The 72089-nt window shown below is 35.4% G+C and overlaps 2 protein-coding genes and 2 pseudogenes across 2 annotated transcripts; 2 read left to right on the top strand and 2 right to left on the bottom strand.

Annotated features, from left to right (window-relative positions):
- The first annotated feature begins 15950 nt into the window (after window positions 1–15950).
- Window positions 15951–16896, top strand: LOC106822554 (olfactory receptor 5B3-like). Its single transcript, XM_070487241.1, is given in 2 exon segments — window positions 15951–16708; window positions 16710–16896. Coding segments are annotated over 2 exon segments (942 nt in total). The 5' UTR covers window positions 15951–15953.
- Window positions 16897–32552: 15656 nt separating this feature from the next.
- Window positions 32553–37046, top strand: LOC123278156 (olfactory receptor 5B2-like; annotated as a pseudogene).
- A 19818-nt stretch (window positions 37047–56864) lies between these two features.
- Window positions 56865–57809, bottom strand: LOC106822550 (olfactory receptor 5B12). The gene has a single exon (XM_014827795.2). It carries the CDS (start codon window positions 57807–57809, stop codon window positions 56865–56867), a length of 945 nt encoding a protein of 314 aa, XP_014683281.2.
- Window positions 57810–68178: 10369 nt separating this feature from the next.
- The window catches only part of LOC106822549 (olfactory receptor 5B12-like), a 6744-nt pseudogene continuing 2833 nt past the window's right edge, over window positions 68179–72089 (bottom strand).

The following is a 72089-nucleotide window of genomic DNA, read 5'->3' as shown; positions in this document are numbered from 1 at the left end:
TGGATGGACCTTGAGGGTATTATGCTGAGTGAAATAAATCAGAGGGAGAAAGTCAAATACTGTATGATCTCACTCATAAGTAGAAGATAAAAACAATGACAAACAAACACATAGCAATGGAGAATAGATTGGTGGTTACCATAGGGGAAGTGGGGGGAGGGCAAAAGGGGTGATTGGGCTCACATGTGAGGGGATGGACTATAATTAGTTTTTCGGTGGTGAACATGATGTAATCTACACAGAATTCAAAATATATTACAATGTACATCTGAAAGCTATATATTGTTATGATCCAATGTTACTGCAATTAAAAATAAATAAATAGAACATAATGCCAATTTTTTCTTCTTTACATTTACCACCATCTTATTTACTGCATATATTCAGTTATTTATCTTGTTTATTGTCAACCTCTTTCCTCAGTAATATAACCTTAAGGGAAATAATGATTTTCAACTATTGTCTATCCAAGAATCCTAAAACAGAGCCTGGCCCATAGTAGACAACAAACACATTTGTTTAATGAACCAAATGTGTGGAATTCAGATTTATCTGCTGAGGAAAAGATGCTTAATGATGTCTCCGATATCTCCACTTTGCTATTTCAGAAGCAACTCAAATACACCAAATCCAACGGAACTCTATTTTTTGCCTCTAAATGTGTTTCTCCTTTACTCATTGTTGTATCAGTAACTGGCAGCAACACTAACCCAATGATGTTGTCATTCTTGAGCTCTGCCTTTTACTTACTTATTGCATCCTATTTACCAGTATGCCATTTAAATTTTACTTGCATGAAGACATCTATTAGAGTGTCATTTTCCTTCATTTCCATTGCTGTGTATCTAGTCATGCATCACCTGTTTCACTACCATAACATCCAAACTGGTCTTTAACCCTTTGTCTTTGTGTTCCAGTCCCACTGGCCTTCCTCAGTTCTTAGAACACAGAAATTTCTGTCTTACACAAGATTTCTGCTCTTGCTGTTCTCACAGCTTGGAATGTTCTGCTTGCATCTCTCAATGTTACTAGCTCTGTCTCATTTTTCAGATGCAACCTTAAATCCCACTGTGTTGGATTTTACTATTGTCAACTTGGCTAATCTGAGAATTATGTTTCCCAGAATCCTTTTCCCTTAATGATTCTGGGCTTGAGCTGGCAAAAGGAGGGATACAATGAAGGTTTTGGAAATGGAAATAAAGTGGCAGCCATTTTTATCTGAAAGTCCTTGTGTTTAAAAATGATGATGACAGATGCGTAAGCACGTGGCAGGTTCTAGTTTGTCCTCCCTTTCTTCGGCTCCAAATCTAGGTCTTTCCAACTGTCAGCTCTGCTGAGCATCAGTGGCTCCAGGCCCACCACTAGACACTAATGGGAGAGCAGGAGACTATAAACATGGTAGCTAACACAAAAGAAGACCTTTCCTTAGATCTCTTCACTAGTAAACCTTTAGCTGTCTCTCTTTAGTGGCTGGATATGCTTAACTTCTGAACTTCCCTTGAAAACTCCAACTTGATCACCTCATCAGTTTTTCAGCAAGATTAGTGAATAAATTTTCTCTAAGGCCTAAACTGTCCCTTTCAGGCCTTTGCTTCCCCAGTCCTTCCCAGAATTTTTAAAGATCTACCTCCCAAATAATCTCATATCCCCTACAAGTAATTTTGCCTTTTTATAGAAACCTGACTCATCCATCATTTGAAAAATTCATATTGGAGGCTGGTCCAGGGGTGCAGCAGTTAAGTTCACATGCTCCACTTCAGTGGCCCAGGGTTCGCCGGTTGAGATCCTGGGTGCAGACCTATGCACCGCTTATCAAGCAATGCTGTGGCAGGGATCCCACATATAAAGTAGAGGAAGATGAGCAGGGATGTTATCTCAGGGCCAATCTTCCTCAGCAAAAAAAAGGAGGAGGATTGGAGGCAGATGTTAGCTCAGGGGCATAGTCTTCCTCAAAAAAAATTCATATTGAAAACATTCTCTTCTGTTAGCATCTATTGCAAATCCCTGATCATTTTATAACACTAATAACATTTAAAAATTATTTCTATATTTAGTCATTTCCTTGTCTCTCTCCCCTATGAAGCTGTAAACTCTATGAGGATAAGATCTTGTCAATATTGTTTTTCCATTGCATTTCCAGGGCTTAATGTGTAATAATGACTTGATAAGTGTATAAATTGATTGAATGCATAATTTGAAAGTTAGATTTAAATAAATTAATGTATGAAAGCAGACTATTCAGTCCTTATTATGTCCAATATTCATTCATTGAGAGAAAATTTTTAAATGTCATTACTTTTTTCAGAATCTATGCCTTTGAAAAGTGAATGTTTAATGACTATGGTAGCTTGCTTGCACGGTGTCTTTTGAGACTATTTTCCTGAAGAACATGTGATCATTTTTCATCTTTTTAGCCTCATTTCAACCAATTTTTCCTTCATGAAGGCTTTCTTGATTGCTAGTCTAAGAAGAATTGACCACTCACTCTTTAGTGCTCCTTTCTGTGCCCCATGTAGACATCTGTCATTAGAGTTCTTGACTCTTTGTTTCACTGTTTTGGTTTCAGTTCTCCTGGAAGCATATCCTGAGACAAAGATTTCAGTACAAGTAGTTTCTTTGGTAAATAATCCCAGGAAACACAATCTAGGGAGTGGGAAATGATATAAGAAAGAGAAGGAAGCCAGTGAAGAGTGTACCATCCAGCCACTTACTACACTAAACAGTTGGAGCTTTAGGTGCCTTCAATGATTAGTTAGAAACTCTGGGTTATACCATTGAACATGCCTTAGAATTATCCCGGGAGAAGGGTAGGAAAATTTGGATACTTATTCATCAATTCCCTATCCACCATTGCTTGAATTATTTTATTTATGTCAATTGGGTCAAGTTTGTTAATCTTGTTCATATATACTGTATCCTGATAGATTTTTTGGTTTACCTGTTCTAACAACCATTGGGAGAGGTATGATAAAGTGTCACACTATAGTTGACTATTTGCTTATTCTTTTTTTTAAATTAATGTTTGCATTATATGTTAGAGCTATAATAGCTATTTATGATTGTTATATCATTCTCTTTGATTGATACCTTTATTATTAAGAAACATCTTTCTTTATCCTAAGAATAATTTTATAGCTAGTGTTCATCAGACTATGCTAAACACCCATAATTTTATTTTTTTGAATACATTACCTTATCTAATTGTAACAATACTACTGCAAAGTAAATCTCATTATTTTCTTAATTTTGAAGATGGAAGTATGAGGTTCAGGTGAGTTAGGTAAGGATTAGTGACTCCTAGGTAGTGAATGGTAGGGTTGATATGCACCAAATGCCAGAGGCCAAGCTCTATACGAAATGTTTTGCCTCCTCCTCAGAATTGCCTCTGCTGTTTGTACATGTCTCTAGTGCTACCATTATCCTACCACATCTACTATACACATATTTCTCAGTTACTTTACTACAAAACCCCAAATACTGAGTTTGGACCCAATGGAGACAGTGAGTAATTGTAAACTGAACTTCTTAAAGTGATATTCTTACCTATTTAAAAGTTTATTGTCCTGAAAAAAGGAAACATAACCAGAAATACAATACTAAAACAAAAATGGCTAAGATGCCTTGGTGCCTACGTGTCAGAAACCTTATTAAGGATATTAATTTATTCACTTATTCTACATGCAGTTTTTCTACCACATCTATACAAATACATGTAAAATGGGTGCACAAATGAGACTGTGAACAAAGTGCATGCGTGTGCCCCAAGAGGATACATACTCATTAAAGTGGGATATTTGCCAGAATTAAATGGAAAGTTGCTTATTTTTAATAATAATTTAAATATTTAATTCATGTTTTAGAAGATAAATTTATGTCTAATATTTTTCATTTATTTAGTTGAATGTTGTTCTAAGAGTCCTAATTTGAGAGTAAAAGTGGTATACTATTAAATAAAATTTTGTGTTTTTAAGAGGCACATTTTATGGAGAGATACATATTATAGCATCTTAGATGAATTAATATTTGTCTTGACTGAGGCATTTGATAGAACCAACATGCTCATATTACAATTTTCAATAGGATAATATAGCCAGAGTATAAGAAAAATGGAGGAAGAATAAAAGTATTATCCAATTTCTTCAGATATTACTGCCAACTTTCACACTATTAAAAAATTCACTGAAAACCAATAGTATTGTACCTTTTGCTTCTGGAAATGCTTTGAAATTGTTAACGCTGGTATTTCATGCTTACTTTTGTTGATTTAAATTATCTTTTGTTACTCCCTCGTTCTTTTACCCTACTTTGTTCACACTAATTTTCTTCCCCATTTCTTCACAATCTGAAAAACTTCAAACATGTTCCTGCCTTGGGGCATTTGTACTTGCACTTCCCAGTATGGAATATTCCTTTACTCCATTAATGTCTTTGCTTAAATGTTACTTTATGATAGATTTCTTTCCTGACCACCTTTATAAAATAGTCGCTCTTTACTCACCACGTACACTGTCCTTTCAGTCTGTGTTACTCTTCACAATCCTTATGAACCATCACCTATTGTACATTTGTTTGTTCACTTGTTTGTTATCTGTCTTCCTCAGCTAGAATTTAAACTCCATGAAAGAAGTGGGTGTATCTGTCTTGTTTGCGACAAGATCCTCAGTAGATAAATGAGTGTCTATATCATAGTAGATTCTCAATAAATATTTGTTCAATGAATGAGTAAAATAATTAAGCTTTGAATCCAACCGTATCAATATGTTGAATCTTTAAACCACTGCTGATCACAGTGTATCATCCATAATATAAACGTTTTAGATAGATGTATAGTGCATTTCAAGAAGGATAGCTAATTTTCTGCTTTGCTGAAATATTTTTATATACATTCTCACTCAATGTTTACACTCCAATGTTTGGACACAATGATTTCCTGGATCCCATAATCAAGAGAATCATCTGAAACAATCTCATAATTTTTACTTACAAGTGATGTCTCATTAAGTGACAAGTAACATCAAACAAAGACTATTTAGTAAATCACAAAAAATACATTAAATATGAGATTTTTTAAAGGTTTAGTATCCTATTATAATTGAAAATTACTTCATACATATGAAACATGATTAACTAAAATGATTCTAAATATTGATATAGAATATAAATGTGACAATATCTGTCAATAATAAAGATAATGTACATTCAATATGCTACTATAATGCACAATCTTTTGCTTTTAATTTTGATCCTCAGCGAGCTCTATACTCTACAAAAACTACCCACATAGATGTATACCCTTGTGCAGTTTCTTATCTTTTATAATAAGAGGCTTCAATATTTGTAAGATTGTGCTTAAATATTCTACTATTCTCATCCTGGTCCTTCTGAGGCAGTGTAATATAGCACAAATATTCACTTCTACCTACAGGGTGATGTTCCTCCTTCTTGGAACCATTTCTAATTATTATTTTAAATAATTATTTGACTTTAGAATTATTTTAGAGTTATAGAAGACTTTCAAAATCTGTACAGAATGCTGACAGTAACCTCATGGCAGTCTGAATAATGGCCTGCAAAAGATCATCCTAGGGGCCGACCTGGTGGTACAGCAGTTAAGTTTACACATTCTGCTTTGGCAGCCCAGAGTTCACAGGTTCAGATCCAGGGTGTGGACCTACGTACTGCTAGTCAAGCCATGCTATAACAGGCTTCCCACATATAAAGTAGAGGAAGATGGGCACGGATGTTAGCTCAGAGCCAGTCTTCCTCAGCAAAAAAAAAAAAAAGAAAGAAAGAAAGAAAAAAGAAAAAAGAGGAGGATTAACAGCAGATGTTAGCTCAGGGCTAATCTTCCTCAAAAAAAAAAAAAGATCATCCTAATTCCTGGAACATTCCAATGTTAACTTATATGACCTAAAAGGACTATATAGATCTGATTAAGTTAAGGATTTTATTTGAGATTATCTGGACCATAAAGTCACTCCCATGCATACATATAATGTGGAGCCAGAAAGATTTGACCACAGACAAAAGGAGAGTGGGCAATGTGATCTTGGAAGCAGAGATGAAGTGACGTAACCACAAACCATGGAATGCCAGCAGCCCGCAGAAGATGGAAGAAGCAAGAAATGGATTTGCCTTTAGAGCCTATGGAGGGAGCATGGCTCTTCCAACACATTGATTTTTGTCCAGGGAAACTGATTTTGGACTTCTGGATTCCAGACTGTAAAAGAATAAATATGTGTTTTTAGGCATCCAAGTTTGTGGTAATTTGTTATAGCAGCTCTAAGAAACTAACAAAACCCTCGCCTAATTTCCCCTGGAATGCAATCTTATATTACCATGGAATATTTCTAAAGTTAAGAAACCAGGACTGGCACAATATTATTTATTAAAATTCCAATTTTATTTAGATTTTATTAGTTTTTCCACTAATATCCTTTTCCTCTTCTGCATATAGTTGTCATGTCTCCTTAATTTTCTTTTGGTGTGTGAGAAGCTCTCTCTCTTTCCTTTTTTATGATGACCTTGACAGTTTTGAGGAATACAGGCCAGGTATTTCATAGAATGTCCTTCAACTGTAATTTTCTGGTGTTCTCTTGTGATTTGAATGAGGTTATAGTTTTTAGAGAGTAATACCACTAAGACAAAGTGTTCTTATCGCATCATATCAATGGTACATGCTGTCAACATAAATTATCATTGATAATGTTATCTTTTATCTCAAGTCCTAGATAAAGTATGTGAGATTTCTCCCTTTTGTAGAGTTACTTTCCCTCATTTTTCTATACTTTATTCTTAGAAATAAGTCACTAAGTCCAGCTCACACTTTAGGTGGTGAACTACGTTCCATCTGCTGGAGAAGGCAATATTTAAATAACCTACTTGAAATTTTTCTGTTAGCAATATTTGTCTCTTTTCCCTCAATTATTTACTCAATCATTTATTTATATTAGTACGTTCTCATTTATTTATTTTATATTATGGGTAATAACCAATATCAGGTTATTTATTTTTTGCTCAAATTGTTCCACTTTCACTATTTACAGCTCTTTCAGTTTGCTCCTGTGTCCCTTTGACATAGCTTCATCCTTTTGTTTTTTGAGTACTTCCTTACCTTCTAATACTATAGTGCTCTCAGTTCATCTTGTATTTCTCCTACCCAGTCACAGAATCAACTATTTCTACAAAGAGCCCTCCTTTCTTTTAGAGATTCGTATATAAAAGCCAAGATTTGGATGCTGAGGGTGCTTGCTGATACTGGAGTTTTACTTCTAGGCCCCCTTGGGTAGGTAAGATAAGAGGTATATATCTATGTAATCTATGTATCTATATAATCATAATTATACTTATTTCTCTACCTATCCATCATATCTATATTAAGTTCAATACTAGTACATACTGATGTCTCTGACTTTAACCTATTTCATCCCAACTTTCCCCTTTCCTATCTGGAACTTTCATCTCTGACAGTGAGAAACTTGGCTCTCAACAATCCCATTTGTTAATTTATTTCTGTGACTCCAATTTACAAGTAAAGCAGTTCCATAATTGTTAATCTATACCCTCATGAGAAACAACTTTACTAACTAAAGTACAGTATATTTTTTAGTTTCTTTCATTTTAGCCTTCTAGTTTCCAACCAACACACTGTTCACCAACATGACTTAGGTCAGTTCATTTTTTTCCTATCTCCTTTCAGGGAAGTTAAATCATACATTTTTAGTACAATTAGATTTTTTTAATAGTCTTTGTTCACTTCTTGGGTTCTTCCGTGCTCCTGGATGATTCTTTTTAATTTGTATATATTAAATTTCACTCTTTGCTATATATAGTTCTATGGGTTTTAACAAATGCAGAGCATGTGTTCACCAGCCCAGTATCGTGGAGAATACTTTATCATCCTAAAATGCCCCTTTCCATTACTTTTATAGACAACCACTCCTTATTCCCCTAGTGCTCAGAAATCATTGAGATTTTTCCATCCTTATATTATATGAATAGAATCACACAATATGAAGCCTTTAGGTCTCAATTCTTTCATTTTAAAATCCACTTTAGATCCATTATTATTGATGCATTAATCAATAATATTCCATTTTATCATTGAGTAGTTTTCCAGTTTAATGATGTAACAGTTTCTTTAACCATTCACTTTTAGAAGTGCATTTGGTTGCTTTCAGTTTGGCAATTCTTAATCTAGAAGAATTTTCACTAAGATCAGGAAGAAAGCATAGGTGTCCCCTTTCACCACTCCTTTTTGACATTGTACTGGAAGTCCTAGCTAATGCATAAGACAAGAAAGTTATATAAAACGAACAGAGATTAAGAAGGAAAAAATAAAAACAGTCTTTGTTCACAGATGACATGATCGTCTATTTAAAAAGTTTGAAAAAATAGACCAAATAAACTTACCAGGACTAATAAGTGATTATAGCAAGGTTGTAGGAATGCAAGGTTAATACACAAAATTCTATCACTTTCTTTTTTTTTTAATGATTGGGACCTGAGCTAACTGTTGCCAGTCTTCTTTTTTTTTCTACTTTTCTCCCCAAATCCTCCCAGTACACAGTTGTATATTTTAGTTGTGGGTCATTCTAGTTGTGACATGTGGGACGCCACCTGAGCATGGCATGACAAGTGGTGCCATGTCAATGTCCTGGATCCAAACCAGCGAAACCCTGGGCCACTGAATCAGAGCCTGTGAACCTGACCACTCACCCATGGGGCCGGCCCCCATCACTTTCTTTTATATTCTCAATGAGTAAGTGGAATTTGAAATTAAAAACAAAAGGTCTTTTATATTAGTACCCCCAAAATTAAATACTTAGTTATAAATCTAACAAGATATGTACAAGATCTAATGAGGAAAATTACAAAACTCCGATGAACAAAACCAAAAAAGAACTAAATAAGTGGAGAGATATTCCATTCTTATTGATAGGAACACTCCATATTGTCAAGATGTCAGTTCCTCTCAAATTTATCTATAGATTCATTGCAATCTCAAACAAAATCCCAGCAAGTTATTTTGTGGATATTGACAAATTGATTCTAAAGCTTATATAGGAAAGGTAAAAGACCCAGAATAGCAACACAATATTGAAGGAGAAAAATAAAGTTGGAAGATTGACACCACTCAACTTCAAGATTTACAATAAAGTTACAGTAATCAAGATAGTGTGGAATCATTGTCAAAATAATAGACCAATAGATCATTGTAACTGAAAATAGAGCTCAGAAATTCATCTACATAAATATACTCAACTGATCTTTGACAAAGGAACAAAGGCAATACAATGGGGCAAAGAAAATCTTTTCAACAAATGATGCAGGAATAACTGGACAGTCACATGCAAAAAAATAAATCTAGACACAGTCCTGACCTCCTACACAAAAAATTAACTTAAAATAGATCCTAGACCTAAATGTAAAATACAAAATTACAAAATTTGTATGAGATAAAATAGAAGAAAACCTAGATGATCTTAGGTATGAGAATAACTTTTTAGATACAATACAAAAGGCACAATCCATGAAGGAAATAATTGAAAAGCTGGACTTCGTTAATATTAAAAACTTCTGCTTTATGAAAGACACTGTCAAGAGAATGAGAATACAAGCCATAGACTGGGAGAAAATATTTGCAAAAGACATCTGACAAAGGACTTTTATCTAAATATACAAAGAACTCTTCAAACTCAGCAATAAGAAACAAACAGCCTGATTAAAAAAGAGAGACAAGGTCTTTACAGATACCTCACTAAAAAAGATATACCCAAGGCAAATAAACATACGGAAAAATGTTCCTCATATTTCAGGGAAATGTAAGTTAAAACATCAATGAGATACTACTACACATCTATTTATGCCCAAAATATGGAACTGTGACAATATCAAATGCTAGTGAGGATGTGGAGCAACAGGAACTTTCATTCATTGCTGGTTGGTATGTAAACTGGTACAGCTACTTTGGAAGTCAGTTGGTGGTCTTACAAAACTAAAGATACTTTTACCATACTATCTTGTGATTGCTCATTGGTAAATACTCAAAGGTGTTGAAAATTTATGTCCATTCAAAAATCTTCACATGGATGCTTATTACTACTTTATTCATAATTACTAAGTCTTAGAAGCAACTAAAATGTCCTTCAGCAGGTGAATAGATTAAGAAACTGGTACATCCAGACAGTGAAATATTCCTCAACAGTAAAAAGAAATGAGCTATCCAGTCACTAAAAGACGTGAAAGAAACAAACGTGTATTACTACATGAAAGAAGCCAATCTTAAATGTTGCATAGTGTATAATTCCAACCATATGTTATTCTGCAAAATGTAAAACTATGTAGATAATAAAAAGCTTAGTGCTTGCCAGGGTTGAGGGAGGAGAGGGGTAAACTGGAAGAGCACAGAGGATTTTTAGGGCAATGAAAACACTCTGTATGATACTATAATAACAGATACAATTAATTACACATTTGTGCAAATCCATAGAATGTACGCCAGCAAGAGAGAAGCCTAAGGTAAACTATGGACTTTGGCTTATTATGATGTGTCAATGTAGGTGCATCAATTGTAAATGTACCACTCTGCTGGGGGATGTTGATAATGGCATAGGTAGTACACGTTAGAGGCAAGGGGTCTATAGGAAATCTCTGTACCTTCCTCTAAATTTTGCTGTGAACTTAAAACTTCTCTTTAAAAAGATGTATAGATATAATATTTACAATATAAAATAAAATACAAATAAAACCTAAAATAAAATAGTATGTATTATATAAAGTATTTATCAATGAATATAAGGTAGAACTTAAAAATATTCAAAATACGGCTTACAGAACAAAGATGGGAAAACACACAAGACGATTTAAGAAACAGGTTGAATAGATCGAGAAACTCCAACATACATTTGTTCTTCACAGATGCAGTTGTATGACCTCCATAGTGAAAGAATACAGCGATCAGGACAAAATAAATTTTCAAATAGAGAATGTTTCAAAATTTGCAACTTGAATAAATTAAAGCACCCATTTTAAGAATCACCCTAATTTCTGTGAAACATTTAAATTTTTGTGTTGGATCATATTGTTGTGCAAGTGGGAAAACAAGGATGAGGACACTTTTACCATGCCAGAGAAAGATACAAAGTAATAATAATCAGCCTTGTGTCAGACTTATCATCATAAGAAAAGGATAAAAGCCAGCAGGCAGTAGACACATATCTTCAAAAGGCTGAGGCAAAATAAGTATCATTCCATATTTCTATACCCAGATAAACTACCATTTGAGTGAGATGATAAACTACCATTTGAGTGAGATGATAAACTACCATTTGAGTGAGATGATGAATCAAGACACTATCAGATATACAAAAAGCAATAGTTTGTTTAGTCTCCAAAGGTGCAGAAGTAGAGCAAAAATGTCTCAATAAGAAAAAAGAGATACAGTATATCAGACTGAGGAATTTGGAAGACAGAATAGAGCATATTTTGTTCTTTTAGTTTTCTCTTTCTCTTTTGGTCTTGCTTATCTGCAACAAGGGTGTCTTCTGTCATTCTGTCCTTCTCCCTTTGTGTGATAAAGATAATGTGGCAGAATCCTCCCTGGGTGTGTAAAGGAGACATCTATAATCTTGGGATACATATCAGGTGAGATTCCCCAGAAGCAGACCTCTGGAGTCAGTGATTTGAGTTCAAGTAGTTCGTGTGAGAGTTAACAAGAGAATGTACTGACAGGATAGTGGGAAATGGAGACAAGGAAAGGAAAGAAGCCAATATGTGATTTCATTCGCAAGTAGGTTACATCTGTGGACGACTGAAGTTCAACTGTACTGGAAACAATGTATAAAACATGACTCAAAGTTGTACCACCTGAAAGATTGGGAAACTGGGGTATTTTTCATTCTACTTTTTCTGACATTTAATCATGGTTGCCACTGGAAAAGTTAAATGACCCACACAGGGCTAAACATACTCTTGCAGTAAAATAAGTCCTCAGTCTAAAAGTTTCAGACTCCTTTGTCTTTTTCATAGTAAGCATTGGTCTATACAAGGACACTGAGTGCCAAGGAGATGCGGGTAGAGTACCACCAGCATTGGCAATAAGAGGGTAATTTGTAGGAGAAAAGAAGTCCACTGGCCTGCAGATCTGAACCAAACTTTCAGTTTGACTTATCAGAACTAAGGAAGAATTTAATCTCCATCTCATTGGGCACAGGTGTCATATTTTTCTGTTCTTTGTAAACTCAGGAGGAGAAAATATGGATGGTATTTATCAATTTCTTAAAATTTCTAATACTTAACATTCAGTTATAACACCTAAACAAATGGAAAGGAGAAAACCATAATAAAAATTGTGGCAGACAGAAAACAAACTTAATTTTTAGAAATATATTTCAAATATCAAAAATCATAATAAATGTGAATTAATTAAATAAAACTGCTCGATGTATATAAAAAGCACCTTAATTTTAAAGATGGGGGAAAAAAGAAAATGCAGCAAGACTGAAAATATATGCATATGGTGCTCAATATATCAAATTATGTCCCTGCCCACAGTTTGTTTGTTCTCTGTATAAGTAGGACAAAGAGAAGTAATTGCTCTCTCAGGGGCTCTGTCCCCCCGAGAATTCCATGCCTGTGAAATTTCTCTTTCTTCGCATTATTAGGCTTCAAAATCCCATCATGATGCTGCATGATATTATTTTAAAAGGACCAAACTCAGCACAGCCAATTTTGTCATCATCTATTGAAATGATATATACTTTTAGTATACCCCAGCTTCTCTCTAAACTGAGTATTTGCAATGAGACTGCAACCACAGGCAGAGAAAACACCCTATGATAAAAATTAAATTGATTTATGTTGAAAACTTAAACCCTTACTAAGGTCTTTTAATATATCTACCATCATTTGCTATTCACAGATACAATTCTGTAAAGTACATGGAGAGATAATTTTATTATCTCTTTATCACAGATAAGGAAACTGAGATCAGCAAAAGGTAAATAATTTTTTGAATGCACAGAAAGTCCTTGATACAGAGAATACTTAAACCCTGGTTTCCTAGATCCATGTTGATTTTTTCTCCATTTCTTTGTGCTTGAGGGAACTTGGAACCTTTTGACCAGTACATAAGAGATAATTTCACCTATATTATTTATACATCCTTCTCAGGAGGAATTTCTGATTTCAGACTCGCAATTCAGGGTTGTCTTTCCCGTCTTTTCCAGAGCAAGGTAAGCTTCTATATTCAACATACACCTTTAGTGAAAAATGTAATTGATACAGAAGCAGTGGGAAGCTACATGTTCTATGAGGTTTTGAGCTCAAATCCAGTTTCTTGGACACCTTTTCTGAAACATTGGCATAAGTATAGGATTCAAATTGAAAACATTTTAATCAGAAGAAAGAAGAGTTCATATGTATGAAATTTCCTGCTGCTTTCCTCAAGAGGATAGCAAAAACCTATGATAAATGATACTCAGATTGAGTAGGTAATAAATTCCTCCTCTTTACTATGTGTTGACTTATTGTTGAAGGCACAGCTAACCAGAATGAAATGACTTAGACAACAGAAGGAGGATCATGATGCTACCAAGACACTTACTCTATTTTCATTATCATTTCCCCACAATCTAAGCCTTTCTTTACATGTTTATCTAGAAAATCTGACAGTGCAGTGACTAAAGACACAGGCATTGGGATCAGTTAGACATGGGTTTATATCTTAAATATCTCCTACTAGGTGTGGAATTTTAAGCAGGCACATAACCTCTCAAATCCTCCATTTTCTTAATTGTAAATTATACTACTTGTATATTTGTGTGTGAGAGTGTGTATATATATACAACATATATCCCTTCGTCCTCTTCAATATCTATCTACCCATCTGTCATCATCAATATCATCTATTGCCTATATATCTATCTCTCCATCTATGAGACAAACTACATATAAGCAGTCTGTAGAAGCTGTTACTAACCTCAGGAGATATATTGGTCATCATAGAACACAGCAATTGATGTGTGTGTGTGTGTGTGTGTGTGTGTGTGTGTGTACATCTATATATGTCTGTTGGTTGTCATATTGCAGCAGCTGCATGTTGTTGTGATGCTGAAAGCTATGCCCCCGGTATTTCAAATACCAGCAGAGACACCCATGGTGGACATCTTTCAGCAAAGCTTCTAGACTAAGACAAACTAAGAAGAAAGAACTGGCCACACATTTATGAAAAAATTGGCTATGAAAACCCAATGAATAACAGCAGAGCATTGTCTAACATAGTGTCAGAAGATGAGAGGATGGCACAAAAAGACCAGGCAGGATTCCACTCTGCTGTACACAGGGTCACTAGGAGTTGGAATCCACTCAGAGGCACTAACAACAAGTATATATATATATATATATAAAATATAATATATAAAATATAACATTAATATATATAAATATATTATATAAAATATAACTTATTTTTATATATAAATATATATATATTTTAAATATATATAAATTATATTATTATGTGGTGAGATGTTGACAAACGCAAATAATTTAAGATGCAGACATGTATAATAATGTGCTTAGGGGCCAGGAGTAAGATGGTAGAGAATAGTGGTTACCAGACAATGGATATATTTTACGAGTCCTTAGATTCATCCAGCTAAGTCTTGATAGGAATGACAGTAAAAATGAGTTCTTAGACTCATTCTATCTTAATAGGAGTAGTCAACACAACCTAAAATGTGGATATCAAGAAAAAATATTAAGAAAAAGGGGATTTGAAGATCCGAGTTCTCATGCAAAATTATTGACACAGCCATGAAAATAGAGTGAGAAATATAGGGAAAAACAAAATATCTAAGTGGACAGTAGGAAAAGAGATTTGAAAGATTAAGTCTACCACTTCTAAAATCACCCATCTGCATCTGTCACCTAACTTTCCTAAATCAATATAGAGACCACATCTTATGCTAATAATAATATTATAACTAGTACTCATCAGGATTGTGCTTAGCTCATTGTGCTGTTTTTATGTATCATTACTTTTAACTCTTACAATAATTCCTTGAGTTAGGTCCCAACACCACCTTCATTTTGCTGATGGATAAAATGAGACGCATGGAAGTTAAGTTAGAACAATGTCTCCCAGGTAGTCAATGGTAGAGCTGATATGTGAATGCATACACTTGTCTTCTCAGAGCCAAAGCTTTTACATTCAATGCTATACCTTCTTTTCAGAATTGACTTTGTTGGTTGTACACGCCTCTAATGCCACATTTAGCCCACTGCATCTACTATGCATTTACTTGTCAATTAATCAACTATGCAACTCCATGCATTAATTTCGGTACAATAGAGACAATTAAATATAAATTGAATGAAATTAAAATAAATTCAAATTCATTAACAACATTTAGGTTGAGAACCACTCTGATTTGGTCTAAAGCTTGGCTTTGTCCATTAATACCTGTGTGACATTGAATAAATTACTCAATCTTTTTGTGGCCAAATTACCAGATATATAAATGGGAATAATCAATCTAATATAGTTGACAAGAGGATTAAATGAACATATGTGTATAAAGCACCTGGCACATGAGCACTATAGAAGGGTAAGTTCTTAGAAGATTCAAAATGCCTGATATGGGAAACAGATTTATTCCAGGCATGTGAACTTGGGCAATGCATTATCACTTCCTGCAACTTGATTTACTTAGATAATAAGTCAAGAAGTTGAGAAGGTGATACAAAAAGTCTATTACTGTATAGATAAGTATCACTAAATTCCGTTGTCATGCCCATGCTTTAAAAATGAAGAATATTGAAGAACAAATTGTTACTTTAATAAAATAATGCTTGTACATTTCAATTTCTGTGCAACTGGGTTTTTTTCATCCATGTGTTCCTTTACTTCTCTTTGCTACAGAGTATCTTGTGATTCTCAGATCACATCCATGGGGAATAATACAGAGGTGAAAGAATTTATCCTGATGGGACTAACCAATGCCCCAGAACTGCAGGTCCCACTCTTTATAATATTTACCCTCATCTACCTAATCACTCTAATTTGGAACCTGGGCCTGATCATGGTGATCCTGCTGGCCTCTCATCTCCACACTCCAATGTACTTTTTTCTCACTAACTTGTCTCTAGTGGACTTTTGTTATTCCTCAACAGTCACTCCAAAGGTGATAGCTGGGTTCCTTATCAGAGACAAAGTCATCTCCTACAATGCATGTGCTGCTCAGATGTTCTTTTTTGTAGTCTTTGCCACTGTGGAAAGTTACCTCTTGGCCTCTATGGCCTATGACCGCTACACAGCGGTTTGTAAACCCCTACATTATACCACTATGATGATGACAACTCTGTGTACTCATATGACCATATGTTCTTATGTCTTTGGTTTTCTTACTGCTGCTGTCCACGTTGGAGACACATTCTGTCTCTCTTTTTGTATGCCCAATGTGGTCCATCACTTTTTCTGTGATATTCTAGCATTCGTGGTTCTCTCTTGCTCTGATAGACATGTTAGTGAGCTGGTTCTTGTTTATGTGGTGAGCTTCAACATCTTTTTTGCTCTCCTGGTTATCTTGATATCTTATGTATTCATATTTATCACCATCCTAAAGATGCACTCAGCTGCAGGATATCAGAAGGCTATATCCACATGTGCCTCCCACCTCACTGCAGTCTCTATCTTCTATGGAACTTATCTTCATGTACTTAAAGCCCAGCTCCAGTCATTCTATGGACATAGATAAAATTGCATCTGTGTTCTATACTATGCTCATCCCCATGCTGAACCCTGTGGTCTATAGCCTGAGGAACAAAGAGGTCAAGAATGCATTCAAGAAGGTTGTGGAGAAGGCAAAATATCCTCTAGGTTTAGTCTTTTAATGATGTAGAACCCACAAAAGTTATTTCATCCCTCTTAGATATACTCTATGTCATAACTCAATATTCATAGCCATGGAGGGTAGTAGGACATGAAGTTTTGTCTAATATTATTTATTTCTTTAGTTTTGGAACAGGTCCAAGCATCCAAAATGTAGGGGAATATAATATCTTTTTAATAAAATTTATTTAACAAAGTACATGTGGTTTGGGGGAACATTTTATCCAGATATAAATAGTTACAGTATCTTAACAAATTAATGTTTCACATGTTACTGATCATTTTTACAAAAGAAAGCATGTTGATATGACTATTTCTAAAAGATTAATGCCATATTAGACTAAAGTGGGGAGAATAGTAAGTCATTTTTAACCTTGACCTTGTGACTACCAACTCTTCACATTATGCTAAAATTAGTGCACTGATATTAATACTGCTATTTTCTGTTTTTATCAGAAATGCTTTGAAATGTTATTTCCACCGTTGATAGTTTTGTTGAGCTATATCATGTCTTATCACTCTCCCACCAATTCACACCACTTCATTTACACTGATTTCTTGCTATTCCTGGACAGCTCCATGCATGCCCTTGTCTCAGGAGCTTTTTTATTGGCTGTTTCCTCTGCCTGGAATACTCTCACAATCATTTCAGGTTGCTTGTAAAATGTTACTTGCTCAGGGAAGTCATACAGAACTTCCCTGAACTACTTTATAAAATAGTTACTCCATTCTTCTTTGACTATCGTTCCTCAGTCTGCTCATTCCGCGTCGTTGTTACTAACATTCAGCTCTTGTGTTTATTTGTTCGCCTGTTCATCTATATCCCTCAAATTGAATGGAAACTCCCTGTGAGCAGTAGCTTAACCTGAGTATTTTACTGGAAATGATGCTTTGAGTCTTGATTTAAAAATTATTTTACCAAGCATTAAGCAACTCAAGAAATCCCAAGTTTTATTATCTAAGCTGTAAAAACTATAAAATTCAAGGGGAGAATACTCCCTAACATCCACTTGATAGTGATTCCAACTTTTGCAATAAATTGACATTCTCAAAGAATTCTCCACCCCTTGGGTGGCACAGCAGTTAAGTGTGCACGTTCCACTTCAGTGGCCCAGAGTTCACTGGTTTGGATGCTGGGTGTGGACCTATGCACTGCTTGTCAGGCCATGCTGTGGTAGGCATCCCACATAGAAAATAGAGGAAGATGGGCCTGGATGTTAGCTCAGGGCCAGTCTTCCTCAGAAAAAATAGGAGGGTTGGTGGCAGACTTTAGCTCAGGGCTAGTCTTCTTCTTCAAAAAATTCTCCACCCCTAACATTGAACATAATACCACCCCTAATATTGAACATAATACCAACCTTGGTATTATAGTGGTTAAGAGCTCACTGGCATGAATTTGTTTCCTGGTTCAGGGAATCACACCACCTATCTGTTGGTTGTTATGCTGTGGCAGCTGGGTGTTGCTGTGATGCTGAATTCTATTCTACTGCTATTTCAAATACCAACAGGGTCATTCATGCTGGACAGTGTAGCTTCCAGACTAGACAGACTAGGAAGAAGGACTTGGCCATCCACTTCCAAACTCTATGAATAGCAGTGGAGCATCATCTGATAAAATGCCAGAAGGAGAGAAGACAGCCCAAAAAGATCGAACAGGCTTCTGCTTTGCTGTACACAGAGTCACTAGGAGTTAGAGTTAACTTGACAGCACGAACAACAAAAAATGTTGAACAATCCTTCCTCTTTTGAAATTCTCCAAACTGTTTGCTTTCTTCCTGGTAGCCTAACAAGGACTGACAAATATAGTTGAAGAACAGTTAGAATAATTTTTCCCGCTTGCTCAAATCACATCTCAATAAAATGTTTCCCAGTCATACACTGACTCAATATTTATTGTTTTGCTCAATAAACTTACACTCCTTTCTAACACCTTTAAACTCCTGCTGAAATGAAAATGATGGAAGATGGTTTCCCTTGCTGCAAATTTATGAATAAATTTTCTGTGTTAATTTTGTGTTGGACGTAGCTTTTTATTTGATATACTTCAGAAGAGGCAATGCAGTATAATGAGTAAGGAAAAAATATTTAAGAGATTGGACAATGCATCAAGAAAAATAATGGAAAATGGAGTTTTCACCAAAAATAAAAATCAGAAGAGAAAAATAAGTCTCATAAAGAAATATTTCCCATCAGCAAGGTTGAAGAACATTCATAATGCCAATTCAATAAGATTTCTAAACTGAAATCTTGTGTATCTTCTATTACTATCAGTTATGAATAGGAGTTATTTCAATCTAATTATCTTTATTCTGGTCCAACATTATTTATTGAGTGTGAATATAGAATGATCTAAGTTTTCTTTTTAGTGCATAAATTGCTCAACAACAAGGAGCCACAACAGGACTGGGTGGAGAGGACCACTTAATCTCTTTGAAGCCTGGGCACTGAGCTTCTTTATTGGTTAGTAGGGATTTTTGTTGTCACCCTACTGGAGGTGGATAATAAGTTTTCTGAGTGAGAGGAAACATAAAATGGATATTTCATGACCATAAAAATTTCAATGAAAAAGATTGGTTGGCCACTTTCTAAGCTATTTTCATTTTACTCCTGGGAATATGTGTAGGCTCTGTAGCTCAGCCTTCAAACAGTTAATTGTGGCCATGTGCTTGTGTTCTTCTCAATGAAATGTATGTTATATGTGTCACTTCCAAGTCTGGCCCATGAAACTCCTCATGTGATCTTCTGTCCTTTCTCTTTCTTTGTCACAAGGTGGCTGGAGAGAACTCAGACCATAAGAAATGACAAAAATCACTAAAGGGAAAGAACCTGATTCCCTGAATCTCTGTGTAACTTCTCATAGAACAACTAATTGAACAATATAAGAGCAAGAAGAACCTCTATGGCTGTGCCACTGCAATTTTGGAATTTTCTTGTATGGCACCTAATAGTGTTTACCCTAATGGATACAGGGAGATTCTCACAAGACAACCTGGATGCTGTTTGGGAGGGGATGAGGATATATACTGGAAAAACTATCAAATTTCTCCAATACAATTGTTTATTTGTGAATCTGTCACCAGCCATGGACTTTAATGCACTTCTTTTGTCTTGCCTAAACTCTTTTGTTTCTTTTTTCCATTTTATTTATTTATTTTTAAAATTTTAATCTTTGTTTTTATAGCGGTAACATTGGGTTACAATATTATGTAACTAGTGTATGTAAGCATGTCTTATTTTTGTTTGGTGAGTTTGTTTGGCGAATAAGTTTATTAGCTAATTGTCTTTTGTAGATTCTTTAGAATTTTCTATATAAAAGATTATATCATCTGAAAATGATATGGTTTCTCTTCTTCCTTTCCAATTTGTATTCTTTATAATCCTTTTATTCTTGTATGATTGGTCTCGATAGAACTTCCAGTAGAAATCTGTATAAAAGTGGTGAAAGCTTGTCTAGTATCTGATATAACAGGGAATGATTTCAGTCTTTCACATTTGAGTATGATGTTAGTTGTGGGTTTTGCATTAATGCTCCTTATCAGTTTGAGGAGATTCACTTCTATTCCTAGATTTCTTGTTATTTTTATCATGAAAGAATGGGAGATTCTGTCAAATACTTTTTCTGAATTAGTGAATGAGATAATCATGTATTTCCCTTCATTCTATTAAAGTGGTTAATTACCTTGATTTCAAATTTCGTTTTTTCAAGTTTTATTAATATATAATTGATATACTACATTGTGTAAGTTTAAAGTGTACAACAAATTATTTGAAATGATTACCACAATAGGTTTGGTTAATATCCATCACCTCACATAGTTACAGTTTTTTAATCTTGTGAAGAGAACTTTTAAGATCTACTTTCAGAAACTTTCAAATATACAATACAATGTTTTAATTATGGTAATCACGATGTATATTGTATCCCCAGAACTTATTTTATAACTGGAAATTTGTACTTTTTGAGCACTTTCACCTGTTTCCCCCTCCTGCTAATTCCCTCTGGCAGCCACCAATCTGTTCTCTCTTTCTATGAGTTTGGTTTTCTTAGATTCCACACATAAGTGAGATTATACAGAATTTTACTTCTCTGCTTAACTTATCTCACTTAGTGTAATGCCCTCAAGTTTCATGTATGTTGTTGTCAATGGCAAGATTTCCTTCTTTTTTATGGCTGAATAACATTCCGCTGTATAAACAGAGACTACAATTTCTTTATCCATTCATCCATCAACGGACACTTAGGTTCTTTTCATGACTCCTGTTCCTTGGCTATTGTAAACATTGCTGCAACGAAAACGAAGGTGCAGATGTCTCTGCAAGATTGGAATTTCATTTCTTTTCAATATACACTCAGAAGTGTAATCACTGGATCATATGATATATTGATTTTTTATTCTGCAACTTTACTGAACTGCTTTATTAGTTCTAACTGTTTTCTTGTGGAATATTTGGGGTTTCCTAATGTAATATCATCTTAGCTGAAAATAGAGACAATTTTATTCTTCCGTTCCAGTTTGAATGCCTTCAATTTCTTTTCCTTGTCTAATTCCTATGACTAGAACTTTAAGGACTATGCTGTATAAAAATTGTAAAAGGTGGCATTCTTGCCTTTCTCATGACCTTAGAGGAAAAGTTTTCAGGTTTTCACCATTATTTATTGTGTTAGCTACGAGCTTGTTATGGTATTTATTATGAAGAGTTACTTTCCCTCTATATCAACTTTGTTGGGAGTTCTCATCAAGAAAGCATGTTGAATTTTAGGAAATGCTTTTTCTGCATCTATTGAGATTATCCTACGATTTTATCCTTCATGTTTTTAATGTGGTGTATCACACTGATTGATTTGCTGATGTTGAATTACTTGTGCATGCCTGAAGTAAACCCCCTTGATCACTATATATGCTCCTTTTGATGTATTGTTGAATTTGGTTTCCTCATTTTTCGTTGAAAAATTTTGCAGCTATATTCATCAGAGATATTGCCTGTGGATTTCTCTTCCTCCAGTGTCTTTGTTTCTGGAATTAGCATAATACTGGCCTCATAAAATGAATTTGGAAGTATTCCCTCCTCTTCAATTTTTTGGAAGAGTTTGAGAAGGATTGGTATTAATTCTTCTCTAAGTGTTTGATTGAGTTCATCGGTGGAGCCATCTGGTCCTTGACTTTTGTTTGTTGGGAAGTTTTTGATTACTGATTCAATCTCCTTTCTAGTAATTGTTTTTCTACTTGTTCATGATTCAGTCTTAGTAGGTTTTACATTTCTAGAAATTTATTCTAGATTGTCTAATTTGTTGGCATATGATTGCTCATAATAGTTTTTTGTGATCTTTTGTATTTGTGTGCTATCAGTTATAATGTCTCCTATTTCATTTCCAATTTTATTTAAATTCTCTATTGTTAATGTTAAGTCTAGCTAAGTGTTTGTCTATTTTATTTATCTTCTCAAAAAACAGCTCTTACTTTAATTGATCATCTCTGTTTTCTCTTTAGTGTCTATTTCATTTATCTCCTCTCTCATCTCTGCTATTTCTTTCCTTCTACTCACTTTTGGCTTAGGCTGTTCCTCTTTTTCTAGTTCCTTGAGGTGTAAAGTTATGCTGCTTATTTGAAATCTTTTTTCCCCCTATTGTAGGTATTTTTTGCTATGAATGTCCGTCTTAGAACTGCTTTTGCTGCCACCCAGAAGTTCTGGTATGTTGTGTTTGCTCTTTCATTTTTCTCAAAATATTTTTTAATGTCTCTTTTGATTTCTTTTTTGGCACAATGGTTGTTTGGCAACATGTTTAATCGCCACTTATTTGTGAATTTTCCAGTTTTCTTCTTGTAATTGATTTCTAGTTTTATATCATTATGATCAGAAAAGATACTTTATATCATTTCAATCTTAAATTTATGAAAACATTTTTGTGGCCAAACGTATGACCTATCCTGGAGAATGTTCCATCTGTACTTGGGAAAAATGTATGTTGCACTGCCATTGGATATAAAGTTCTTTGAGTATCTGTGAAGTCCATCTGGTCTAATGTGTAGTTTAAGCCCAATGTTTCCTTGTTCATTTTCTGTCTGGATGCTGTATCCATTGTTGACAGCATTGAAGTCCCTACTATCACTGTGTTATTTTCTATATCTTACTTCACATCTATTAATATTTTCTTTGCATATGTTGGTGTTCCTATGTTGGGTGCATATATATTTACAATTGTCATATCTTCTTCATGAAATGACCCCTTTATCATTATATAATGACCTTCTTTGTCTCTTGAAATTTTCTAACTTAAAACTATTTTATCTGATAGAAGTATAGCTACTCCTGCTTTCTTTTGGCTTCCATTTGCATGGAATATCTTTCTCCATCTGTTCACTTTCAGCCTATGTGTTTCCCTAAAGCTGTAGTATGTCTCTTTTAGGCTTTACATAGTTGGATCTTTTTTTTTAATCCAGGTACCCTCTATATCTGTTAGTTGGAGAATTTAGTCCATTTATAGATAAAGTAACTATTGATATGTATGAACTTAATATTGCCATTTTGTCAATTATTTTCTGGCTGCTTTGTAATTCTTTGTTTCTTTCTTCTTCTCTTGCTCTTTTCCTTTGTGTTTTGATGATTTTCTGTAATAGTATATTTAGATTCCTTTATCTTTATCTTTTTTATTTCCACTATAGGCTTTTTTTTTGTGGTTACCATGAGGTTTACAGAAAACACATTTACCACAGTCTATTTTAAACTGATAATAACTTCAAAGCACATGAAAACCCTACATTTTTACACTCTCCTTACACACATTTTATGTTTTTGATCTTTTTTTTGTTTGATGAGGAAGATTAACCCTGAGGTAACATATGTTGCCAATATTCCTCTTTTTGCTTGAGAAAGATTGTCCCTGAGCTAACATCTGTGTCTTTTGTTTGTATGAGAAAGTCTTTATCTGTCCTTCATCTCTAAAGGATAGCTTTGCCAGATATAAGTATTCTGGTTGACATTTTTTCTTTCAATATTTTACTGTATCTTCTAACTCTCTCCTGGTCTGCAAAGTTTCTTTTTGGAAATTTACCTGTAGTCTCAGGGTGGGGTGGGGATATAAAAGTCATTGTATGCGATGTGCCACATTTCTCTTGCTGCTTTTAAAGTTCTCTATGTATTTCACTTTTGACAGTTTGATTACAATGTGTCTTGGTTAGCCCTTTTTGTATTCAACCTGTTTGGGGTCCTTTGGGCCTCATGAATCTGTATACCCATTTCTCTCTCCAGTTTGGGAAGTTTTCAGTCATTATTGCTTTAAATAGACTTTGTATCCCTTTCTCTTATCCTTCTGGGATTTCCATAATACATACACTGTTGTTTTTTTAAGCTTTCTTTATTCTTTTTCATTCTTTTCTTTTTGCTTCTCTGACTGGATAATTTCAAATGACCTATCTTCTAGTCACTGCTTCTTTCTTCTACCTGGCCTAGTCTTCTTGTTGAAACTCTCTAGTGAATTCTTCATTTCTGGAATTATGTTCTTCAGCTCTAGGATATCTTGATTTATGGCTTTGTTCTTTTAGTAGTTTCTACTCATTTGTTGAATATCTCATTTTATTTATGCATTGCATTCTTAACTCCATTTAGTTGTTTATGTGATCTTGTAGTTCACTAAACTTCTTTAACTTTGTTATTCTGAATGCTTTGCCATACAGTTAATCTATCATTATTTCTTTAGCATCAGTTATTGGAGTTTTATTAGTTTCCTTTGGTGGTATCATAATTAGCTTATTCTTTGTGATCCTTGCATTGCTATCTGCACATCTGAGCAGATGGTCTCTTTTTCTAAATTTTACAGGTTTGCTTTGGCAGAGATAATCCTTCATCAGTCAGCTTAGCTTGGAGTTCTGGATGGGTCAGCTGATAGCCTCCTTGGGAAGATGGGGTTTGCTATTGGAATCTCTATGCAGGGAAGGCCATTGATTGAGAACTGAGGTCAAGGATGTGGATGCTGCTTACTGGGAACTGTATGATAGGCCTGTTGACATGGTTCTTGACCAAGCCTTGCTTTAGGATGGACTCTGTGGTTGCCCAGATTCTCTGCTCAGGTTTCCTAGTCAGGTGGGATTGGGTACTATATCTGCAGTTGGGAAAGGTGTCAGTTTACTTCTTTGCCTGGGAGAGAGCATAGAAGAGGCTTCACAGTCATTATGTCTTGATTACTGTGGATCCAAATCAGGCAGAACTGTCCCCCAATCTCCCCAGCAAGATTGGTAGAGTCTCTACTTGGTTGCTGATGTAAGCTGGGATGTATGATTTGTGTATATATTCCTGTGGGCCTTGATTAGTCTTTTTGGTGAGAGAGGGCTAGAGGCTATATTCAGCCATAGAAGGGTCTCCAAATTGGCTTCCAAGCCCAGACTGGACCATAAAACTGGCTCCACAGCTTGTATAGCTCATTTGCTAGGAACCCAAATCAGGCAGAATTATCTACCAAGCTCCCTGGGGAGACAGAACCACCAGTTCAACACTGCAGATATGCAGAGTGGCTGGCTAGATTCTCTTCAGTGCTGCTAAATGGCAATGTAGGACGGGTTATGCAGTTTCCTGGGTGTTCTGATTAGGCTTCTGGTCTGCACAGAACTAGGGTCTATATTCAACAATAGGCAGGACTATGAATTTTCTTCCTTTCCCAGGCAGGGTAGTAAAACAAGCTCTAAGACCTGTATGGTTTGTTGGCTATGGGCTCAAATCAGGCAGAACCGTGCACCAAACTCCCTGTCCATACAGGGCCATCAGCTCACCTCTGTAGATGGGCAGAGTTTCTGGCTGTGCTTTCTGCTCAAGTGCCACAATAAGCGGGGGTATGGAGGGGCCTACACCACTTCCTGGGTGTTCTACTTAGACTTCATGTTGAGTTGGGCTGAGGACTATAGTCAGCATTAGATGGGGCTACAAATTTGCTTTTCTTCCCAGGCAGTATGATAGAAGAGGCTCCAAAGCCTGTACTGCTCCTTGGCTATGGGCTCATATCAGTCAGGACTGTGCACCAAGCCCCTGGCCAGATGATGTTACCAGTATGGCTCTGGAGATAGACATCAATACTGACTGATATCTCTACACAGGCACTGATGCAAGGAGAAACTCAATCAGCTGAGATCTGAGCACTGGTGTCTGTTAAGTCTTGTGCTCCCTTCTCTGTCCCAATCCAGTCTCCAGTAGTCAAGCCCTGCAGATTCCCTGTGATCCTGTGAGAACTAAGTGGGCCTCCTAGGAAGCATCCTGCAACATTGGTGGAGCTGAATCCTCACCTTTGGTTTCCTTTTCCCACTGGTGTAACCACAGGCTCAGAAAAGCTCTCTCAGTGCAGCACTGTACCAACCTGCTGGAGGTACAATACAGTCAGAGTGTAGCCATTCTTCTTACCCTTCTAATGTCATCTTTCTCAGTATCTGTGGTTCAGGGGCATGCTTAAGCCTCAACCATGTGTTCTGGGATTTTCACAATGGTGTCTTGTCCAAGGATAATTGCTAGTTGGTCTTCTTGTCAGGAAGACTGAAGTCAGGAACAACCTATGTTTCATCTTGATGACATCACTCTGACTGATTTTTGATTTTTGAAGAGCCTTGCATTCTTGGGACAAATCCTCTGTCATGGTTTATATAGCTTGTAATATGCTGCTGAATTGGGTTTGTCACATCTATTATCACGAGGGGTATTGGTCTGCAGTTTTCTTTAATTTTTTTCTAACTTTGGTATAGCAGTAATCATGGCCTCACAGAATGAATTAGGAAGTATTTTCATTTTCTTGATTTTTCTGGAAAATTTTGAGAAGAATTGGTGTTATTTCTTCTTCAGATGTTTGGTAGAATTCATCAGTGAAGTCATCTTTTTCTGAGATTTCATTTTTGAGAGTTTTTGTATTTGAGAGTAGAGTATTATTGATGCATTCTCTTCACTTGTTATTGGCCTCTTCTGACTTTCTTTTTCTTGTGTCAGTTTTGGTAGCTTCTGTATTTCCAAGAATTTTTATATTTCATCTAGGTTATCTAATATGTTGGTGTGCAGTTGTTCATAGTATTTATTATAATCCTTTTTATTTCTTTAAGGTCAGTAGTAATGTCTCCACTTTTATTTCTGATTTTAGTAATTTGAATATTCTCTCTTTATTTCACAGTGAGTGTCTAAATGCTCATCATTTTTGTTGATATATTAAGAGAATCATCTTTAGGTTTTCCTGATTTTCTCTGTTACTTTTTTATTACGTGTTTTTTATTTCTGTGTTTTTATTTGTTTGATTGTAATTATATTATTTCCTTTTATTTGCTAGCTTTGGATTTAGTCATACTGTTATTTCTTGTTCATGTGTAAATTAAGTTATTCACTTGATATTTTTCTTCATTTTTAATTTAAGTACTTGCAGCTGTAAATTTCCCTATGAGCATTGCATAAGAGTGTCTTCTTTAATTTCCATAAAATGTAAGTTTTCAAAATTTCTTTCTATTATCGATTTCAAGTGCCATTCCATTGTGTTCAGTGAATGTTTCATGTGATTTCAATCTTTTTAAATTTCTTGTAAGTTTTTTTCTAATATATGGTTTATACTGGAAAAATGTTTCCTATGCAAGTTAGAAGAAGTGTACTCTGCAGTTCTTGGGTGGAATGTTGTTAATTTATAGTGTGGTTCTTATTATTTCCTTATTGATCTTCTCTCTAGTCATCCTATTATTCTAGTGGCGTATTGATATGTCCAGCTATTATTGTAGAACTGTCAATTTCCTCCTTCAGTTGTGTCAATTTTTGCTTCATAAATCCTGGGGCTCTGTTTTTAGGTATATTTATATTTATAATATTTGTGTCTTAATGAACTGACTCATGTCAAGATATAATATCCTTCTCTGTCTCTTCTAAGAAATTTTCATTTATAGTCTATTTTGTCTGATGCTAGCAAAGCCAACCCAGCTCTCTTTTGGATACTATTGTATAAAATAGCTTTTTCTATTCTTTCCCTTTCACCTATTAGCGTCTTTAGATGTAAGTGGATTTCAAGTAGACAGTATACAGTTGAATAATGTTTTCTTATACATTCTGCCAACTACTTCCTTTTATTAGAAAGTTTAATTCAATTACATTTAAGTAACTATTGTTAAGAAATAAATTACTCCTGCCATTTTGATATTTGTTTTCTATACGTCTCATATTTTTTGTTCTTTACTTCTTCCATTGCTACCTTCCTTTGTTTTTAATTGAGTTTTTTAGTGAACCCTTTGCTTCTCTTCTCATTTTCCTATTAATTATCTAGTGATTATCCTGGGATTACACTTAACAACTAAATTTATAATAACTTAGTTTGAATAGTGCCAAAGTATCTTCAATATTATAAAAACTCCTCTGTTATATAGCTACTTCCTTCCCACTTTATAGTGTTATTGTCACAAATCTTTATTCATTTTGTACCATTACTATAGATTTATAATTACTGTTTTATACATTGTTTTTAAAATCATATAGAATAAATAGGTGTTACAGACCAAAAAATAAAAAATACTTGCTTTTGTATTTACCTATGCAGTTACATTTCTGCCCTTTCCTTAACTCTCCTATTCTTCTGGAACTCTCATTTTGCATTAGTTGGCACAATGGATGGCATCCAATATGTCCCTCAGGCTCTTTTCAGTTTTTCCTCATTCTTTCTTTATGCTCCTCATCCTGGATTACTTCAATTAATCATCTTTAAATTCGCTGATTCTCTCTGTTCAAATCAGTGTTGAATTCATCTAGCACATTTCTCATTTCATTTATTGTGCTTTGCAGTTCTAAAAACACTAGCTGGTCCCTTTTAAAAATTTCCATCTCTTTATTAATACTCCCTATTTGATGAAAATTCATTCTACTAGTTTCCTTTCATTATATGTCCAATATTCCTTTGCCTCTTTAAAAATATTTAAGATAGTTTATTTAAAATATTTGTTTTGTAACAATAATATCTATGCTTTTTCAGAGAGATTTTCTGTCAATTTCTTTATTTTTCCCTTTGAATGCTACAGACTTTGTTGTTTCTTTGCGTGTCTCAATTTTTGTTGAAAAGTGCACATTTGGATATTATAGGTTCATGACAATGAAAATCAGATTCTTCCTTCTTCCCAAGATTTTTTCTTGTTGCCTGCTGTAGGATGTAGTTTTTTACTCAGTGAGTTTTCTAAAATAGTTTTTAAAACTTTATTCTTTGTCAGGTGCAGCGTCTGAAGTCCCTGCAACTTTACTTGTAGTCAAATATTAGTTTGACAGAGATTTCCTTAAACATCACATTTAGGTTATTTTATTTTTGATTCCGCACTCACTTGTAAACCTTCTCCTATTTTCTAGAGTTCTAAAAAAGTTGATTCTGAGAAAGTTTGCTTGATTTTTCAATGTTTTTATAGAGGAGTGGTCCCTTGAAATATTCTAATCTGTCATTTTTCCTGCCTTTCTCTTATAAGAACACTGACTATTATATTTGAGACCCACCAAATAATCCAGGTAAATCTCCCCTCTTAATACCCTTGACTTAATTACACTTGTAAAGCCATTGGAATTATTCACAGATTCCAGGGACTAGGACATGAAATGTTTGGGCATCATTATTCAGTCCCCTACAGAGTTATTTCTCACTTATGCTACTACATATCCCTCACACATGTGTCTGGTGAATCTAGAGCCAACTCTATGTGGTCACTCAAGGATGGTGAAGGCTTCACCATCTATAGCTGCAACTGCTCAAACAGAAGACTCCACAACTATCATGGCAGGAGAAAGATAACAATAGAGTCATGTGTATGTTTCAACTTACCCGGAAAAGAGATGTATCAATTCTTTCTACAATTCACTCTCTACAACTGAAAATACATGTCTCAGCCCACCTATAATGGGAAGGCATCTGTGAGGAAGCAGATGGAATGTTGGAACACTATTTTTGAGACTCATGCTATATCAATGTTTGTAAATAATAGAATATTGTTATTTAACCTTACAGAATACCTGATATGTGTTAGAAATTGTTCTCTGCTTTGTATGTACGTGAACTGATAATCTTCTTGACAATTCTATTGAGATGTAGTGATATTATTATTTCTCTCCTTACAGACAAGAAGCTGAAGTTTGATGAGGGTAAATTACTTTCCTATTTTGAGGCCAAGCCACTTTAGTACACACAACAAGCTTCTCACTGCTACACATGCCTGCAATGGGAAAAGTATAATTCTTCTCGGAAATGTGGGCCAGAAGGGACTATAGAGAGGAAAGAATGAATCTGTCTCCTTTGTTGGGGAAAAAAAACCTCCAGGCCATAACTGTGGGGGTAAAGCAAGTGGGATAAAAAATAAAAATATTTTGCTAAAGAGATTTATTGATACATCTTTGAGAAAGAGCAGAAACAAAAATATAAATTTAATCTAGTTTTAAAAATTTAAAGTACCAAGTGCTGCAAAAATGTGATGAAATTAAAATGTATTTGCTATTGAGAATTCAAATAGGCAAAGCCACTTCCATAAACACTTTGGCAGTTTCTATTCAATTAAGCATATTTACCAAATGACCCAGCAGTCCAACTCGTATGTATATACTCAAAGGTAATAAAAACCTATTTCACACAAAAATTTTAGCCATTGTTTAGATCAGCTTTATTTATAATCACTAAACACTGGAAACTACAAAAAGGTCCTCAACTGAGGAAAGAAACAAGAAAGATATAGAAAGTTCACATTATGGAATACTGCTCAGGTTTTTAAAATTCTGCTATAGATAGAGGTAACAAAATGGGTGGACTCCAACTGAATTATGTTAAGAGAAAGATGCCAGAATCAAAGACTAAGTATTATAGGAATCTAATTAGGGACATTCTTGCAAAGGCAGAATTATATGGGAAAAAAGATAGTTTAGTGGTTATGAGAGGCAGTGAGTCAGAGACAGGGTTGAATATACAGAAGCTCGGGGAAATTTATTATGGGTGATTGTGATAGTGGTTACATGACTATACATAAAAATTAATGATCCAATTATTAGAACTATATACTAAAAATGTACATATTACAGTTTGTTACTTATATATTAATTAAAAATAAAAATAATATGAAATAAAAATACAAAAACATATGTATACACTCAAAATATCCAACTTTTTCACCACACACAGTTTAATTAATTCTTCCCTAGGGAAGTGAGAAGAGAAGCTGTAGATGTTCTCATGAGGGACATCTCCTGAGAGCTCCATGTCTCTATAATTCACTCTGGGTTTCCATGCTTTAGCCTCTGAAATCTAACATGACTCCAGGTGACTCTATTTTGGAGGGACAAGACTTTGATCCTAACCTCTTTGATCATCATGTATTCATCTGAATGTTGATAGTTGTTTGCACATGCAGCCCTTGTCTCAATCTTAAGATTGCCTATGAGCCAGCAGCCATGGCCAATGAAACACTCCAAAGTAAAATTATATTGAGTGACTTTAAAATGATAATCCCTCAGATCACCAAGATGTTTTATATTCCTTATTTGTTATTTACAAATGCAATTCTGTGGATTATGTGGGAGAGGTAATTTTTTTTAATTATGAGGAGGAAAGTCACCCCTCCAAGGGCACAGAAAGAATGCAGGCTAGACTCAGGACTTGAATCCATGTTAATGGTTTTTTCTCCGTCATTATCTGCTTTGGAGACCTCGGAACCTTTGACCACTATTTGAGAGAGCGTCTCTGATAGTATTTATGCATTATTTCTCAGCCAAATTTTTTACTTTCAACACACTGTTCAGGATTGACTGTTAGTTCTCTCCAAGCAGCAAGATAAGCTTCCATATTCAATAAACACTTTTAGTGAAACCTGTAATTTGTGCAAAAGTAGTGGGGTAGCTGTACCTACTATGACGTATTGAGCACAGAAATAGATGTTTTGAACTTTTTTCCTAAAAATTGGAGCTGTGGACTAATGTCAAATGTTACATCGGTAAAAAGGTAGATGATACTTGTGAAACATCATCATGCTGCTCCTCTAACAAAGATAATAAAAAAATAATATAGGTGATGCAAACAATGGTCTTAAAATTACCCCTAATTCAATCACATCTGTCTGTTGAGCAATTTATTGTGCAGAACACTGTTGGAAAAAATAGAGGAATGTATCAGCAACAAGTGGATCTTAGCAGCTCAGTATGGTTAGGGAAATTGAAAGTCACAAAGAGGCTTAAACCACTGTCTCCCCCAGGTGACTGTGCTTGTGCTAAAAGAAGCATTCTCTATCAAAGACTTCATACTATGGGGGAGTATATACATCAAGAAAATTTTCCAGAAAGTCACTGAACAAATAAATGATTAAGTTTCAACAGGAAGGTGAGGGGGACCAGTACTCAGACATGTCATCTTGGACAAGTCATTAAATTTTCCAAATCTCAATTTACAAACACAAAAAATTTAAAAACTGGGGAGATGATCCATAAAGATTCTTCCAGCTCAACAGTTTTTAACTCTATAGATAATTAATATATTAAATTTTGTGGTTAAGCTCATATTTTAGATATGGAGAATCTTGAAATATATATTATTACTGTAATGAAATAATGCACATGATATATAAAAATTTCAATTTCACTGTAATCTTAATTCCACTTCATACTCTTGTACCTTATTTCACTTTGCTACAGGACATCTCATGATTCCTAAATAACATCTATGGACCAACAGGACAGAGTGACACAGTTCATCCTTGTAGGACTAATCAGTATCCCAAAATTGCAGATCCCCATCTTTATAATGTTCACTCTCATTTCTCTCACCAATGTGGTTGGAAATCTGGAGATGATGCTGTTGATTCTCAAGGACTCTCATCTATACACTTTCATGTATTATTTTTTCGGTAACCTGTCTCTGATAGACTTGTTTTACTCTTCAGCCGTCACTCTCACGGTCATGGCTGGGTTTACTACAGGAGACAGGGTCATCTCGTGCAATGCATGTGCTGCTCAGATGTTCTTGTGTGCAGTCTTTGTCACTGTGGAAAATTACCTCTTGGCGTCAATGGCTATGAGCATTACACAGTCGTGTGTAAACCCATATATTACATCACCACCATGAAGACAAGTATGTGCGTGCGTCTGATTACAGTTGCTATGTCTGTGGTTTCGTGAATGCCTCCATCAATACTGGAGACATGTTCCCTCTCTCTTTCTGTGTGTCCAATGTGGTCCATCACTTTTTCTGTGATATTCCAGCAGTCATGGCTCTGCCTTGCTCTGATAGCATGTGAGTGAGCTGGTCCCTGTTTACGTAACCAGCTTTAGCATCCTTTTTGCTCTCATTATCTTGATATCCTACCTATTTATATTTATCACGACCCTAAGGATGCACTCATCTTCAGGACACTAGAAGGCTTTATCCACCTGTTCCTCCCACCTCACTGCAGTCTCCTTCTTCTATGGGACAGTTGTCATTGTTACTTACAGCCCAGCTCCAGTCGTCCGTAGACACAGAGAAAATGGCATCCATGTTCTGTAGTATGATTATCCCCAGGCTCAATTCTGTAGTCTGTCGCCTGAGAAACAGGAAATCAACAGGGTATTCACGAAGGTTCTTTTGGAGTCAAAATTGCCTCTAGATTTGTGATTTTAATGTTGTAGGATTCGCAGCAATCAATTTCATTTCTCTCAGAACTCCTCTATGCACTGAGTCATATTTTTAGGCCCACACTGAAGTTCAGTTCCTGAAGTAATACCCTTTCCTCTTCAAAAGTTTGTTGAGAAATATAATACCTGAATGAGAATGGCCAAGGTGAATCATAAGATGTCTTGTGTTCTGCTTAGCAAAAACCTTGTTAAAGATATTTGACTCATTCACTCATTCTACATGCATTTCCTCTACCACATGCCACTATAAATATACATGTAAAACAGGGACACAAACAGGCCTTTGAGCACAAGTGCATGCCTGTACCTTGTGTGGGTGCTTACATATGGGAATGGGAAATTTCCCATATGTGATGAAATGTGGCTGGGTTTTTATTTTAATAATTTAAATAATTAAATGGAGTATTACACCATAAATTTATGTTTAATATTATGTATTTATTTTGTTGGATAAGTGTTGTAAATGTCCTAATTTGAAAATAAAGTGATAAACTTTTAAATGAAAGTATTTGCTTTTTCACTGACACATTTTATCTAGAGATACATAAATATAGCACCTCAAATAAACTAACTTTTACTTCTTGACTGAGTGATTTTATACAACAAACATGCTCACATTACAATTTTCAAAAGAATAAAAGAGCCAGAGTACAAGAAAAATAGAGGGAAAATAAAAACATTTCTAATTGGAAAATTACTGCATACATACAAATTATAATTAACTGAAATTATTCTAAATGTGCATATAAATATAAACATGACAGTATCTCTCAGTAATAAAGACAATATGCATTCAATATGCTAGTATAATGCACAATCTTTACATTTTTAGTTTTGATTCTTGGGGAGTCCAATACTATACAATATCTACCCACAGGAAGTGCACCAATGTCTAATTTGTTGTCTCTATAAAATAAGAGACTTCAGCATCTCAATATTTGTAAGACTGTGCTTGAATATGCTGATTCTTATGGTGGTACTTGTGAGTAACTATAGTTTAACACAAATATTCATTTTGGTCCTTATAGTAATATTTCTTCTCTTGGAGCCATTTCTGATTATTATTTTAAATGATTCTTTAATTTTAACTATTTCAATAATAATGGCTATTTCAGGTTATGGAAGATTTTCAAAAATAGCACAGAGTGTTTCCATATAATCTAGTGGCAGGCTAAAAATAGCCTGCCAAAGATCCATGGCCTGATGTGTGGAAGCCGTGAATACTAATTTATATGGCAAAAAGGGGACTATTCAGATGTGATTAAATTAAGAATTTTATGATTGGGAGGTTATCCTGAATTATCTGTGTATACCCTTAATAAAATCCCATATGCTCTTATAGGAAGGAGTCAGAGAGGATAGGATTTTGGATCTGGCAGATGCTGGAAGAGGGAGCACCAGAAATCTTTCTTCTCACCTAGACAATTACACTAGCAGAAACTGTCTGATGTAACTATTTTGGAACTCTGGAGTCTGTTGAAGGCTTGAAAATTCCAGGGGAAGACTTGGATGATAAATTATAGTTAATTTTAGTCATTGTCAGCTCTTAGTACAGTAGCACCTACCCATTTCCCACCCTCGGCCACATTTCCCACCCTCGGCCACGTGGTAAGCAGCTGTGCATATGTTCCTGGAACAGCTTGCACACAACTTGCAAAAGCCAGGGTGGGCAAAAAGAACTCTGTCCTCCAAATGCTGGGAATTTGTGCTCTTATTGCTGCTTCTGATCACCGAGGTACAAACAAAGAGGTAGGCAGCCATTGTTGTTGTACCTCCACTATTGTTTTGAGCATGCCCCCCCCAACACTTAGCTGAAGTCACTTCCAAAGGATTTAAAAGGCTAGTGCCTTTTTTATTTCCCCTCTTCAATTTTCACTTTTTTTCCCTCGTAGGAGCCAGACATGAAAGTCTAGGACACTGAAAAACAACTGTACATATAGGGACAATTAGAAAGTGACCACACATGCCCTGGGAAAAGCTCAGAAAAAGCCTGAGAAGACCTTAAGTTTACATGTTAGGCCAATCTTCAGCACAGAGATAGTCTACAACAATCAAAAAAACAGAAAAAATAACAGAAAAGAGCAAACCCTGGGGAATGGGAGAACCTGATGTCCAGAAATACTGCATTATTAGATTCAAATGTCCAGTTTTAAACAAAAATATCATAAAGCATACAAAGAAACAGGAAAGTATGTCCAATTCAAAGGAAAAAAGTTAATCAACATAAACTATCCTTGAAAAAGACATGATGGCAGATTACTATATAAAGATTTTGAAACAATTGTCTTAAAAAAAGCTCAAAAAACTAAAAGAAGATGTAGAGAAAGTCAAGAAAGAACATATGAACAAAACGGAAATATCAGTAAAGAGAAAGCAAACCTAAAAAGAAATTCTTGAGCTAAAGAGAACAATAACAGAAATTAAAAATTCCCTGGAGGGATTCAAAGGAAGATTTGAGCAAGCAAAAGAAAGAATTATCTACTTGAAGACAGGATAATGGAGATTATTGATTCTGAGGAACAGAAACAAAGGACTGAAGAAAAGTGAATGATCCTATAGACCTGAGGCACACCATCAAGCAGACCAACACACACATTGTGCGAGTCCCAGAAGGGGAAGAGACTAAGGGTCAGAAAGGTCATTTGAAAAATAACGATGAAAATCTTGCCAAATTTGATGAAAGATATGAATATAAATATCGAAGTAGCTCAAAGAACTCCAAGTAAGATAAATTTAGAGACCCAAATATTATAATCAAACTTTTAAAAGCTAAAGCCAAGGAGAGAATTTTTTTAAAAATGATAAGTGGAAGATTTTATTCTCATCGAATTCTAGAGAAAACGAAAGTGCTCCCTCAGAGGAACGTTTTCTAAATTAGACAGCAGTCAAAACTTTACAGAATATTACCAATAACAAGTTGTGAAGCTGAAAGAAACTTTCCTAAACTACCAATAATAATTTTAAACATTCCAAGATCCATGCTAAAGACAGAATTATCTTTCTATTTCATTATAGAAAATGATCTTACAAGGTAATTGCCATATAAAGAGGCAATCAAAGAGAACTCAGCAAAGTATATTTTAAAAGGATAGTAAAGGGGGGAAGCACAGAAGAGTTTTAGGGCAATGAAACTCCACTGTCTGATACTATAATGGTGGATGTATGTCATTATAAATTTGTCCAAATGCAAAGAATGTACAACACCAAGAGTAAACCGTAAGGTAAACTATGGATTCTGAGTGATAGTGATGTGCCGATACAGGTTCATCAGTTGTATCAAATGTACCACTCTGTTGAGGAATGTTGATAATGGGGGAGGCTATGCACGAGTTAAGGCAAGGGTTCCATGGGAAATCTCCGTACCTTTTGCTTAACATGGCTGTGGACATAAAACTGTTTTAAAATAAAGTTTATCAAAAAAAGGTTATAAATATGTGTCAGGCAATTTATTAATAAAAATATTTGGATAGTTTCTTGATACAACTTTTTTGGTATTTTTCAAAATTATTTTATTAAGGTCATATTGGCTTATAACATTGTGTAAATTTCAGGTATACGTTATGATATATAAGTTTCTGTACAGACTGCATCTTGTTCACCACCAGTAGTCTAGTTTTGATCTATCACCATACATATGTGCCCCTTTACCCTTTTCACATTCCCCCCACCCCCTTCTCCTCTGACAATCACTGATCTGTTCTCCTTATCCATGTGTTTGATTATCTTCCATGTATGAATGAAATCATATGGTGTTTGTCTTTCTCTGGCTGGCTCATTTCTCTTAGTATAATGCCCTCAAGGTCCATCCATGTTGTTGCAAACGGGACAAATTTGTCTTTTTTATGGCTGAGTAGTATTCCATTGTGTATATATATACTTCATCTTCTCTATCCATTCATTTGTTGATGGGAAGTGGGGTTGTTTCAATGTGTTGGCTACTGTGAATAATGCTGTGATGAACACAGGGGTACATAAATGTTTTTTAATTGTCAGTTTCAAGTTCTTTGGATAAATACCCAAAGTAGTAGGATTGCTGGATCACATGGTATATCTATTTTTAATTTCTTGAGAAATCTCCACACTGTTTTCCATAGTTACTTCACCAGTTTGCATTCCCACCAGAAGTGTATGATGGTTCCATTTTCCCCATATTCTCTCAAACATTTGCTATTTGTTGTCTTGTTAATTATAGCCTTTCTGACAGGTGTAAGGTAATCTCATTGTAGTTTTGATTTGCATTTCCCTAATGGTTAATGATGTTGAACATCTTATCACGTGCCTGTTGGCCATCTGTATATATTCTTTGGAAAAATGTCTCTTAATATCCTCTGGCCACTTTTTGATTGAGTTGTTTGTTTTGTTGTTGTTGAGTTGCATGTGTTCATTATATATTTTGGAAATTAACCTCTTGTCAGATATATCACTTTCAAACATTTTCTCACCTTTGGTGGGTTGTCTATTCATTTTGTTCATGGTTTCCTTTGCCTTGCAGAAGCTTTTTAGTCTGATGAAGTCCCATTTATTTATTTTTTCTTCTGTTTCCCTTGTCTGAGTAGACATGGTATTCAAAAGATGACACGAGGCTGGCCTGGTGGCGCAGCAAAGTTTGCGTGTTCAGCTTTGGCCACCCAGGGTTTACCAGTTCAGATCCTGGGTGCAGACCTATGCACCGCTTGTCAAGCCATGCTGTGGCAGGCGTCCCACATATAAAGTAGAGGAAGATGGGCATGGATGTTAACTCAGGGCCAGTCTTCCTCTGCAAAAAAAGAAGAGGATTGGTGGGGGATGTTAGCTCAGGGCTAATCTTCCTCAAAAAAGAAAAAATGATGATATGAAGACTGATGTCAAAGAGTGTACTGCTTATGTTTTCTTCTAGTAGTTTCAGGTCTTACATTCAAGTCTTTAATCCATTTTGAATTAATTTTTGTATTGTGTAAGATAATGGTCTACTTTCATTCTTTTGCATGTGGCTGTCCAGTTTTCCCAACATCATTTACTGAAGAGACTTTCCATTGTGTGTTCTTGGCTCCTTTGTCAAAGATTAGCTGTCCATAGGTGTGTAGATTTATTTTGGGGCTCTCAATTCTGTTCCATTGATCTGTGTGTCTGTTTTTCTGCAAGATCCATGCTATTTTGATTATTATAGATTTGTAGTATATTTTGAAGTCAGGGATTGTGACATCTTCAGCTTTGTTCCTTTTACTCAGGCTTATTTTGGCTATTTGGGGTCTTTTGTTGTTCCATATAAATTTTAGGATTCTTTGCCCTATTTCCTTCAAGAATGTCATTGAGATTTTGGTGGAGATTGCATTAGATAACCTGGACAATTTAACTATGTTTATTCTTCTAATCCATAAGAATAGAATATCTTTCCATTTCTTTATGTCTTCTTCAAGTTCTTTCAATAATGTCATGGTTTTCTGTATATAGTCTTTCACCTCCTTGGTTAAATTTATTCTTAGGTATATTATTCTTTTCTGTTGCAGTTATAAATAGGATTATGTTCTTGACTTCACTTTCTGCTGGTTCGTTGTTAGTGTATAGAAATGCAACTGATTTTTGAATATTGACTTTGTACCCTGCAACTTTGCTGTAGTTGTTGATTATTTCTAATAGTTTTCTGGTGGATTCTTTATGGTTTTCTATTTATAGAGTCATGTGATCTGCAAATAGTGAGAGTTTTACTTCTTCCTTCCCAATTTGGATACCTTTTATTTCTTTTTCTTGCCTAATTGCTCTGGCCAAAACTTCCACTACTATATTGAATGAGTGGTGAGAGTGGGAACCCTTGTCTTTTTCCTGTCCTCAGAGGAATGGCTTTCAGTTTTTCACAGTTAAGTATGATGCTGACTGTGGGTTTTTCATATATGGCCTTTATAATGTTGAGGTATTTTCCTTCTATGCCCATTTTATTGAGAGTTTTTTTTATCATAAATTGATGTTGAATCTTGTCAAATGCTTTGTCTGCATCTATTGAGATGATCATGTGATTTGTATTCCTCATTTTGTTAATGTGGTGTATCACATTGATTGATTTGAGGATATGGAACCATCCCTGCATCCCTGGTATAAATCCCATTCTATCATAGTGAATGATCCTTCTAATATATTGCTGTATTCAATTGGCTAATGTTCTGTTGAGGATTTTTCATTTATGTTCATCAGCGATATTGGCTTGTAATTTTTCTTTTTTGTGTTATCCTTGTCTGGTTTTGGTATCAGGGTAATGCTGGTCTCATAAAATGAATTGGGAAGTATCCTATCCTCTTCAATATTTAGGAATAGTTTGGGGACGGGTAGTAAATCTTTTTTGAATGTTTGGTACAATTCTCCAGAGAAACCATCTGGTTTTGGACTTTTGTTTTTTGGGAGGTTTTTCATTACTGTTTCAATCTCTTTACTTGTGATTGATCTATTCAGATTCTCTGTTCCTTTTGATTCAGTTTTTGGAGGTTGTACAATTCTAAGAATTTATACATTTCTCTTAGGTTATCCAATTTGTTGGCATATAATTTTTCATAGTATTCTCTTATAATCCTTTGTATTTCTGTGGTGTCTGTTGTAATTTCTCCTCTTTCACTTCTAACATTATACATTTTAGTCTTATCTCTTTTTTCTTAGTGAGCCTGGCCAAGGGTTTGTCAATTTTCTTTATTTTCTCAAAGAAACAGGTCTTAGTTTCATTGATCCTCTCTATTGTTTCTCCATCTGGAGAAATAAATATCTCAATAAAGATAAATATGTGGCAAATTATAAAAGCTGGTTTTATTGTAACAATGGTTTTTAACTACAATTCTTATTTTCTACAGGACTTAAGTGATGTACATTTAAAGACAAAAATGATTAATCTTGAAACTAGTATTATTGCAACTTTGGTTTTGTAAATCCAAGTCTTGTTTCTACATAGTTTAAGAGACTCACACATTAAAAAATTATTAGTTAATGCTTTTGGGCACATAAAGTATAAAGAGGTAATTTTGTGGCATGAAAAACTGAAAGCACTGGAAATGAAGATGTAAAAGAACAGTTTTTGTGTGTTATTGAAATTAAGGTGGTATAAATTCAAGTTAGTGTGTTATGATTTTAGATGTTAAATGTAATGACCATGGTAACCACAAAGAAAATAGCTTTAGAAAATATACAAAAGAAATAGCAAGTAGAAAGAAGGAAATAGTAAGGATTAGAGCAGAAATAAATGAAACAGAGAATGAGAAAACAATACACAAAATCAATGAACCGAAAATTGGTTTTTCAAAAAGATAAACAAAATTGACAAACCTTTAGATATATGGACTAAGAAAAAAGAGAAAAGACTTAAATTACCTAAACGATAAATGAAAATTGGGACATTACTACTGACTCTGCAGAAATAAGGATTATATGAGAGTATTATGAACACTTGTACTCTTTTGTTGAATAACCTAAATGAAATGGACAAATTCCTTGAAACGCAAAACCTACCAAGTCTAAATCATGTAAATAGAAAATCTGAATATATGTATAATGATTAAGGAGATTGAACCAGTAATAAAAAAATCTTCTGACAAGGAAAAGCATTGGACTCAATGGCTCCAAGGGTGAATTCTACAGGACATTTAAAGAACTAACACTAATGCTTTTCAAACTTTCCAAAAAATTGAAGCGGGAAGAATATTTCCTAATTCATTCTATGAGGCCAAAATTACCCTTTTATCAAAGCCAGATAAAGATGCTCCAAGAAAAGAAAACTATAGACCAATATCCCTTGTAAACATTGATGCAAAAATTCTCAACAAAATACTAGCAAATGGAATTCAGCAACATATTAAAAGGATTATACTCTATGATCAAGTAAGGCTTATTCCTAGAATGTAAGGATGGTTCAACATATAAAAGTTTACCAATGTAGTATACTCCATTAAGAGAATGAAAGAAAAAAACACATATGATCATCTCAACAGAAGAAGAACTACCATTTCACAAACTTAAAATCCTTTCATAATAAAAATGCTCAAAAGAACTAGAAAAAGAAGAAAACCACCTCAATGTAATAAAAATCATATCTGAAAAAACACAGAAAACACTATACTCAATGCTAAATGACTAGAAGCATTTTCTCTAAGATCAGGAACAAGGAAAGGATGTCTTCACCACTTCTATTCAACATAGTACTGGAAGTCCTATCATGAGCAATTAGGAAAGAAAAAATATGAAGTCATCCAAATTGGAAAGGACAAAGTAAAATTATCTCTGTAGATGATATGATCTTACATGCAGGAAACCCTAAAGATTACACACAAAATAGAAATAATAATAATGTTAGAAATAATAAAAGAATTCATCAGAGTAGCAGGATACAACCTCAATACACAAAAATCAATTGCATTAATATATGCTAGCAATGAAGACTATGAAAAGGAAATTATAAGAGCAATTCCACTTTTAACAACAACAGCAACAAAAAATGTAGAAATTAGCTTAAACAAGAAAGTGAAAGACTAGAACAATGAAAACTATAAAACATTGCTGAAAGAAATTAAAGAAAGCATAAAAGAATGGAAACATTTCACATGTCATGTTCATGGATTGGAAGATTTAATATTGTTAAAACATCAATACTACTCAAAATGATCTAAAGATTAAATGAAATCCTTATCAAAATTGCAATGGGTTTTTTACAGAAATAGAAAATACCACCTTAAAATTCATACAGAATCTCAAAGAAATGCAAATAGTCAAAACAATCTTGAAAAAGAACAAAACTAAAGAACTCACACTTCCTGACTTCAAAAGATACTACAAAGCTGCAGTAAACAAAACAGTGTGGTATTGGCCAAAAGACAGACATACAGACCTATGGAACAGGGCAGAGAGCTCAGAAATAAACCCTCACATGTATGATCAAATGATTTTTTTTATTAATGTTATGATAGATTACAACCTTGTGAGATTTCAGTTGTACATTTTTGTTAGTCATGTTGTGGGTACACCACTTCCCCCTTTGTGCCCTCCCCTCACCCCCCCTTTTCCCTGGTAACCAACGATCAGATCTCCTTATCAATATACTAACTTCCACCTATGAGTGGAGTCATATAGTGTTCGTCTTTCTCTGACTGGCTTATTTCGCTTAACATAATACCCTCGAGGTCCATCCACGTTGCTGCGAATGGGCCAATTTTGTCTTTTTTATGGCTGAGTAGTATTCCATTGTGTATATATACCATATCTTCTTTATCCAATCATCAGTTTCTGGGCATGTAGGTTGGTTCCACGTCTTGGCTATTGTAAATAATGCTGCAATGAACATAGGGGTGCAAGGAACTCTTGGGATTTCTGATTTCAGGTTCTTAGGATAGATACCCAGTAATGGGATGGCTGGGTCATAGGGTATTTCTATTTTTAACTTTTTGAGAAATCTCCATACTGTTTTCCATAGTGGCTGTACCAGTTTGCATTCCCACCAACAGTGTATGAGGGTTCCTTTTTCTCCACAACCTCTCCAACATTTGTCGCTCTTGGTTTTGGATGTTTTTGCCAATCTAACGGGTGTAAGGTGATATCTTAGTGTAGTTTTGATTTGCATTTCCCTGATGATTAGCGATGATGAGCATCTTTTCATGTGTCTATTGGCCATATTTATATCTTCTTTTGAGAAATGTCTGTTCATGTCCTCTGCCCATTTTTTGATCGGGTTGTTTGTTTTTTTGTTGTTAAGCAGTGTGAGTTCTTTGTATATTATGGAGATTAATGATCAAATGATTTTTGACAAGAGTACCAAGATCATTCACTGGGGAAAGGACAGTCTCTTCACCAAATGGTGCTCGGAAAACTTGATATCCACATGCCAAAGAATGAAGTTGCCTGACACCACATATAAAAACTAACTCAAATTGGATCAAAGACATAAAATTAAGACTTACATTATAAAACTGCTAGAAGAAAAAGTAAGACATTCACAACAATGGATTTGACAATGATTTCTTGGATATGACACGAAAGGCAGAGATAAGAGAAGAAAAAATTGACAAATTGGACTTCACAAAAATTTTAAAAATTTGCACATCAAAAGTCACTATCAACAGAGTTAAAAGGCAATCCACAGAATGAGAAGAAATATTTTTGAATTGTATAGCTGATAAAGGATTAATACCCAGAAAACATACAGAATTCCTAAAGCTCGATAACCAAAAAAAAGCAAACAATCTAATTCAAAAATAGGCAACGTCCTTGAATAGACATTTCTCCAAAGAACATATACAAATTGCCAAGAAACATAAGAAAAGATGCTCAAAATCATGAATCATTAGAGAAATGCAGATCAAAACTATAATGAGATACCACCTTGCATCCATTAGAATGGCTACTATAAAAAGAGAAAAACATAAACAAACAAATGTTAGTGGGAATTTGGAGAAATTGGAACCCATTTGCAATGTTGGTGGGAAGGTAAAATGGTAGAACCTCTGTGGAAAACAGTATGGTGATTCCTCAAAAAATTAAAAATAGAATTACTATATGATATAGAAATTCCACTTCTAGGGGTATACCCCAAAAAATTGAAAGCAGAGTCTCAAAGAGATATTTGTACACCCATGTTCATAACAGCAATATTTACAACAGCTAAAAGGTGAAAGTAACAAAAGTGTTCATTATCAGGTGAATGCATCAACAAAATTTTGTATGTAAGTAGAATAGAATATTATTCAGCCTTAAAAATGAAGGACATTCCGCATTATGCTACAACATGGATGAATGTTGAAGACATTATACTAAATGAAATAAGTCAGTCACAAAAATACAAATACTGCATGATTCCATTCATATAGGGTACTTAACGTAGTCAAAATCACAGAGACAGAAAGTAGAACAGTAGTTACCAGGGACTTGGGGGAGAAGGAAATGGGGGCTTATTTAATAGGTTTAGAGACAGTTTTATAAGTTGAAAAGAGTTATGGAGATGGGGCAGTGGTGATGGTTGCCCGACATTATGTAATTAATACCACTGAACTGTACTCTTAAAATGGTTAAAATGAATGGACATCATCAAGGTGGTAAAATGGGTGGTTCCCAACTTCTGTTTCCTCACAAGATGACCAACCAGCAAATGTCCATAGACATGAACCACTGTAAAAATCCCAGAACCCAGCGGTGAGGCTGAAGCACTTCCTTGGACCACAGAGACCAAGCAGGATTGCATCAAAGGGTAAAGAGTGGTTCCACTTTGAGCACATCACTCTTCTCCCAGGCCAGCACAATGCTCACTGAGAGGGGCTCCCATCAGCCTATGGTTTCTGAAGGGAGAAAAAGAGAGCTCAAGGTGGACATCTAACTTCCTCAGCATTGCAGGAGGCTTCATGAGAGGCTTACTTGGGTTTCAATTCATGGGAATTACAATTTGTGGGAATAGGAGGGCTGTACCAAGGGGAATAAGACAGCAGTGGAGAAGAGTGGAAGGGCTTACAGCAATCCATACTTGTACCTTGGTGGGTTCTTTCCTTCTGGAGGAACCTCTCATTCAAAGATCCAAGCCAGCACCTCTGCCCACCTGCAGAGCCTGGTAGGAGGTCGTATCTGACAAAGATCTTTGTTGTCATTCTCCCTGGTTTGGGTCCTCAGCCAATGGGCTGTACTGGTCATGGAGCCCATTCTATGGCCCTGCTCAGGAAGGGAAGCAAGTATGCAGTTGCACTCAACCACTGAGCATAGCCTCCAGTCCTGCTTCACCAGGAAGCCTGGCCACAGATACCCGGCAGTCATGAGCACATATTATGGCCCTTCTAGGCAGGAAGGCAAATAATAAACTCTGTCCAACTTCTGAGTGTAGCCTCCATTCTCACCCAACCAAGAAGCCTGCCCTGAGATACCAAGCAACCTTTGACACATCCTGGGATGCACCAAGGCAAGAGAGCAAGGTAGCAGCCACAGCCAACTTCCAAGAATAGCCTGCAGCCCTACTAGATCAGGAAGCCTGGCTAGAGAACCTGGGAAGCTTCAGAACCCATCCTATAACCCTGCTCAGGCAGGAGCCAAACTAGCACCCTGCCCAACTGTTGAGCATAGCCTCCAGCCATACCTGACCGGGGAACATGAAAAATGACCCTGGGCAGCCTTGGATCCCAGACTATGGTACTGCCTGGCTACAGAATCCAGCCAACAGGCCTGCCCTGTAACAGAGCCCATACTATGGCCCTCCTTGATTGCTGAGCATAGCCTGCAGTCTAACCCAGACCGAGGTCTGCCAGTGATCCCACTCACTGTGAAGCATAATTTGTGGCCCCATCCAACTAGGGAGCCCAGATAACAACTTTGTCCAACCACAAGCACAGTCTGTAGCCCACTCACCTGCAGGTACAGAAGGAGGCTCCACCTGACCAAGGAGTCCTGCCAGCCACCTTGTCCAATGGCAGCACAGCTAGCAGTCTGTCCCATCAAAAAGCCCAGTAAGCAACTTTGCCTGATGTCAGAGCAAAGCCTCAGCCTCATCTAATTACAGATCATAGCCAGACGCCCCATACATGCATAAAACCCTGCTTTCTGTATAATTCTGAATATAGAGTATATACGAGCTTTCATTTGCTCCTCATGACAAACACAGCATATATTATTCTCCACATTTTAAGGATGAGGAAGCTGAGGACTACAAAGTGTATGCTCTCTCACCTCAGAAGTATCCTTAATTACCCTTATAACCTTGGCTCCCTACCCTAGCAGTGTAAAAGAAGCATGCACCCAGTTCCAAGGCACAGGCTGGGAGTGGTTATAACCATTCAGCCTTACTGGCCAAAATCCTGGAGGAAGTCCAGTGCACCCAGGGACCAGACAGAATCCATTAGTAATAGACACAGCAACCACAGATAACACCAGAAGCAACCACATAACCCAGCTCCAATTCTGCTTGACTATAATCCCACCGCATACTATCAGCCCAGAGACTCAACAAGTGAAGTTCTTTACCTACTGAAAACAATCTGTTGTGACTAGAAGAGATGTTTGCTCCTTCCAATACACAGGCACCAAAGCAAGGCTATATGTTTCATGAAAAATGAGGCAAACATGACACCACTAAAAAAGAAACTAATGAAGCTCTAGTAACTGACCTGAAATAAATGGAGATCTATGATGTGCCTGAAAAAGAATTCAAAATAATCATCTTAAATAAGCTCAATGAGAGGCAAGAAAATAAGACAACAAAAGGAAATCAGGAGAACAACACAAGAACAAAATGAGAAGTTTAACAAAGAAATAGAAACAATTAAAAAAAGAACCGAAAAGAAATCTTGGAGCTGGAGAATACAAAAAGAGTACTGAAAAAAATCAAGTAAGCTTCAATAGAATACTTAGTCATGCATAAGAAAGAATCAGCAAGCTAAAAGACAAGACATTTGGTATAAGCCAGATAGAGGAACAAAAAGAAAAAAGAGTGAAGAAAGCATACTTGAATTATGGGATACCACCAAATTAACAAATAGATGGATTATGGGACACCCAGAAGGAAAAGAAAGAGAATAGGGGCAGAAAACTTATTCAAAGAAATAATGGCTGAAAACCTCCCAAATCTTGGGACAGATATGAACATCCATATACATGAAACACAAGGAAGCCCAAGGAAGAACAACACAAAGAAGATTACTTTTAGCACATTATAATCAAACTGTCAAAAGTCAAAGACAAAGAAAATTTTTGAAAGTAGCAAGAGAAAAGTAATATCAAATACAAGAGAAACTCAATAGGCTATCAGTGAATTTCTAAGCATAAATGCAGAAACACTACAGGCCATAAGGAAGTCGGATAACATATTCAAAGTGCTGAAAGAAAACAAACTGCCAACAAAGAACCCTATGCCAAGCAAAACTGTCCTTCAGAAATGAAGGTGAGATAAACACATTCCAAGACAAAAAAGTTGAAGGAGTTCGTCACCACTAGATCTACATTACAAGAAATACTAAAGGGAGTTCTTCAAGTTGAAACAAAAGGACATGAATAAGAACATGAAAACATAAAGTACAAAATTCAGTGGCAAAGGTAAATATACAGTAAAATTCAGAATATTCTAATACAGCAATGATTATGTATAAATTGCTTTTAACTCTGGTTAAAAGTTAAAGTATGAAAGTCTTAACTAGAGCTACAATAATTTGTTAATGGATACTCAATGTAAAAGAGTATCATGATATCAATAGCTTAAAATGTGAGGGAGGGAGTAAAAGTGTAGAGTTTTTGTATACAATTGAAGGCAGTAGTTATCAGCTTAAAATAGAATTTGATCTCTATAAGATGTTTTATGAAAACCTAATAGTAAACACAAAGAGAAAATCCTCTAGTAAATACACAAAACAGAAATAGAAAGAAATTAAAGCATACCACTACAAAATAAAATCACAAAGGAAGATAGCAAGAGATAAAAAAGGAACTACAAAATGATCAATAAACAATTAACAGAATTTAATTGTAAGTCCTTACCATCAATAATTACTTTAAATGTAAATAGATTAAATCCTCCAATGAAAAGGCACAGAGAGGCTAAATGTATAAAAGATGATCTTCCTATAACATGCTGCCTACAAGAGACTCTGTTTATCTTTAAGGACACACAGAGGCTGAAAGTGAAAGAAGGGTGGGGAAAGATACTCTGTGCAAATGGTAACCAAAGAGAGTAAGGGTGGCTATACTTAGACAGACATTCAGTCAAAATCTCTCACAAAAGACAAAATAGTCAGAACATAATGATAAAATATTCAATTCATCAAGAGGAAATAACAATTGTTAATATACATGCACCAACATAAGAGCCCCTAAATATATAAAAAAATCTTAACAAAAGGAGAATGGAGAAACAGACAGCAATACAATAATAGTAGGTGACATCAATATCCCATTTCCAACATTGTATAGGTCTCTCAAGCAGAAATTCAATAAGAAAACAGTTAACTTGAATAACACTATAGAATTAATAAACATAACAGACATATGAAGAATATTCCATCCAACAGCAGCAGAATACACATTCTTCCCAAGCACACAGGGACCATTTTCCAGGATAAATCATATATGTTGGGCAACAAGATGAGTCTTTACAAATTAAGAAAATCTAAATCATATCAAATGCCTTTTCTAATCACAATGGCATGAAATCAGAAATCAATAACAGAAAGGAAACTGGACAATTCATAAATGCATAGATAAACACCTACATTCAAAAAAAGAGGACAATTTCAAATAAGCTAACTTTATACCTCAAGGAACTAGAAAAATAAGAACAAATTAAGCCCAAAGTTAGCAGAAGAAAGGAGACAAAGATCAGAGCAGAAATAAATGAGAGAATAGAATAACAACAGAAAATATCAATGAAACTAAGACAGGGGATTTTTAAAAGATAAAATGGACAAAACTTTAGCAAGACTTAACAGAAAATAAATTGAGAGGACTCAAATAAAATTATAAATGAAATAGAAGACATTACAAGTGATACCACAGAAATAAAAAGGATCATAAGAGGATACCATGACAATTATATATCAAAACAATTGGACAACCTAAAATAAATGCAAAAATTCCTAGAAACATACAATCCAGCAAGTCTGAATCACGAAAAGTAGAAATTCTGAGCAGACCAAGAATGAGTGAGGAGAATGAATCAGTAAATAAAAAACTCCCAACAAATTAAAGCCCAGGACCAGATGATTGCATGGGTGACTTGTACCAAACATTTAAAGAAAAAATAACACCATCACTTCTCAAACTCTCCCAAGCTAGTGCAGAGGAGAGAACATTCTCAAATTTATTTCATGATGCCATCATTACCTTGATACCAAAGCTAGATAACGATATTACAAGAAAAGAAATCTACAAGCCAATATCCCTGATGAATATAGAAGCAAAAATTCTCAACAAAATATTAGCAATCCACATTCAACAGCACATTAAAAGGATCATTTACCATGATCAAGTGAGATTTATTCCTGGGATGCAAGGATGTTTGAACATATGAAAATTAATAAATGTGATACACCACTTAATAGAACGAAAACAAAAATTACATGATCACATCAATAGAAGCAGAAAGACCATTTGATGAAATGCAATATTCTTTTGTGATAAAATATTTCTCAACAAATTGCATATAAAAGGAAGATTCCTCAACATAGGAAAAGCTGTATATGTCAAGAACACAGCTAACATCATACTCAGTGGTAAAAGGTTTAAAGTTTTCCCTCTAAGATCAAGAACAAGACAAAGTTGCCCACTCTCACAGCTGCTATTCAACATAGTACTGGAAGTCCTATCCAGAATAATCAGGCATGAAAAAGAAATAAAAGTCATTCAAATCAGAAAGGAAGCAATAAAACTGTCTACATTTGCTGATGACATGATCTTGTATATAGCAAATCCTGAAGACATCAACAAAAAACTGATAGACCTAACAAATGAATTCAGTAAAGTTGCAGGATACAAAATCAAATAACAAAAATCCACTGCATTTCTATGTACTAATAATGAGCTATGTAATGCAAACATAAAAAGAAAACAATCTCGTTTACAATAGCATCAGCAATAACACAATTCTTAGGATATAACTTAACCAAGGAAGTGAAAGATCAGTACACCTGTAACTATAAAACATTGATGAAATATATTGAAAAAAACACAAATAAATGGGAAGATATCTTGTGTTCATAGATGAGAAAAAAATAATATTGCTAAAATGTCCATACTACCCAAAGCCATCTACAGGTTCAATGCAATCCCAATTAAAATTCTAATGGCAATTTTCACATAAATAGATAAACAATCCTAAAATTCATAGGGAATTACAAAAGACCCCAAGTAGTCAATGCAAACTTGAGAAAAAAACAAAGCTGAAGGCATCACACTTTCTGATTTCAAAATATATTACAAAGCAACAAAAAAACATAACACCATGTTACTAACATAAAATCAGACACATGGACCAATGGAACAGGATCAAGAACCCAAAACTAAACCCAAACAGATATGATCACCTAATATTTGAAAAGGGAGAAAGGATAGTCTCCTCAATAGGCAGTGTTGTGAAAATTGGTAAACACATGCAAAAGAAGAAATTGGATTCCTATTTTATACCACTCAAAAAATTAAGTCAAATGGATTAAGGAATTAAACATAGGACCAGAAGCCACAAAATTCCTACAGAAAACATAGGAAAAATCTCCTTGAATTGGTCATGGCAGTGATTTTTGGATATGATACCAAAAGCATGAGCTACAAACGCAATAATCCACAAGTGGGCTACATCAAACTTAAAAGCTTCTGCACAGCAAAAGAAACAATCAACAAATTGAAAAGGCAATATACGGAATGGGATAACATATTCATAAACTGTCTATCTGATAAGGGATTAATATCTAAAATATATAACACAATAGCAAAAAACATAATTCAGTTTTAAAATAGGCAGAAGACTAGAGTAGATATTTTGCCAAAGTTGTACAAATGACAAAAAGTACATGAAAAGGTGCTCAATATCACTAATCATTAGGGAAATTCAAATTGAAACCACAATGAGATATCACCTCATATACATTAGAATACGTTATCAAAAAAACAAGAGATAACAAACGTTGGTGAGACTGTGGAAAAGAGGTAGCCCTGTTGCACTGTTGGTGGTAATGTATATTGGTACAGCCTCAATGAAAATCGTTATGGAGGTTCCACAAAAAAATTAAAAACAAAACTACCATGTTATCCAGCAATCCCACCTCTAGGTGTACATCCAAAAGAGATTAAATCACTATCTTGAAGACATATCTGCATTCCCATATTCATTGCAGCATTACTAATAATAGCCAAGATATGGAAACAATCTGTGCCCATCAATGGATGAATGGATAAAGAAAATGTGTGCATATATGTTATTATCTGTATACATGTGTGTGTATGTATATAGGTATATATACACACAATTGAATACTATTCAGCCATAAAAATGAAGGAATCCTGCTGTTTGTGACAAAATGGATGGACTTTAGGGGCATTATGATGAGTGATGTAAGCCAGAGAGAGAAAGACAAATACTGTATGATCTCACTCATATGTGGACTCTAAAATCACTGAACTCATAGAAACAGAAAGCAAAGTGGTTGTTTCTAGGGGCTGAGAAGTGGGATAAATGGAGAGATGTTGATTAAACAGTACAACCTTTCTATTATGATGAATAAGTTCCTGAGATCTATCGTACGACATGGTGACTATAGTTAACAATGCTGTATTGTATACTTGAAAGTTGCTATGAGAGTAGAGCTTTAATGTTCTCACCATAACAGCAACAACAGCAAAATGACAACTATGTTAAATGAAGGATCTGTTAACTAATCTTATTTTGGTAAATATTTAGCAACATACACATGTATAAAACCATCATATTGCACATCTTAAACTTACACAATGTTGTATGGCAGTTATATCTCAATAATGTTGGGGGGAAAAGAAAAAAATAAACCAGATGGCCCAGAAATAAAAAGAATGAGCATACTGAAAAAATTCTTCTGCTGCTTTTTTTTTTCCATTTGTAGCATTTCCATTTGATTATTTCTTATAGGTTTTCATTCCTGTGATAAAATGACCCATCTGATTGGCATGTTTTCCAACTTTTCCACAAGAACCTTTAATGTATTAATCATATTTATTTTGTATTCCCTCTTAAATAGCATCTCTATCTCTGTCATATTTGCATTTGATTCTGATGATTGCTTTGTCTCTCAGCAGTGTATTATGTTTTCTTGCATCTTTGATTTCCTTGTAATTTTTTTGAAAGCCAAACATCTTGTATAAAACAGTAAATCTTTTTATGGCTGAAAATAAGACTCCTATTTCTGTCGTTGTTGTTCCGCTAGAACTTTTGTGTTGACAGTTGAGTCAGTCTGGTTATGAGTTGAACTGGATTTGGATTTTGTTGTTTCTATAGTCACCATCAGTGAACCACATATGAAGAGGCTTTATGTATCTCTTGCATTACCACGTTTCAGGATGGGAGTTGAATTACCCACAAATATTACCTAATATCTGCTTCCCCCTCAGTTTTAAGTCTTTCCGCAAAGAATCTCTGTGCTCTTGGCCCTCTCCTAGCAGGAGACTGTTTTTATTTGCTAAATAATGTTTACCTATTACTCTATGGTTTTAGTGTGGTTGTGGATAGTAGGGTCCCTTCTCTACTGTGCTGACATAGCCTTCATCTAACACGGGAACTTTGTCCCTACCTCTCAGAGATGAGGTCCTTTTCAGTGATCCTGACCCACTCTGAGTATAGTAGACCCCTTATGGTCTTGTCCCAGGACATTGTCCTCAATGAGTAGAGTGTTTTATTCTCTTCTCTTATATCAATTCTAATAAATTTTTATCAGCACATAAGGGCCATAGTGACTTAAATTGATTATTCCATGGAAAGGTGAGGGAGAAGAATCTGGGTGAGTCTCTTGCTCTTTTGGCAGTGGCTGCTATTCCCCTCTCCTAGGCTTGCACCATGAAAGAAGCATTCTCAAAAATCTCGCCCTGCCACCAATCGTTCTTGCAAGCACCAAGAGAGGTCTGTGGAGAGCAACATGTAAATGAGTGCAAATTCCCCTGTATCTGCATTCACAAGAGATTTGTGTTCTCATGTTAGGACACACTCAGCCTTTAGTAATTAATTTAAAAAGCTAGCCGAATTCCATCAGTGAGTCTGGAACCCAGAAGCATCTATCACAAATAGACAAGTGCTCTTGTCCTATCTCATTTTGGAGATGCCCGTCTTTTATTACAGTTTGGTTTAGTTAGTTGCCCTGTGATCTCAGCTCTCTAGTGAGTTCAATAAAAGTTGTAAAATTGCAGAGACTCTGGCAATTATTTTGTAAGAGTGGTAGTGAAGCTGATCCCAGGTTTATGCATTTTAGGTAGACGCTCAAAACTCATTTCTTCTTGATAACACAGAACATCTTTAAGAATAACAACAACTTGACATTACCTTCGTTAGTAACGTCACATGGTCACCAGGAGAGAAAGGTCAATAAATTCTCCAGGAAGGCACAAGCAGCACTGCTTTCAACAACTGAACTTAATTATCATGATATTAAGAAGACATATTCATTCATCTATGCATAAATATATTAAGCCAATAAAGTACTCATTGCATCCCAACTAGGTGGTAGCCATTGTGCTAAATCCTGAGAATACGGAGCAGAAAAAGAGATATGTTTCATTCACAAATATTCCTTGATGTAATAGGGAGAGAAACATTAAAAACTTAGGCCTGGTGGTGCAGCAGTTAAGTTCACACGTTCCGCTTCTTGGCTGCCCAGGGTTCGCTGGTTGGGATCCCGGGTGCGGACATGGCACCACGTGGCAAAATCCATGCTGTGATAGGCATCCCACGTATAAAGTAGAGAAAGATGGGCATGGATGTTAGCTCAGGGACAGTCTTCCTCAGCAAGAAGAGGAGGATTGGCAGTAGTTAGCTCAGGGCTAATCTTCCTCAAAAAAAAAAAACTTAAACTCACAGATAAATATATAATTACAAATTATAATATGTATTACCAAAAAAATAGAACAATGTACTGAAAGGTATAAGAAAGGAAGTTTACATTAAATAGGATGGGAGAAACAATTCCAGAATGATAGAATAAGGGCCACTGAAAATATGCTCCTTCATAAAAGTTGAAAACACAGCCAAAAGCTTTCAAAATTAAAAATTTTCAAAACACTAGAATTACTGAAAGGCTTGTGACAATCTAAGGAATGTTTATTCAAGAAAAATGGCTGAACCTAAGTAATAATAGTGAGCTTTGTGGCATCTGAATTTTCCCTATTTCCCAGTTCTATGGTAGCCTTGAAAACCAGCAGACTCAGAACCATAGTAGCTGAGAAATATATCAGCCTAACAGTCACTAAAGTGAGCAGAATGCTTTGGAGCTTCTACAATGGCCACAAGCCCAGAGAAACGTCACTATTTCACTTGTCTGGCAGCACTCTAGAAAAGCCCCATTCACATTTTTTATCTTTATTTCACCTGACTCAGTTCACTCTGTGAGAAAAGTCCTATTCTTAGGGTGTTTGTGAAAACATCGAGTGGCAATTGTTTATGACTGTAATTGCCTATGACAGCAGCACCAATGGGGCAAACAATAATCAGACTAAAATCTTAAGAATAATTTTTAAGGAAATGAAAAACCCGTAAGGGGCTTTGAAAAGTTCCAATATATTTCTAGGAATCACAAAAATCACACACATGTGGAAGGCTATGTGCATGCATAGAAAAGGCCTGAGAAAGAGTTTATCTTTCATCTTCCACTGACTTTGAGATTCTGGACAAGCAGGAAGTGTAGATTAAGGTATAATTTAAACTTCCAGATGATTGAAGGCATGCTCCAACACACACATACAAACCTCTGTGCAAGGCTTGGAAGAATTAATGGTTTAAAGTGTTTAGGAAAATCTATCCAATCATTAGGTGACCACTAAGCTAAGTGAATAGTAACTTCAGTTGTGACACACAGCAAAGAAGACAGAATTAACATAAATAAGTTAAGAAATTACTAAACAAACAAATATCATACTACCAACAACAAATCCTAGGTGGGAAGGAAGATCTTATTTCAGAATATGCTACATTTTGTTATTTGAAATCCCCGTATTTCAACAAATAAATATGACACACAAAGAAAGAAGAAAGAATAGCCAATACAAAGGTTTTTAAAAATAATCAATAGAAACTGTCTTGGAGGAAATGCAAATGTTGGACTTAATAAAAAAAGATTTAAGTCAGATAATATAAATTTGATCAAAGAACTAAAGAAAACCATGTCTAAATAATTGAAGGAAACTATGGGAAAATGTCTCACCAGATAAAGAATATCAATAAAGATATACAAATTATTTTTAAAAAACAAATAGAAATTCTTGAACAGAAAAAAATGAATGAAATATAAAATTTACCAAAGTGGATCAGCAGCAAATTAACGTGGAGGAATAAAAAAGTTAGTGAACTTTAAGATAGATTGGTTGGGAATATCCAGTCTGAGAAACAGAAATAAGAAAAGAATGAAGAAAAGTAAGCAAGTCTCAGAGACAGGTGGAATACTATCAGCAGTACCAACATACGTATAGTGGGATTCCCAAAAGGAGAGAAAGAAAGAGGCAGAAAGAGTATTTGAAGAAATAATGGCCAAAGACTTCCAAGAGGTGAGGAAAGGAATGGAATAGAAATAGATTTAAATATTTTAACATAGTGAGACTCAAAATATTAATAGGTTTATACATTAAAAAAATTCATAGCATTTACATATAAACATTATTAACACTATTGTAATTCTTGGTGCTTGCAATTTAAAACTTAAACGGTATATTTCTAAGTTGATTAAAATATGCCTTTATCATCCTTTTCTTCTTCCTATATTGTGATATATTTCTCAATTAAAATTAGCAAATAAACGTTAATTTTAGATAATAACTTATTAAGACGGAAATTTAGCTAAGAAAAAGATGCCAATGTAAAGAAATGTATTTTCATTAAAAATAGAAACAAAGATGGGGCCGGTCCCGTGGCCGAATGGTTAAGTTCCTGCACTCCGCTGTGGTGGCCCAGGGTTTCATGGTTCGGATCCTGGGTGCAGACATGGCACCAGTCATCAAGCCACGCTGAGGCGGCATCCCACATGCCACAACTAGAAGGACCCACATCTAAAAAATATACAACTACATACCAGGGGGCTGTGGGGAGAAAAAGGAAAAATAAAATCTTTAAAAAAGTTAATAAAATAAATAAATAAAAATAAAAACAAAGAACAATAATTCTACACTCAAGGTCTTTGGAACTATTTTCATAAAGGTTATTTTGTAAAACTATAAAACCTATTGTACTTTCATATGCAAAAGGATAAATTGAAATATATTTTTTAAAAACCAAATACATAATATTTATGTATATCATATCTATTTTACGTCCATTAAATGTCAAACTAATTATACTAATAATATGTTCTCCAACACCAAAGTAATTGTTTTAAGTTCTAATATAACAATAGGTCTAGCTCATGTATGTCTCCATCTGTATGTGTGTGGGTTACATGAGTTTCTCATGAATGATATACGTGTGTGAACATACTTATGCATACATATGACTGCATATGTTCATGTGGGAGTGTGGGTGAACATGTTTAGTAAGAAGAATTTTTAAAATAAGATTCTATGCTTATGGGTAATTTTACTTAGCCTATTATTCCTAGGTCTCACATTTTTAAGACTTTTGCTTTGTAGACTTAAAAAATACCTGGGGCGATTACTACAGGAACTCAGAAATTTGGGAGGTGGACATGAAAATATTTTTCCTAGATGGATCTGAAGTGGATGAAGCTGCTTTATTGTAGAATCAATACAATTAAAATATGAATCCTATAGAATATTTTGCCTTCCCCATAGCCTTTTTAAAGGCACTCTTGACTTCTTTGTTCCTCAGGCTGTAAACCAGTGGATTCAGCATGGGGATGACCATAGTATAGAACACAGATGTTATTTTGTCTATGTCCATGGAGTGCCCAGAGCTAGGCTGTAAATACATGAAGATAACTGTCCCATAGAAGATGGAGACAGCAGTGAGGTGGGAAGCACAGGTGGAAAAGGCCTTCTGGCGTCCTTCAGATGAGCGCATCCTCAGGATGGTGATAAATATAAACAGGTAGGTGATCGAGATGACCAGGATAGAAAAGAGGGCATTGAAACCCACCACAAAAAAAATAACCATCTCACTAATGTAGCTGTCTGAGCATGAGAGAGTCAGGAGAGGAGGAGCATCACAGAAAAAGTGGTCAACCACATTGGACCTACAGAAGGAGAGCCTGAAAATGTTCCCAGTGTGGATGGAGGCATTCAGGAACCCACAGAAGTAGCAGCCTATAGCCAGACGTGTACACACACTTGTCGTCATGGTGGTGGTGTAATGCAGGGGTTTACATACTGCTGCATAGCGGTCATAAGCCATTGAGGCCAAGAGGAAACTTTCTACAGTGATAAAAGCTACAAAGAAGAAGAACTGGGTGACACAAGCATTATAGGAGATAATTTTGTTTCCTGTGAGGAATCCAGCCATCACCTTGGGAGTGACAGCTGAGGAATAACCAAAGTCCACCAGAGAGAGGTTACTGAGGAACAAGTACATGGGAGTGTGGAGACGAGAATCCAACAGAATCAACTTGATCATCCCCAGGTTCCCAACCAGAGTGATAAGGTAGATGAGAGAGAAGATTATGAAGAGTGGGATCTGCAATTCTGGGTCATCGGTTAACCCCACAAGAATGAATTCAGTCACCTCTGTACTGTTCTCCATGGGGATGAATTAGGAATTATGTGGCTCCCCTGTAGCAATGAGAAAACAGAATCAGAATGATAAATGGAAGGAAGACTGCTGAAATCAATCAGCATGTCCACTCTGTGCCTTATTTCAGTATTGCAGTAACTTGTTTCCAGGAGTCTGTAGATCTAAAGCATGGCCATGACAACTAAATGCAATATTAAGTTATTGACAGATCATAGAATATCCCAGATAAAAGGAGCTGGAGATAATGTATCCCAATCTCCTAATTTCATAGATTATTGAATTAAGGTAAAGAGAAGAAAAGAAAGTATTTATGCAAGATCATCAGATTAGTTGCTAACTGGAACAGGTTAGACTTTCAATTCAAAGTTTACAAAGTAATCACAAATTATTCTTCACACTAAACTAGAATAGCTTGGTAAAATTAATGTGAAACAATTGATTTTACTTCAATTGTCATTTTTGTCTTTTCCATTGTGTCATGAACAGTGTTATATGACAGCGAAAGATAGTTAAAACATGTCCACAGTAGACAGGGTACATAATTTGCCACATAGTGGGAAAAGAGTAGAAATCCATGTACAGGGAATAAAGACATTTATAAAATAATATTTTTAACTTTTATTTCATTTACACAGTTTTTAACTTTTGCATTCAGATATCCCTGATCTGGAGCCATATTTAAGCCATATTAAAAGATGCAAATCCAGGCTCCATCATGCACAGAATCAATGAAGCTGGGTAATGTGTAACATCACTGTGCTAGCGGTTTTCCCATCAGACTAAGTTGATAATGCAAATTCTGACTCTGTAAGCTGCTAGATACAATGATTCAGACAGAGGATTCGGTCTATCTGGTAGCAGGGACAACCAAGAATCCATTTATTTTCTGAGTCACCTTGATTAACTAATGTGTCCAGGCCTCAGTTTTCCCATCTGTAAAATGATGATAATACTATTGTCTGGCACTAAATAAGCATTCAATAAATGTATCTTTTCTTGGAGAATTCAATGTGTAGACGAGTTGGGGTTTTTTTTTTTGTTTGTTTGTCCCATTAACCTTCCATTCTCAGAACCTGAAAAACATAGGATTCCACTATCACAGATAAGAAAAATACAAATATGAATACGTTATCACTGAAGTTAGAAACTATATAAGGGCATTTTTTGAAGCCTATATAAAGTCCTATTAGGAAATTTCCACTTATTTTTCTAAATCAAGAATCTTCCCAGAATGGAGGCTGAAAATTTTATCCACTCTAAAATTTTAGCTAAATAGTTAAGAGATTAATTTCTACTACAGCAATTAAATATTTGATCCAGTCACAAATTTTATTCAATAATTCTTGAGTGGCTACTATACATTGCCATATGTACTAGAAATAAAAGGAAAAGCAGCAATTTGTACAGTCTGCATTTTAGAAAAAGAGGATGATATAAAATAAAATGAATAGGAAAAGTATATAATATGTCTGGAAAACTTTTAAAAAGCTAACTGGGGGATAGGTAAGGTTAGAAATAAGTGCATATAATTTTAAACATGGTGGTCTTGGAGAGACCTATTCATAAAAATGAGACTTTTGAGCAAATGCCTGAAGAAAGCAGGGGAGCAAGACTTCAGTAGATTTGGGGGAACGGTGCTCCAGGAAGAAGAAACATCATGTGCGTGGTTCTGGTGTTTGAACATTGTTCCAGGAACCGATATTGTTCCAGGGACAAGAACATCAATAAGACTTCAGAGGGAAGGAAAGATTAGGTCAGAGAGGTACAGCAAGGTGAAACTGTCATCACCTCATACACTACTTTAAGTTATTAGGCTTGTATTCTGAGTGAGATTGGAAAGCTTCATAAGATTTGGAGAAAAAGTGACATATTCTGAATTCTCTTTTTAAAGGACCACTCTGGTATATCTGTTGCATAATTGAATTTAGCGGGATAAAATTAAAGGTGATTGTAATATTCTAGGTAAGAGATGATGATTGCTTAGACCAAGGTGGTACTGAGAGAGAAAATGAAAAATTACTCTATCCTGCATATATCTCAAAAGTTGAGCTGGCTGAGTTTCCTGATATATTGAATATTGGTATTAGAGAAAGAGAGAGGTCAGTGTTGATTCCTACTTTTGTGTAGTGATGCATGGAATGATGTAGAAGAGGCAGATGTTTGGGAAAAGGAGGAAAAGAGATTATTTCATTGAGTTTGAGATTCCTTTTGGCCATCCAAGTAGAAGTGTTGCATAAATAATTGAATATACAAGTCTTAAGTTCAGAAGAGAGAGCTGACTGCTTCATATTATATTACTTGGAACAATGTTGGCAATTTCTAATGGTTCAACATACATGTATCATATTAAATCCACCAGATTAGATAACACCACCAGAGGAGGAGTTTAGACAGACAAATGTTACAAGGTCAAAAAAATGAGACTTAGTGATAAGGAGGAAAATTGCTACCACTTGAGATGGATACAAGAGAAGCACTGTCCCAGAACACAGTCAGATTTCAATTAGACCAGGTAGTTAAAGGTAACTTTCAGAGGAGAGGTAAAGTGTATATTTGGTTATGTTGATGACTGACAATAAAGTCCAGAGTGGAATGATTCCAGGAGTTGGGCAGGAGTGAAAGTTGTGATCAGTAAAGGGGATATACAGAGATGTATGGACATTATTTTGTAGAAACTGAGGGCCGATGTGACAATCCTCAGTTTCTTGATGAGTGACATAGCAATAAATATAATAATGAGGTTAGACTGCTGGGTCTCAAGGTAAGGGTAGGGGTTGGAAAGGTGATTAGACAGGTGAGGGTCATGACAGAAGCATGGAGATTCTGGGCAGAGTTCACTCATGATACTAGTGCTATGAGGGTCACTTATCCAGAGCAGGGTGACTAGGGCACCCTCTTGATTCTGTAAAAAACTACCCACTTGAGTCAATAGCACAAATAGAGATTTCTAAAATTCTGGGGGAAAAAACCCACTGTGCTGGGGATCATTTCAAAACTTTTTGCCAACTTTCTTTTCCACATGTAAAATCTTAGATTTCAATATAATATCTTCCTGGAGGAAAAATAAAGTTAAAACATGGTAGTCAAGATAACTACTATTAGCACATTCCCTGAAAGAGAAAACTGAGATTGAAATAGTCTAAATAATTTGTCCAAAGTCATAAAAGCTTATAATTAGCAAAACAGAGACTCAAATTCTTCTCGTGATTTTCTTCTATGTCACATGATAAATATACATATTCTAATAGGATCTCTACAGTGTTTAGACACATAACCTCTGGTTTTATAAAACAGATACAGGAAATATTCAAAAAATTCAAGTCCAAGCTCTGAGTTAATTGAAAGAGAAATGGTTTCCTTGATGCATTTTCCTGATTACCTCTATCCAGGCAAATCTATGCCGACAGTAGATCTGACCTAGTAGATTTGTAGACTTACCTTACTCCCTGAACAATACAACATGCACGTCCAGCACCTTCATATGTGAGTGCATCTCAAATCAGAAATTCAGCCTGTGAAATAAAGTAAGCACCCTACTGGGATATTTTTCTTTAGTGTTTGGCCAAAAAGTTTAAAGCTCTTTAGATGCAGGAAAAATTGAAGAGATAAATACTGTTGGCCTTGGAATCAACTAATGAGAATTCTAGTTCTGTATCTGCTGCTCATTCTTTTTAGATCAGCCTCTAAGCTCTTTGAACGTCAATATCTATATTTATAAAGGAGAAATGATAAAAATTTACCCCAACGGCATCCTCCCTGAAGACTGCTGCTATGATTTAAAAAATAAGGAAATCCCTAAATTGCCTTATACTTGGTAAGGGGTGATCATCATAATCACAATCAACATCACTATTATTTGAGGTTGTTTTCCCTGGACATTATCAAATGCTCTTAGTAATATCACAGTTTGGCGGAAGGTCCTATTGCTACTAGACAACTATTAGCAAATGAGATGAATAAAGGAATGGCCAAAGTAATTCTGGTTCTTGGGCTGCACCCTCTAATATGAGGCCAAATTGAGTCATGTGGAGATTTCAAAGGTTAACTAATGGGATTCAGGTGGGAGTTATAGTCATGGAACTCTCATGGGACAAATACCCTATGAGGGCTACAAAGCTCCTTGTCTCACCTAATTAGAGAAAAACTGATTAAAGCATCTAGGGGGATCCAGCTATGCTTGTTGAGGGAGATCAGGGGTGTATTTACACTATTTGCCATTATTCTTATTGGTAATATACAAATAGAACCACAGTATGACCTAAAAGCTGCAATTTGACATAAATATTGGGTGATAGAGATGTGGGCTCTGTCATTGAACAAGACGAGTGTACCCCAAGAATTAGTGCTTCCCTTAATTCCCTTTAAATATTGTACCATTCAAAAGAAGTATGAATTCATTTAACTGTTTATTGATCCCAAATGTGTTTCAGCCACAATCATGAGCCCTGAGAATACAGACTTACACAAAATAAACATCATTCTTGAAATCAAGGTGCTTAAGTCTAATGCAGAAGATAGACACTGAACGAGGAAACATCTGAAGAAGCATGTAATTATATGTAGAACAAAATTCCATATATATAATTATGTATAGAATAAACATAATACTGCATGGAAAATGAGAGAGAAAAGAAGAAATTTACTTTATATTGGCTTTTTATAATGTTTTCTCAGTCTCAGGAATCTTTTTTTTTTGAAGAGGGGATCAATAACTTTATGATTGATTGAAAAGTTTAGTGTATACTTAAAATATGATTCAAATTATCACAATTGACTCACAGCATTTCATATATAAATTTGCATGTATAATACATTTACGAAGACAAAATTGTACAGTTATAATAAAAAAAGAAGCAAGCTTCTAGCTGTGGCCAGTGTCTGATGTTAGGAGAACCTCAAGCCAAGAGAAAAAGTCCAGAGTTTTCATTTTAGCCAGGCCTACAAGTGACAAAGAACCAGTGTGAAAAAGATCATTCCAAGAAAAATGAAAAGTATGTACTAACGACCCCAAATTTCAAAAAAGTTGGCAGAATCTAAAAGAAGCCAATATGTCTGCTGCATAGGCAGCAAGCCCTCTTCCTTGGCATATTCCATTTCAGCATCCTCCCAGAATAAAACTTGAATAAAACCAAACAAAAACATCTATCCTCAATACCAAAAAAATCATCAGGGTTATTGGTCTGGGTCACATGACCAGAATAGGCATGTTATAAGGATAGCTCAAATATTGTCCTGCCAGAAGTAATAACCATTGCAATTCAAAATTAGCTTCAAATTGGAAACTATCTGTTGGGAACCTGGATAATTGTCAGAAAAGCCATTTCCATTTTAAGGAGTATCTATCATATCCTTAAAGAATTACTTACAGCCTATGGGCTTAAAAATCCATGTTAATGTGAGTCGTTCTTATGATTTACCTAGAGGTTTTGAATAATTAACCTCTTCTCTATTGAGATGTGAGTGAGTGTTATACTCCTACACCAAGGTATTCAGCCTGTTCATGTCTCAGTCATCACCATCCCACATGACTAATGTCTTTTTGTTTTGTCCCAGCAGGAATACCTGCTGTTCTCACTACTGTAAATGAATCACAAACTTTTTTCCCTCTAGGTCCATGTTGTTACCAGCATCAGTATAGTGTGATGCTTGTGAACACAGACTGCAAAGAAATACATCTGGTTTTAAATACCAGACTTTTCAATTTTTTATCTGTGACACCTTTGAAAATTACCTGTGATAAAGTTGGGATACTGATATTATCTATGTCACAGTGTGACAATATATAGTACAGTTAGAATGAGATGAGATATGGTTGGGAAAAGATAGATTATAGATAAGTGACAGATAGGTAATATATAGATAGATACAGATATAGAGTCTAGTAGTATGATAAAATAGTCTGGATTTACTTCAGAAACTTTATATTTGCTAAATAAAGAAGGTGATAATCTGGAATACTTAGTCATCCAGTGAGTTAACTGAAAAAAAAAAAAACAGATGTCCATCTCTCCTTCCTCTTCCAGATGTAAGGGAATTTTCAAATCAACTCATTTCAAAAGTCAGTGGACAGACATACCAACTAATTGTCCTCATGAAGCTATTTACAATCCTATTTACAGCATTTAATAAGATAAGTGAAACAGTACATAGAGTTGCGATAATTGTTACTTAGAAGAGAAGTAGATTGAGTTATGGGATGTACATACAGTGATCTTAACTCTTTCATGGGTCATCTCATGGCTGAGAAATCTGGCATATAATTTAGTAAAAAGGACTATCAGGGCTTGTAACCAGGTAGAAAACAGTCTAATTCAGCCAGTAAGAACAATTGTAGAAACTAAGTATATTTCTTTAAAAGTTGTGTAAAAGTATTTTTTTTTTGAGGACATCCACTCCAAATCCTCCCCTTTTGGTTGAGGAAGGTTGGCCCTGAGCTAACATCTGTGCCCATCCTCCTCTATTTTATATGTGGGACGCCTGCTACGGCATGGCTCGCCAAGCCATGCATAGGTCCGCACCTGGGATCTGAACCAGTGAACCCCAGGCTACTGAAGCAGAACATGCGAACTTAACTTGCTGTGCCACCAGGCAGGCCCCATGTAAAAGCATTAAGGAATAACTGAGGGATTCATGAATATAAGAGTCAAAGTACTAGAGAGGAAATAAATGGTTTGGGGTAAACTCCCTACTTTCTTACTAAGTATAAGAATTCAATATTTTGCTTAAATTGTATTAGATACAACACAAGTGTAAACTAGTAAAGAGCTCAGTAGAAAATATCCAGGCTAAAAAATGGAGCAAAATACAGATAGAAATTAAAGAAAAGACCTTAAGGGATATGGTGAAAAGGTTGTTTGTACATGTGTTAGAGACTAAGAAAGATAGGGGAGAGATAATAATGGTTGAAACAATACTTAAAGAGTACCTGCCAAGTTTTTTCCAAAACAAAACAGAAAAAAGTATCTTTATTAAATGGCATTTTTCAAGAAGGTCTATGTTTGAAGAGTACAAACCTGTAACTGGAAGATGAATAAATTCTGGAGATGTAATTCACAGCCTAGTGATTATAATCTACAATACTGTATTATATACTCCAAAGTTGCTAAGAGACTAGATCTTAAATGATCTCACCACAAAAAAGTAATGATAATTGTATGATGTGATAGAAGTGTTAAGTTACACTATTGTGATAATCATGTTACAATATGTAAATGTATCAAATCAACACATACACCTTAAACAATGTTACAAGTCAACTATAACTCAATAATTGAAATAATCTCAAAAATAAAAATAAAATACACCTAAAGACATCATAAAAGTAACAATTAAAAATAGCGAAAAAGCAGCCACAGAATAAATAAATAGTATTGTCAAAAACAGTAGCAGTGACACTGTCACCTAATTTCTCAACAAATGTGATGGAATACAGAATAGTGTGAAATGATGCCTTTAAAGAACTGAAAGTAAATGCAACCAGAATCTTATAAAAAGTATATCTTTTAAAAATGAAGAGAAAATAAAGCTTTCTTGGATAACAAAAATTGAGACAACCATTTTCCAACGAGTCTATACTAAAGTGGTTCTGTCAGCAAAACAAAAATGACTCAAAATGGGTCAATGTAGGTTCATCATTTGTAACAAATGTACCACTCTGTTGAAAGATGTTGATGGTGGAGGAGGCTATGCGTGTGTGGGAACCGGAGGTATATGAAGATCTCTCGACCTTCTGCTCAACCCTGCTGTGAACCTAAATGTGCTCTAAAAAATAAAATCTATTAAAAATTAAGCTATTGATACATAAAATGTTTATATGACATATATGTTTTATGAACTCTCTATATACATTATATACATAGTTTATATTTAACCTATGTATATATTATATCTGTGTATATATGTATATATTTGTATATATACAAAAAAATTTATATATAAACATAAATATGCATTTTAACTCTATATGCATATATATCTATATTGAACTTCCAGAAATAGAGCCAATATAGGGCATTACATCAAAGCGTTCCTTGATTCCCTCACACTTATTCCCATGAAGTAAATACTATTCTTGATTTTTGAAATAATCCTTAAAATGCACAGATATGTATCATTGATTAACAATCTCCTAAATAACCAGAAGAAATCAGAAGATAAAGTAGAAAATACTTTGAGATGATTGAAGATGAGGACATAACATACCTAAACTTATAATCATTCAAAGTCCGTAGTTTATCTTAAAGTTCACTGCTGTGTAGTACGTTCTGTAGGGTTGAACAAATGTAGAGTGGCATGTATCCATCATTATAGTATCCTACAGAGCATTTTCACTGCCCTAAAAATTCTAAGTATAGCTAACCCAGCTTTATTTTGGTTTCCATTTGCATGGAATATTTTTTTCCATCCCTTCACTTTCAGTCTGTGTACATCCTTAAAGTAGAAGTGAGTCTCTTTTGTGCAAGATAAATTTGGATCTTGTTTTTTAATCCATTCAGGCACTCTATGTATTTTGATTGGAGAATTCAGTCCATTTATATTTAAAGTAATTATTGATAAGTATGGACTTACAATCACCTTTTTGGTAATTGTCTTCTGGCTGTTTTGTAATTCCTTTGTTCCTTTCTTCCCTTTGTCTCTTCCTTAGGGATTTGATGATTTTTTTCAATGGTATGCTTAGATTCCTTCCTCTTTATAATTTATGTATCTACTATAGGCTTTTGCTTTGCTGTTACCATAAGGCTTACTTGAAATATCTTTTATTTTTAACTGTCTATTTTAACAACTTAAAGCAATGTCAGTGATAACTGATATGTGTGGGAGGGAAGAATACAAATATAAAGTGTCACCTGGAAGAAGTCTCCTTACCAATACTTATAGGCTGGTCTAGTGGTGATGAACTCCAGCTTTTGCTTTTCTGTGAAAGTCTTCACCTTTCCTTCAATTCTGAATGACAGCTTTGCTGGGTAGACTGTCTTGGTTGGCAATTTTTTTCTTTCAGCAATTTGAATTTATTGTGCCACTCCCTTCTGGTCTGCAAAGTTTCTGCTGAAAAATCTGCCTATTGTCTTATGGCAGTTATCTTGTTTGCAACAAGCTGTTTTTCTCTTTCTGCTTTTAGGATTCTCTCCTTGTTTTTCACTTTTGACAGTTTAATTATAATGTGTCTCAATGTGGGGCTCTTTAGATATATCTTATTTGGAACTCTCTGAGCTTCCTAGATCTGGATGTCTGTTTCTTTCCCCAGGTTAGAGAATTTTTCAGTGACTATTTCTTTGAACAAGCTTTCTGCCCTTCTCTCACTCTCTTCTCCTTCTGGGATCCTTGTAATACATATATTGGTCCACTTGATGGTGTTCCATAAGTACCTTATGCTATATTCACTCTTTTTTATTCTTTTATTCTTTTTCTCCTCTGATTGGATGAATTCTACTGCCTTGTCTTTGAGTTCTCCGATCCTTTCTTCTGCTTGATCTAGTCAGCAGATGAACCCCTCTATTGAATTTTTCAGTTCAGTTATTATATTCCTCAGCTCTGTGATTTCTGTTTGGCACTCATATTTTCTATTGCTTTGTTGAAATTCTCACCTTGTTCATTCATGGTTCTTCTGACCTTGGTGAGTAACATAACGACCATTATTTTGAACTCTTTATCAGGTAAATCACTTGTCTCCATTTTATTAAGGTCTTTTTCTGGAGTTTTGTCTTCTAATTTTGTTTGGAACATATTCCTCTATTTCATCATTTCCCCTGACGCTCTTTGTTGGTTCCTACACAGAGGATAAAATAACCAACTCTCCTCATCTTGACAGGTGGTCTCATGTAGGAGATGAACCTTATTGATCAGCCCAGTGTGACCTCCTGGTTGTCTCTCAAACCTTGTGATAGTCCAAGCTTCCTTCTTCGTTCTTAGTGGTTCCTAGTTATGCTTGGTGTGCCGAAATCTGTCAGTCTCCAAAAGGGGAGGATGTCAGTTAGAACCTAGATGCAGGCTTGTTGGAAGCCAATTCCTTAGGCAGTAGCTGGAAAAGTATATAGTTAGGGCCTTTCCAGGTAGAAACTGGAGATGAGCTTTTTGGCCTGCTCCTTTTGTGCTGGACTTGGATGTATAGCTAGGGGTGGGAGATGCTCCTGCGATGATGAAAAACTGCTTCTTTTTTTGCTACAGTCATGTGGGACTCATGAGTGCAAGTCTCGCTGGTTGTCAGAGCCAGGTTATCCAGGGACCTGTCCCTTGGGTGGCAGTTTCAATAGCTGGGGTACCAGACATGAGTACCAGCTCCTTCCAGGGAGATACTGACAATTTGTAGCTATCTCGAGTGAGAAGGCAGAAGTACTATCTGCTGGCATCCACAGTCTCTGGGGAAAATCACAGTCATCCTCTAGATGCATGCTAAATTAGAAAACTGACCATCAGTGTTAAAGAATATAAATACATCTCTTTGGAGGAAAGGCTGGGAGATGGGCATTTCTGTCTGTTCCCTCTGCACTGAGCCCTGGAAGGATAGCTGGTTAAAAATTGTTTCTTTGTTTGCTACACTCTTATGGGACTTGTGAATGCAAGCACTATTGGCTATCAGAGTGGACTTTCCCTTCCCAAAAGCCGTTTGAACGGCACTCTTTAACTCTTTGTTCCTCAGGCTGTAGACCAGCAGGTTCAGCATGGAAATGACTATGGCATAAAATACAGGTGCCATTTTGTCTGTGTCCATGGAATGGCTGGAGCTGGGTTGTAAGTATGTGAAGATGTCTGTCCCATATAAGATGGCAGTGAGGTGGGAAGCACAGGTGGAAAAGGCCTTCTAGCATCCCTCAGATGAGTGTATCCTCAGGGTGATGACAAACATAAACAGGTAGGGGATCAAGATGACCGACATTGATGCCCACCAAAACAAATAAAACCATCTCACTGATACAGTTGTCTGAGTATGAGGGAGCCAGGAGAGTGGGAGCATCACTGAAGAAGTGATTGATCACATTGGATCTATAGAAAAAGAGACTGAAATAAGTCCCCAGTGTGGATGGAAGTCTCCAGGAAACCAAGGACATAGGAACCTATGACCAGACACACACACACCTTTGTTGCCATGATGGTGGTGTAATGTAGTGGTTTATACACTGCTGCATCATGGTCACAGGACATGGAAGCCAAGAGAAAATTTTCTACAGTGAGAAAGACTGAAAAATAAACTATCTGAGCAGCACATGCATTGTAGGAAATGACCTTGTTTCCTACAAGGAATTCGGCTATCGAGTGACAGCTGTGGAATAATGAAAGTCTGCTAGAGAGAGATTACTGAGGAAGAGGTACATGGGACTGTGGAGACAAGAGTCCAGCAGGATCAACATGGTCATCCCCAAGTTCCAAACCAGGGTGGTGAGATAGATGAGAGTGAACATTATAAAGAGTGGAGTCTGCAGTTTTGGGTCATCAGCTATCCCCACAAGAATAAATTCAGTCACATCTGTACTGTTTCGATTGGGGTCATTTGTGGATTAGGTGAATGCCCTATAGCAATGAGAAAAGAGGATCTGGATAGTAGTTGTGCTTAGAGCCATCATTATGTCCAATGTATGCTTTCTATCAGTATTCTCTGAATTTAACGTGGGCATAACAATAAACTGTAATTTTAAAAGGTTGTTCTAGCTAAAAGTATTTTGGAGATAATATATCTCTATCCTTACAAATAATTGAACAAAAGTGCAGAGATGGATTTACATGCAAAAATCACAGAAATACCACTGATGGGTTTATGTTAGCCTCTCAATTCAGATTTTCAAACACTAACACAGATTACTCATTCAATAAAGTGGGTTTACTATAATGTAATTTGTTTTACTTGAATCACCATTTTGCAATCATCTCCATTGTGTCAAGCTCTGAATTATATGCTAGCAAAAGATAGTTTAACATATCATGTTATAGTCTTCAATATCTCACAGGATAATAGGACCAATAGAATGTGTAATTACCACACAGTGGGATACTATAGAAATTCATGTACAAGGAATAAAAACATCTAGAGAATAAAAGTTAAAAGTATGAGTCCAGACTAGGGACTGGACTCTCGCTCCACCATATACTGGATGGCTGACCTTGGGTGTTGCTCAATATCACTCGGCCATCAATTTTCCCTTGAACTCATCATCACACTGGATTGATAATGCAAACTGACATTGTAAGTTCTTACACATTATAAATAGGACAGAGTTATTGATCTATGTATGAATTAGAGGGGTAGATGTTGTAACAGAGAGATTTCAGATAAGTGTGAAATCTAATGTCCTATATCCTCACTTATTCCGTTTGCTTCTGTTTCAGATTCTTTCCACACTCATATTTGTTCCATACCTTCCTTTGATTTTTCACATAATATTCTTCTCCTACCTATATTTTGGCCAGTCCAGTTATGTCAAGTAAGAGTCTATTTATTTCATGAGTCATCTTGAGTATCAAGTAGTGTGTCTGGATCTCAGTTTCCCCACCTGTTAAAATGGAGATAACAATTCTGTCTGGCACTTTAAAAGCATCCTATAAATGTAGATATTGTTATATCTAAAAGCTAGAGTAATACATTATGTTTCAAGACAATGACAGGCTCTATCTAGTGTCAGGGGTCCAAATTGTAGGTAAGTTTAGGAGGGCTTCCAAGTGAGAATGAAATCTGGAATCCTGTGATCTCACCCATTACATGTTCCTTTGCATTAATCTCATTAATCTACGCAAGAGATGGTGATGACTTGGATCAGGCTGGTAATGAGAGAAGTAATGAGAAACTATGCAATTCTTGGTACATTTCAAAAGTAGAGTTGGCTGGACTTTCTGGTATATTGAATGTAGAGCATTAGAGAGAGGGAAAAATGATAACTCCATTTTTCTTGTAGTGATAGAAGTAATGGTATTGAAGAAACAGATATTTGGGAAAAAATGAGAGACCATTGCAGGTTAGTGATGCTGAGTTTGAGAACTCTTTTGGCCATCCAAGAAGAAGTGTTACATAAAAATAGGGTATACAAGTCTAGAATTCAGAGGACAGGACTGGCAGCATTAGATTACATTAATTTGAACTCTGTTGGTAATTTATAATTTTCACCATATATATATATATATCATTTGAAACTCACAAGTCTAAATAACATCACCAAAGGAAAGAGTTTAGAGAAAATAAAAATGAGAGTATTATACTGTTTACAAAGTCAAGAACATGAGGCATTACAGTGTTAAGAGGAACTTGAGAGGGAAAATTGCCACCATTCAAGGTGACTGCAAGGGAAACACTATCCCAGGACACAGATTCCAGTTGGAACAGTAGATAAAGAGAACTCTCAGGGGAGAGGTTAAGTGTGTTTTGGGTTGTGTTGATGACTGCCTATAAATTCCAGTGGGCATGGTGGAATGGTTTCAGGAGTTGAGTAGGAGTGGAAGCTGAGGTCTGAAAAAAGGATGTGAAAAGATATGAACATTATTTAATAGGGATTGAGGGTTGATCTTAGGTTTCTCAGCTTTATGGTGAGCGACACAGCTAGAAATAGAACAATGAGATTAGTCCTAAGGCCTCCAAGTGGATGACGACAATCAGACTATGAGGTTGGGAGTGGGAAAGGGAAGGTAAAAGTATTGATAGAAGCATGCAGAATTGCCCACTTCCTCTTTACTTCAGCTATTGGTGGTGTGGAGGCCACTGGAGAGCACCATTATCCAGAAAGGAGCATACTCGTGGTCTCTCACAGTCTCTCATCAACTACTTACCTCCATCAATACTCTTGTCAAGAAGATCCTAAATGTGTAAAAACAAAGTACTGAAAAGCGTTTCTATTTTTTACGATCTTTCTTCCCCACACAGTGAAGAAGTTTATTTTAATCCAGCATTTTCCTGGGGAAAATATAGTAGTTTTGGGTACACTCCTGTGATCAAATTAATCTAATGATAAGAATAAAAATCCCTTGAGGGATTTGTTGATCTCTTATCATTCTTTGCTGCAAGATGGGAAACTTTTTATGGATCAGACCACCACATATTGGTGCTCAGGAAATAATTCAAAAATGCAATCTTCCTGACAAGATGCTCTGCACTCCCAGTACACATCTCATTTTTATTATTCAAAGACTAGCACAAATTTCAAAGTTTCCATGCAGTCTTCAGTATCTTCCCCTCTTAGACACTGGCTTGCCATTATAATCAGTAGAGAACCATTTATCACTTTGTTACTCATAATAATTTGCCTTATCTAATTTAAGCTTTGTCTTCTTACATAGATGATCAGCACTGTCAGAGGATATCAGAACTTTAAT

The sequence above is a fragment of the Equus asinus genome, chromosome 17, assembly GCF_041296235.1.
Source record: "Equus asinus isolate D_3611 breed Donkey chromosome 17, EquAss-T2T_v2, whole genome shotgun sequence".
Lineage (NCBI taxonomy): Eukaryota > Metazoa > Chordata > Mammalia > Perissodactyla > Equidae > Equus > Equus asinus.
This window is presented reverse-complemented; position numbering and strand designations above follow the sequence as displayed.

What these genes read in the sequence shown, in the direction of transcription:
- LOC106822550 (XM_014827795.2), bottom strand. Translation starts at nt 57,809, where the DNA reads ATGGAGAACAGTACAGAGGTGACTGAATTCATTCTTGTGGGGTTAACC.